Source organism: Ochlerotatus camptorhynchus, unplaced genomic scaffold, assembly GCF_037179485.1.
Source record: "Ochlerotatus camptorhynchus isolate MF236.1 unplaced genomic scaffold, CSIRO-AGI_Acam_v1.1 ptg000087l, whole genome shotgun sequence".
NCBI classification, from domain to species: Eukaryota; Metazoa; Arthropoda; class Insecta; order Diptera; family Culicidae; genus Ochlerotatus; species Ochlerotatus camptorhynchus.
This window is the reverse complement of record NW_027040577.1, coordinates 3287608-3359696: the sequence shown is the minus strand read 5'-3', so window position 1 is coordinate 3359696 and position 72089 is coordinate 3287608. Positions and strand designations below refer to the sequence as shown.

At 40.4% G+C, this 72089-nt stretch overlaps 2 protein-coding genes across 2 annotated transcripts; one reads left to right on the top strand and one right to left on the bottom strand.

Annotated features, from left to right (window-relative positions):
* Positions 1-19358: 19358 nt before the first annotated feature.
* LOC135698502 (uncharacterized protein K02A2.6-like) lies at positions 19359-22786 on the bottom strand. Its single transcript, XM_065218506.1, has 3 exons — positions 22022-22786; positions 19847-21966; positions 19359-19800 (listed from the first exon to the last, which is right to left on the bottom strand). Exons 1-3 carry the CDS (start codon positions 22784-22786, stop codon positions 19359-19361), a joined length of 3327 nt encoding a protein of 1108 aa, XP_065074578.1.
* Positions 22787-27619: 4833 nt separating this feature from the next.
* On the top strand, positions 27620-45063 carry LOC135698501 (uncharacterized). Its single transcript, XM_065218505.1, has 3 exons — positions 27620-27638; positions 27757-28037; positions 44920-45063. The coding sequence occupies exons 1-3, from the start codon at positions 27620-27622 to the stop codon at positions 45061-45063; spliced, it is 444 nt and encodes a 147-aa protein (XP_065074577.1).
* The last annotated feature ends 27026 nt before the right edge of the window (positions 45064-72089 follow it).

Genomic DNA, 72089 nt, shown 5'->3' with positions numbered 1-72089 from the left:
TTTTGCCAAGAGCCTCTTTCCTTTGAAGTTTGAAGTGGTTCGCTTGCCGATTTGGATTTTAAATCGTTTGTTTGCGTCTCGTAACAGCAAAAAATAAATAATGGTGGGTCTTTCTGCAGGATTATCGATTGTTCGCTAATTTTGTATAACTCATTGTGTGGCAATTGCTACAAATACGGTTGGTCATCTGAAATTATTTATGAAACATGCTATGAAGCAAATTAAAACTTAAGAAATGGTACCAGAAATCAGAAAATCTGGGGTGAAATACTACTTTGCGGACCTAGCATGCAACAATGCTAGTTGAAGCACTGAATAAGCAGAAGATCTTCATTTGCCTTAAGAGCCATTAATTTTATACACGTTTTACTTTTTCCCAAGGCTAAAAGTCTCTCTAATAAAACAATATTAAAATTTTCAACTTTTACTATTGTTTGGTGAAAAAATACAATATTTTACATTTTCCAACCAGAATCACTCGATTACTGATATTCTCATCCCATATCATCTTTAGGAAACTGCCTGCAAAATTAAATATCTTCATTCCATTGATCGTGGATCCGAAGACGTTCAACAACAAACGACCGACATCATTGTCGTCATCGTCGTCGTCGTTGTCGTCGTTATTCGGTGAAGATAATGACCTCGCGACGAAGACGAGGACGCGACGATGGATCTTACGACTTGCTGGGTGGCAATATCTTGCCGAACGAGTCCCAATGAGCTGCCATCGGTATGTACAATCGATTATCATCGTCACATGCATTCGCGTCGCTTTGGTCGTCAATCGGTGCACATCGATTGATCGCTTCGTGGCGTCATTATTCTCGCCACTTGGGTGGATCGTACGTTTTCCGACCATTCTCGCCTGGAATAATGTCGCTCGTAATGAATGGAGGGTTGTAATTTAAGGGAAAATTAGCGACATTGTTGCAGGAATGTTTCCTTTAGGAATACAGTCGGTGAAACCAACTCGAAATGTCCGTGAAGAATTGGCAACTAAAATCGTTTTGAAGTTTGTAAGGTCATCCGCCTGATAATTTGTGTGTGTGTGCATATATAGCAGTGCTAATAATTTCCATTACATAAGTTTATCGAGACGACAACCCCTATTCAGCTGTCATGTCATCAATACATTGATTGTGACTAACCTCCAGTTGTGGTAAAATATTTATAGCACAAAAAAAATTGACTCCAATAGAAACGACTCATAATTGCCAATAATGGCCACTGTATACCATCGTAGACAACCACTACTGGTCAAAGCTAAATACGAATACAGCAGGAAGGGTAATAAATTAATTTTGAATAATTGATGGTCGTCAATTTCGAATGGTTTCAGCACAAACGCTTTGCACCGGCCATTGTTCTGTATGGCTTCATTCTGAGGTTCCACAACCATAGAACTCCACTGGGAAGCACTAAATAGTATACGCAGTGGCCATCACCATAGTTAGGAATATTCATGACAGTCTATCCGATGGTAATGTATCATTATAATACAGTCGGATAATAGAGTAGGTAAATCAACTAGATATGAACGGAAGGCAATGCCATTGAAGGTCTTTTATCAAAACGTCCCGATCACATTTGAGCTCATTCCCAATGGCGGTTCCCGTGATCGTTGTGCCTTTTTTCCAAAGTTAATTAGCGGTTTGTAAATCAAGATGGAATTGTTAATTGACTCCCTTCGGAATTGACGTTGTTTAAAATGCAAAATTGTCAGCTTTGATCCACCATCAATGAAACAATTTTGTTGTATGACTGAATTCTGAATAATAACTCCTCGCGTCAGTATCCTCTTCTGATAGGTTTTCCAGTTCGAAAATCATGTAAATTCGCTCGAACATCATATGTACACTTAGAAAAATTTATGTAAATTTAGGTTCTCTGAGACTGACTCATACGAGCGTCAATTCGGACACAAAATAGAGTCATAAAAACGCGAAATTCAGCTCAATCAAACGTAATTTTGAACTATTTAGTCTTGGAGCCAGTCTTGTAAGCGGTCACGGTAGTCGACACAATTTCTCTGACAATCGACTGCTTTTGCCTCCGACATTTGCAAAACGAACTATGCACCAAACTAAATGTCATACGACACTGTCGCCGAAGATCGTCACGAATGTATGTATTTTAATTTTGACGTAGAACTACGTCTTTGTTGACTATACTGGGGTGCAAATCAAAAAATATGTGTGATGAAATAGTGTTAGGTTTCGAACGCTTGTAACTTTGTCATTTATAGATGAGAATAAAATCCAAATACGCCAATCGATAGGATATTACATTACAAATCTGCTGAAATAAATATTTTTTTTTTCAATTTTCCACAAAAAAACATTTGAAAATGTACAAATGATAATTTTATCTCTGTTTTCATAAAATAAGCCTTTTTCCCTAACCCAGTCTTCATAATCGAGTACCATTTGGTAATACATCGTTCTGCTTGAACCTGAAAAGATATAAAACAGCGCTGTTATCATGCCTCTGCTCATTCTCAGCTTGAACGTCAAGCAGTACAGTTCGGTCTTTGCTCGCTCTGTCGAGTTGTTCTAAAGTTTCTAGTTTGTTCCAAACATTCGCAGTTTAATCGCGTCGTCAGTAGTGTCGGTCGCTTCGTGTGATGGGAAGACAGCGCTCCCGGAGCAGGCTCCGAGAGAAAACGGAGAAGAAGAACAGCGGTGAGGGTAGCTTGAGTGTACCTATTTCGAATAGGTACGCTACTCTTCCCACCGATGTAGGGAATACCACCTCAGCCACGGTGAAGCGGTCAAAGAAGAGGAAGAAAAATCAAGGCCAGTCTGATGGTGCGAGTGGACGGGACGATGCCACCGCGACGAACGTCAGCGTCATTGGTGATTTCGGCGACGCCGTCGACAACGAAACTGCTGCCACCCCGAGTGCAGTAAAAATGAAGCTTCCTCCACTGGTGGTGAAGCAAGTCCCACTCAACACGCTGAATGGCGATCTTTCATCGCTGGGCGTTGCAGCTGAGTTTAAGCTCGGCAGGATCGGTACCAAGGTGATGCTCCGAACAAAAGCGGAGTACGAAGTGGCCGTGAAATATCTGAAGGATACCAAGGCGGAATTCTTCACGCACGACATCCCCGGTGAGAAGCCCTTCAAGGTAGTCATCAGGGGTCTACCAAACTTCGACCCCAAGATGGTCGAAGCTGAAATCAACCGGTACAAGCTTGCCCCAATCGCTGTCTTCCGAATGACAAGGAGAGACGAAAACGTGAAGACGTACCCGGATTGTCTTTTCCTGGTGCACTTCCAGAAAGGGACGGTGACGCTCAATGCGCTACAAGCCATCCGATCAATCTGCTCCATCATCGTACGGTGGGAGCCATACCGTGGCGGCCATCGTGACGTAACGCAGTGTATGAGGTGCCTCAATTTTGGACATGGTACCCGCAACTGCAACATCAAGCCACGCTGCAGCAACTGCGCTCAAGAACACGCCACTTCCAACTGCCCTGCGGATGGAGCCGTGGCGATAAAATGCGCTAACTGTGGTGGTGCACATCAAGGCTCTGACAGACAGTGCTCCAAACGCGAGGACTTCAAACGCATCCGAAAGCTGGCGTCAAGCAACAATCAACCAGGACGCAAGAAGGACAAAACCCCATCATTCAGGACGGAGGATTTTCCGCCTCTTCGTGCTCCCCAGCAAAGGCAAGCGAATTCGCGGGTGCAACCCGCCCCTCCTCAAGAAGCTTCCGGTGATTCTGCTGGCCAAAGCTCTCCATCCCCCCCTGGATTCTGGAGACAACCAACAGGACAAAACAACAACCCCGATCTGTTCTCAGCGGATGAACTGATGGAAATTTTCGTCAACATGTCCGGTGCTCTTCGTAAGTGCCGCAATAAGCCCGAACAGATTCAAGTGCTCGGTAAGTTCATCATCCAGTATGGCGTCTAAACCGCTAACTATCGTCACCTGGAATGCTTGCTCTGTAAGAGCAAAAGAGATTGAGCTTGCCGACTTCCTCCGCAAGCACAGCATCGACGTGGGCCTTCTAACCGAGACCCATCTAAAGTCCGGCGACAGCTTCTGGTTGCCTGACCACAACATTATCCGGCTTGATCGCACCAGCTCCAGGGGAGGTGGTGTTGCGGTCGTCGTCAAGAAAGGAATAAAATACCACACTCTGTCCCATATCCGCACCTCTATCATCGAGGCCCTTGGTGTGGAGGTGGAGTCGTCGACTGGATACGTCCAGTTCATCGCCGTCTACTGCCCTCGACAGTGTGCCGCCAGCAGTGGACTAGCGGCTAAATTTAAGAAGGACCTGTCCACCATCACCCGTACCGGTTCCCGCTTCGTTGTTGGAGGAGATCTGAATGCTCGTCATGAGGCATGGCGGAACTACCAGCAGAACCAGAACGGTCGTCTGCTGTTCGACCATTCGCAGCATGGGCTGTACTCCGTTTGGTTCTCGGACGAGCCAACATTCATCTCACCGGCAGGCAACCCATCGACGCTAGACCTGTTTCTTTCAAATACCGGCTTGTCCAAGCCGGTAGCCTTAAACGAACTCAGCTCCGACCATCAACCGGTGGTGGCTGAACTGGGATACAACGTAGCTGCTGCTCCAAGCCTGCGCAAGGACTACCATCGCGTAAACTGGGCCCAGTTTGGACGCGTGGTAGACAGGCACATCATCGACAACCCGCCGCTTGACACCGTGGAGGACATCGACCGAGCGTTAGAGGGACTTCACCAAACCATAACCGTAGCTGACGAGGCGTGCGTCCAACGAGTTCCTGTGAGGGGTAAGTTTATTGCCATTGATTCCCACACCCAACTCTTGATTCGCCTGAGAAATGTTCGTAGACGCCAGTTTCAGAGGACTGGAGATCTAGCGAGGAAACGTGAAATGGCCAATCTGAACAAGGAGATTGCTTCCAGAATGGTCTCACTCCGGAACGAAAGTTTCGGGCGGCTTGTCCAGAATCTGGACGACCGCTCCAGACCATTCTGGAAAGTTGCCAAGGTCTTAAAGACGCACCCTAAACCCATTCCGCCACTAAAAGATGAAAATGATGACGATCGGCTCATAATCACCCCTCAGGAGAAAGCAAATGCGATTGGTGAGCATATTGCCAAATCGCACTTGCTTGGCTCCAACATCCAAAGTCCGCTCGAAGTTCAGGTTGAGCAATGCGTACTCAACCTCGATTCCTCCCCTTGTGCCATCCCTCCGGAGGATAGAATCACAGTGGAACAGATTTGCTCAGCGCTGAAATGCACCAAAAACATGAAGGCCCCCGGGTTTGACGGAATATTCAACCTAGTGTTGAAAAATCTCAGCATGAAGGTTCTTTCTCTGCTGGCTGCTGTCTTCAACAGATGCTTGGAACTGCACTACTTTCCAAGTATCTGGAAGACAGCGAAAATCATACCTATCCGCAAACCCGGGAAGGACCCAACGCTAGCTTCAAGCTACAGACCAATCAGCCTCCTTTCAGCACTGAGCAAATTGTTCGAGAAACTCATTCTCAATTGTTTGCTCAAGTTTGTCGAGGAAAATAACATTCTCCTTCCGGAACAGTTTGGGTTCAGAAAGGGGCACTCCACCAATCACCAGCTAGTGCGGGTGATGAATAACATCCGAAGTAACAAAGCTGTATCCAAGTCCACAGCCATGGCATTGTTAGACGTTGAGAAAGCGTTTGATAATGTCTGGCACAATGGGCTTGTATACAAGCTTTGTAACTTCAACTTTCCATTACATCTGGTTAAAATCACCCGTAGCTACCTCCAGCAAAGGTCGTTTAAGGTATCGTTGAATGGTTGCCTTTCCGACACGTTTTCCATCCCAGCAGGAGTCCCGCAAGGCAGTCTGCTGGGACCCTTGCTTTACAGCATTTACACTTCCGACATTCCTCCCCTTGGAGACGGTTGCGTGTTTTTCCTGTTCGCAGATGATACCGCAATAGCCGTCAAAGGAAGGATGCCTCGCGAAATAACGAACAAACTTCAACGATGCCTTAACGCCTTTGCTGATTATGCCACCACGTGGAAAATCAAAATCAATGCTTCCAAAACACAAACAATCATGTTCCTCCATCGGCAATCACCCAAACTAAAACCGGCTCCCTCTTGTACTGTAATCATGGATGGCACAAGGGTTGAGTGGTCCGCCGAAGTAGCCTATCTCGGGATGTTGTTTGACGAAAAGCTCCTATTCCGCTCGCATGTGGAGAAAACCGTAGTCAAGTGTTCCGCCTTGGTTAGGAGTCTGTATCCGCTGATTTGCCGCAGATCCCGCCTTTCAAGGGTGAACAAACTGGCCGTCTACAAACAAATCGTAGCACCTGCGATCCTCTACGCAGCTCCGGTGTGGGAATCATGTGCACAGACTCACAGGAACAAAATTCAGGTCGCTCAGAATAGAGTGCTGAGGATGGTTCTTGATCGTCCTTTCGACACTAGAATAACAAATTTACATGAAGAGGCAGGCATTGCCAAAATAGATTCCAAAATTAACGAAATTAAGGCTAAATTTACACAAAAATGTAATTTATCAGAACATGCTTTGATAAGCAATTTGTATATAGTAGGTTAGGTGTACATAGTAGTTGTAGGTTAGTTGTAGTTGTAAATAGTAGTTATAAGTAGTCTCCCTTTTCCAATTCAAATCAAACCAATCCCACCAAGGTGGTCATACTTTAAAATAAGCCTGATAGGACTAGGAACTGTAAATAATAATTAAAATCTCAAATGTACCAAAGTTGAAAAGACGCATCTGTGTCACTTAACAAATTCATACATGTAAACCACACAATCACAAGAAATAAAGATCATTTAAATGGCAAATGCCTCTGCTCATTACCCCTTCAGACGGCGTGGCACTTGGTCCTGCAGCAAGCAGGATAAGGATAAGTCAGCGGATTAAGGTGGATCATGGTGGATCATATCATAATGTGGAAATGAGGAACTTTGAAAAGTTATACATGTAAAACACCCCCTCCCCTCTCCCCGCCTTAAACGACAACCCGAAAAAGACATAGACTTATCACTTTATTCCGGGAAATAAATTATAAGCAAACTTCAATGATAAGTAAAAGCAAAAGTTAAATTCCGTTAATTTTTTTACCCGTTTGCCATAGAGCCAAAACTTTCAAATTTGAGAAAATTTGGCTTAAAAAAGGCATATATTCTATTCTGTTGGTGAATTACCAGCAACTGACTGTAAAACATATCTGGTACCTCTATATATGCAATTAGATTAACATCCGAAGCTCAGCCTTTTTTACATATTCTGCACAAAAGATTCTTTCTGCCCTGCCCCATTCATAAATAAAACGGCGGGAAATCCTATCAGGTGCGGTTGCACATAGTTCTGCTTGAACCTGAAAAGATATAAAACAGCGCTTCTGTCGTGCTTTTGCTCAAAGTTATCGACCCATCAGCCTTCTCTCAGGGTTATCCAAACTGTTCGAAAGAACAGTCTACCATCGACTTCTGGCATCTGCCGAGAAAAACAAAATATTGCTCGAGGAGCAGTTTGGCTTCCGTAAAGGACGCTCGACTGTTCACCAGCTCACTCGAGTAACAAACATTCTAAGATGGAACAAGTCTGTATCTAAAACATCTGCCTTGGCATTGTTGGACGTTGAAAAAGCGTTCGACAATGTTTGGCATGATGGCCTGGTCTACAAATTGCAGCGATACGGTCTTCCAATCTTCCTAGTGAAGACAATTAAAAATTACCTCTCGGATAGGACATTCAGAGTCGCTCTCAATGGCATCACATCGGATGCTTTCCACATCGGTGCGGGTGTCCCACAGGGAAGCATCCTTGGCCCCATCTTGTTCAACCTGTTCACCTCCGATATGCCGGCACTCCCTGATGGTGGATCGTTGTCACTATTCGCAGATGACACATCCATCATATTTGAGGGTATGGTCATCGGATCTCTGACCGCCAAACTTTAGAGAGGCCTAAATGTCCTGTTAGCATACTTCAACAGCTGGAAGATCTGTATCAACGTGGCAAATACCCAGGTCTTCATCTTTCCTCATTCCAAATCACCCAGACTTGTTCCGTCTGAGAATAATAACATCAACTTGAACGGTATGGTCAAAAGAGGTAGTATACCTAGCTTTACACTCGCCAGCAAGCTGCTTTTCAGGGAACATAAAAAACAAATGTAACATCCTGATGAGATCCTTATATCTACTCATCAACAAGTCATCCGCTCTGTACCTGAAAAACAAGCTTGCTGACTATAAGCAAATAATCCTTCCTGTAATAGAATACGGGGTGCCAATCTGGGAGAGTAGCGCAAATTCCCATCACCTCAAATTACAAAGGATCCAAAAAAAAAAAATTGAGAATGATCCTCAACAGTCCTCCACGAATGAGGAACTTTGAGGTCCATCGCCTGGCTGGTCTTCAGACGCTGGAGTTACGGAGAACAGCTACCATCAAAAGGTTTATATCAGCTGATCATTAGGAATCTGGCACGTTAGGTTAAGCTTTAGATTAAGTAGGTAGCTTATCAAATTTTTAAATTCAATCAAAACACACCCCCCAAGGGGTATTCTGTAAACTAGTCGCAAACCCAAATACTAAATTAGAACAGCAAATGAAACAAAGATGAACAGCCAGGTAGGCTAATCAATTAAAATGTAAAAATCAATGTACCTACTATCATAATCAGCAGAAATATACAAAATTTTACTACTACTACTGCTTTTGCTCATTACCACTTCGGACGGCGTGGCACTTGCTCCTGAACAAGCAGGACCAAGTCAGTGGCTAAAGGTGGATGGCGTGATCACCTTTCACAATTAGGAATGAGCCTTGGTCCTGTTTCACTAAACCGAAACGCGGAAAAGTTATATGTACCAAACCGGTTCATGAGTTAATGGGTCGATAGGTAGAGTCCACACACTTAGATTTTTTTCGCCGAGATGGGCACCACCGAGCAGCTCGGCATTTTATTTTGCTGGATCTCAGTGAAAAACTTGCCGAGATTCAGCTAACAAACATATTTTTTGTTGAATTTCCAGCAAAATAAAATGCTAAGCTGCTCGGTGGTGCCCATCTCGACAAAAAAAAATCTAAGTTTACAGGTGAAGGAGCTGCCTCCATGGCGTAGGTAGCATTGGTGCTCAGCACGGAAAACGAATCAAAGAAAAAAAAAAATAGCCATAACCGAAACATTGAAATACTTGAAAAATTTAAGATTAAGTATAATAGTCAAAAATGCATTACATAGGGTAGAGCGCTACTTCGTCGTAATCGCCCATTTCCGTTCTATCTATCAGAAAAGATCAATAATATCAATGATTTCACCGTGCACAAATCAATAATAGGTTTGTTCTGATGCGTTAGTTCATTAGTTACAACATAAACCCTGTTAGAGCGCATAGTATGAATATGTATGCTCATTGTACTCAAAACAAAGGAAGCGCTCCTAGCGAATTCCCTTCTTCTACGTTTATCCGTAAGACGAAGAAAATCTAATGGCGTTTCAATGCGTTAGGACGGAATTGAAACTCGTAGGACGAATTTAGAATCAAGAGGCAGTATTAGATTTTGAGCAATATCTCATCAATGTGTGGCTCTTTATCAAATCCAACGGTACGTATGGAACGGTGAATAAATTTAGAAGTCAGCTTTGAAAGAGATATTCAATTTTTTGTTCAAACCCGTTCAAAAAAGAGAGTTACAGTGCGGGTTATGCTTAGTAGGACGGACATTAGATCAAAAACCCTACATCAATTTTGCGTTGTTCTACGTCATACTGCGGTCGTGTATAGGACACAACCCTTTAATTTTTTCTCATAATAAGAGCTGCTGATGTTGTGCTTGTGTGAATTGTGAAAATAGCAAGCAATGATGTCCTAGCAATAACATTTCTGATCAGAAATGGTTTATTTTACACAAAATTGAGGAATTAGAATGAAATCATGCATGTCATATGATAGTTGTTTGATAATTTTCTTTTTGTTCGAATGTTATTCTACCGTTTGTGTTGTGTGAGAGAGACGACAGTAGAGCATGAGTGTACGAATACAAAGAGACTGTCGCGCACGACAACGAAGCGAGTGTAGTAAAAAACGTCAACTGTTTCAACCCCTGCTCGGAGCACTTAATTTTACATGACATGTTTGTTTACGTCTCATCCTTTATGTCAAAGATGGATTCCGTCACGTGTAAGATTAGGTATTTCTAAGTGTGTGGAGTAGACCTGTGTTCATTAATATCGACGGCTGCGGCATGGAAGTCATTTTTGCCTCGGCGGCGGCGGGGAGGAATCCGGAGAGAATAAGCCCCTCGGAATTCTGATGTTAATTCCAAAGAAATTTTGTGACAATACTTTGGGAAACCTTGGGTGAAATCCAAAAGCAAGGGAATCCTAAGGATAATTCCTAAATAATTCTGATTGGAATTTCAAGAAAATTGTGAAGTGAACTTAAAGGAATTCTGAAGAGCAATTCTCTGCTGTTTTTGACATGACAGACTGTCAAGGTTCAAAAACGTACAGAGTTATTCAAACTTCCGGACATTGAAAATATAAAAAAAAAAACTATTGAGGTAGTGTAGCTAAACTAACATAAATCAAGTAGCTGACGCTTGAATTTTTTCAAGGATTCTAACCCTAATTGTTTTGAAAAAATGTCAATTGGGTTTGACAAATGTATGGAAGCCAGGGACATGACTTCTATCGCATATTAGGTTATTACTGTCGTGACTGGACCGATGTTTCCAGCCTCAGTCATGGTTCAACGATTCTGCTGCTCCCTCTGTTGGTCCGATATAGTAACCGGACCGATGTTTCCAGCCTCAGTCACGGTTCCACGATTCTGTTGCTCCCTCTGTTGGTTCGCTAGTGCCGCTATCCCTTATGCTGGTTGTCCTTTGCTGGTCGTCCGCCATAAGAATGCCGTCAACGAGTAGTAGTAGTAAAATTGACGTTTATTTTTTGGGTTTTATGTTTCAACATTTGATTTAACATTTCAATTGGTTAGCCTTTGGTTCTTCATCTTTGTTCTAGTTAATTGGTTATTCTAATGTGATGATTGCGTTTAGCGCTAATATACAGGATACTCTTTGTGGGATTGTTTTGGTTTGAAATTAAAAATGTGATAACCTACCTAATTCAGCAACTAACTACTTAAACTAGGTTGCCAAATCACGAATGATCTGGTGGTTTGATCGCAGACAGGCGACTCTGAACCTTTCCAGCGTGGAAGTCTTCCGCTCCTTGAGTGTTCGAAGATCGGCCAGGTGGTGAATCTCAGAACTACGAGTTTGCGGTGGACTGTTAAGGATCATTCTGAGGATCTTGTTTTGGATCCTCTGAAGCTTTAGGTGGTGGCACTTAGCACAACTCTTCCAGATTGGCATACCATACTCAATAGCCGGCAGAATGATCTGCTTGTGGACAGCAAGCTTGTTTTTGAGGGACAGGGTGGACTTCCTGTTTATCAGAGGGTAGAGCGACCTGATCAAGATGTTACACTTGGTGGATGTCTTGTCCACATGGGATTGGAATAGAAATTTTCTATCGAGGGTGAGACCAAGGTAGAATACTTCACTCGACCATTCAATGGGAGTGCTATCAAGATGGATCTTGACGGTAGCAGGCGGAACAAGCCGAGGTGAATTCGAGTGTGGTAACAGAATGATTTGTATTTTAGCTGCATTGATACAAATCTTCCAGCCCTTGAAATAGTCGGACAGAACATCCAGGCCTGATTGTAGTTTACTCGCCAGAGCACGGATCACTCGACCCTTATAGATGATGGAGGTGTCATCTGCGAACATTGACAGGATACCACCACCCGGCAGGGGAGGAACGTCTGACGTGAAAATGTTGAATAGGATAGGTCCATGCAGGCTACCCTAAGGGACCCCTGCATCAACGTTGAACGTTTCAGAGGGGACATTGTCCAAGTAGACCTGGAACGATCTGCCCGACATGTAGTTTTTGATGATCTTCACGAGGTAGATCGGAAAGTTGTATCAATGCAGCTTGTACACTAGGTCATCATGCCAGATATTGTCAAACGCCTTCTCGACGTCCAACAATGCCATGGCGGATGTATTGGAAACGGGCTTATTCCGCTTGATGATGTTAGTAACCCGTGCGAGTTGGTGAAAGGTAGAGTGGCCTTTCCTAAGCCCAAATTACTCTTTGAGAAACATTTTATTATTATTTGAAAACACCAGCAGACGGCTGAGTCTCAACTTTTCGAATAGCTTCGAGATGGGGCGATAGTTTTTGGCACTGGTAGGATCTTTGCCAGGTTTATGTATTGGAATCACTTTGGCTAACTTCCAGCATACAGGGAAGTAGCCAAGCTCCAAACATTTGTTGAAGATAAGGGTAAGATGGTTGAAGAAGTCAATACTCAAGTTTTTCAACTCGAGGTTGACTACACCATCCATACCCGCAGCCTTCATATTTTAGTGCTTCTAATAGCTGCTATCACCTCATCAGCCGATGTTTTACTTTCATCATGCACTACTACGGGGGTGTCAGCGACTCTAGACATTGCCTCCAGTACGGCAGGGCCATGGGGGCTCACCATGGTTTGGCCAAGATTATTTGAAATCAAAAAAAGGTTGGCCAAGAGCATTGGCCTTTTCAACTGGGGTTATTAGTAGGGATGGGTCCAAGTTCTGGTCAACAGAGTAAAGCGGAGGGATCGGTCTTGACTTATTTTTCAAAATTTTGGTCATCTTCCAAAATGGTTTTGTACAATCAGGAAGAGAGCGAATCTTGTTGGCAAAATCGTTATTTCTGAGTTCCACCATCCTGGCCTGGATAATTTTGGTTAGCCTATTGATATTGAACGCTGGAACTGCCTACGAATGATGTTACGGAGCCTGATAAGATCTTTGGTTGGGCTGTCACCTGTCTGGATGCTGGGACGTGTTGCACCCTGGCACGGGATATCGCCTCATCGATGATTTGCAGACACTGATCGACTTCTTCGAACGACTCCGGTAGGACGTCGTAACCGATTGCCGTGTCCACACAGCGCTGATACTGCTGCCAGTTGACACGATGGTAATTTCGCCGGGAAAGTTGAAACCTATTGGCCGAGGAACCTACTTCAGCCACCACCGGATAGAGGACCGAGCTCAGTTCCTGATAGGCGATAGGTTGAGAGATGTTATCGCCAATGTTGCTGATGAAGATGTCGATGGTGGCATGAGCTCCGGATCGACTCAACCGGGTGAGAGTGTCCGGACACAGGATGTTGTAGTGGGCTTTCTGCAGATCGTTGTATAAGATTGTGCCGTTCTGTTGATGCTTGGTGTTCAGGTTGCCAGCGATGACGAAATTTTGCCACCGTCGTGTTAGCTTGATGATGTCTCTTTGGAGGTCTGTGGCCGAGCCGTCCCTAATGTTGGTTTGCTTGGGGAAGTAGACCGCGATGATGGATAATTTTCAGCTGGAAGCTTGGAAGTAGCCGGCAGCTGATGTTCCGTCTCGCAGCGATGGACACACCCCCTCCCCCGGAGCTGGTACTGCCAAGTCTTACGAGTCGAAAGTTGGGAAGGAAGACGTTCAGCTCGAACTTGAAGTCTTGGTTATGTCGATGTGCCGTTCGTTGAGAAAGTCAACAATTGTATTACCCTGTATACCCTAAAAATGGGTAAAATTGAGAAAAAACAATGAATATATTTTTGACCGCCTGCATGTATAGAAATCCCCCATAGTGCACACGGGTGGTCGTGTATTTCTACATTACAAGCAAACGGCGGATAAAGAGGATAGGAAATATGTCGTAGCCCATTATTTTTCACACAGTTTATTGAAATTGCATTTTAGCTGCAAGCTTTCGTGTGACAGTAAATTATCAATTACCTTATTTACGCATAATTTTAATATCTATGCTTATGAGTTGTTAGTATTCATTCTTATCTTTTAATTACATGAATTAACATGAAATAAATGCTATAATTAGCGGAGGCGAACCAGCCCAAGGCTGAAAGTCTCCCTAATAAAGATAAATTAATTAATTAATTGCTATAATTAGCCATAAATCAGCAAAATTCTACATGGTCTTACAATGTCATGACATTTTTTTTTCCGCTTGCCAGTTTGTGTTCGTGTGTCTTCCCTATAGGCATTGCATACATTGCATACAAATGTTAAGGAAAAAACGTTAAACTCCAGTACTCGTGCCACCACTGGTCCGAACATTTCTACTCGGGTATCGCAATCGTCGCACCGTCAACCATCGGCCACCCTTGAGCGTATCCGTAGCAACGAAATAAATATCGAATTAACCGGGTGCAAAAACAAAAGAGAGTGAAAATTTGTTCAGAAGTGATAAGAAGTTTAGAAATGTCTGCGTTACGAGTAATAACGTTACGAGTGAAATACATATTAGTACTGTAGAAGAGAAGTGGAAAGGTAGATCTGCTTGTCAAAAGTATTCTAGTATGTGTTCGTATCACTGCACTGCCGCACTGTGGGAAAACCTGATTGGAGCTAAACTGACGCGCTATCTCCAACAAATGAACATTCTGGACAGGACTTCTCTCTACAGGTAAGCAAACATCCGACCGTCAACGACCTGGACGATTGCTACAACGAATCACCTAAGAAGTATGGTCAAATGGGAGCAGCTTATAATAGGATACTACGTACTAAAGCTGTGCTACAAAATGGTGAGTTGACAACCTGGAAGGAGCGGAATACCTAGCCCTGGTCCTCACAAGTTCCTATTTCACGCCTCCTCAAGTCATATGATAACAAAAGACTACCAGCTGAAACATGGACACAGCTGGGTGGCGTAGCCTGGGCAATATTGCCTGTCCGGCAATAGCAAACTGCAGAGGTGCGACGCGAACACTGGCGCGGTAACCATAGTACGGTGATAGAGGAAATGCTTCACCAAACCTGAGCGTCTGTTCACCATGGAGGTGCGGCTTAAAACGGCGTCTGTTCTCCATGTTAGGAGCGGCTGATCACCGTCCTAGTGCCAGCGTGGGACTCTAAACAGAGCTGTGCACGATGGTCCCCCAGCGAGACACGGGGTTGGGGCAGGCCCAACAAGCCGCCCTGAAAAAAAAACAAATTTGCAAATACTGAAGAAAGAAATACGGATCGGAACAATCGGCACAGACCTACGCGACGAAATAAGGACTACGATTGGAAACTCGGAACATGCAACAACTTCGAAGTCGTAGCACTGCAGGAACTTTGCTGGACGGTATGGAAAAGCGGGCATCGAGCGGCTACTTTCTACCAGAGCTGTGGCACCACCAACGAGCTGGGAATCGGCTTTGTAGTGCTGGGTAAGATGCGGAAACGCGTGATTGGTTGGCAGCCGATCAACGCAAGGATGTGCAAGTTGAGGATTAAGGGCCGTTTCTTCAACTACAGTATCATCAACGTGCACTGCCCACACGAAGGGAGACCCGACGACGAGAAAGAAGTGTTCTACACAGCAAAAAATTAATATTGATATCACATCAAAGTGGATGCACTTCAATCGTGTCAAAAATATGGTGTAATATTACTTGCCAAAAAGGACACAATTATCATTAATACAGTGCATGAACTGAAATTACGCTGCTTTTACTGCATTTGTTTCTTTTTGTGGCCATAAAAATTACATGAGATTTTTAACTTGATTGAAGTGCATCCTCTTGGATGTAATATTAAAATTTATTTTTTGCTGTGTATGCGCAGCTAGAGCAGATGTACGACGGCTGTTCGCAATGGGACGTCAAAATCGTCATCTGCGGCATGAACGCTCAGGTAGGACGGGAGGCAATGTATAGACCGGCAATCGGGTCAAACAGCCTGCATGCCATATCGAACGACAACGGCCAACGATGCGTGAACTTTGCAGCCTCTCGGGGTATGGTAGTTCAAAGTACCTTTTTCTCCCGGAAGGATATCCACAAAGCCACCTGGAGATCACCTGACTAACACACAGAAAACCAAATCGATCACGTTCTAATCGACGGGAAATTCTTCTCCGACATTATCAACGTCCGCACGTACCGCAGTGCGAACATAGATTCCGACCACTACCTAGTTGCAGTATGCTTGCGCTCAAAACTCTCGACGGTGCATAACACCCATCGAAGTCAGACACCGCGACCCAACATTGAGCAAATACGGGACGCCGGAGTTGCCCAGGACTACGCATAGCAGATGTTGCACTACCCACGGAAGAGCAGCTTGGCGCAGCTTCTCTTGAAGATGGCTGGAGGGACATCCGTTCCGCCATAGCTAGTACTGCTGCAGCGGCACTAGGTACTGCAATCCCGGACCGAAGAAATGACTGGTTTGACGGCGAATGCAATCTGTTAGTAGAGGAGAAGAATGTAGCACGGGCGAGAATGCTGCAACACCGCACGAGATTGAATGTGGAGCGATACAGGTATTCCGAAAGAATAAGCGTCAGCAGGAAGACAGAGATCGCGAGGCGATGGAACATCTGTACCGCGTAAACGACACACGGAAGTTCTACGAGAAGCTAAATAGTTCGCGCAAAGGCTACGTGCCACAAGCCGATATGTGCAAGGACTTGGACGGTAACCTTCTCACGAACGAGTGTGAGGTGATTGAGAGGTGGAAACAGTACTATGACGAGCACCTCAACGGTGAAGCAGCAGAAAACGAAGGTGGCACGGCAACAGACCTTGGAGCACGCGCAGAAGACGACACGCTACCGGCCCCTGATCTTCAAGAAATTGAGGAGGAGATCGGTCGGCTGAAGAACAACAAAGCAACTGGTGTAGATCAACTACCAAGTGAGCTATTAAAATACGGTGGTGAAGCACTGGCTAGAGCACTGCACTGGGTAATTGCCAAGATTTGGGAGGTGGAGATATTACCGGAGGAGTGGATGAAAGGTGTCGTATGCCCAATCTACAAAAAGGGCGACAAGTTGGATTGCTGCAACTACCGCGCGATCACACTGCTGAACGCCGCCTACAAGGTACTCTCCCAAATTCTATGCCGCTGTCAGTCACCATTTGCAAGAGAGTTCGTGGGGCAATACCAGGCGGGGTTCATGGGTGCCCGCGCTACCACGGACCAAATTTTCGCGATTCGGCAGGTACTGCAGAAATGCCGCGAATACAACGTGCCCACACATGATTTGTTCATCGATTTCAAATCCGCATACGACACAATCGATCGAGATCAGCTATGGCAGATTATGCATGAGTGCGGACTTCCGGATAAACTGACGCAATTGGTCAAGGCGACGATGGATCGAGTGATGTGCGTTGTTCGAATATCGGGGACACTCTCGAGTCCCTTTGAATCTCGAAGGGGGTTACGGCAGGGTGATGGACTTTCGTGTCTGCTGTTCAACATCGCGTTAGAAGGTGTGATAAGAAGAGCTGGGATAGACACGAGTGGCACGATATTCAGGAAGTCCATCCAGCTCCTTGGCTTCGCCGATGACAGTGACATTATGGCACGGAACTTTGAGATGATGGCGGAAACGTACATCAGACTAAAGGCTGAAGCTAGGCGGATTGGACTTGGCCATCAACGCATCAAAGACAAAATACATTAAAGGAAGAGGTTCTAGGGAAGACAATGTTAGCCTCCCACCCCGAGTTCAGATTGACGGTGACGAAATCGAGGTGTCAGGGGCGACCCCGGCGTAGTGGTTAACATCCTTACCTCTCACGCCAAAGTCACGAGTTCAAATCTCACCCCCTGACAAGTCACAAATGACCCAAGAGTGTTAAAGTGACTATAATAAAAAAAAAGATATCGAGGTGATCGATGAGTTTGTGCATTTGGGCTCACTGGTGACCGCCGAAAATGATACCAGCATAGAAATTCAAAGACGCATTATGGCAGGGAATCGTGCCTACTTTGGACTCCGAAGGACGCTCCGGTCGAATAAAATTCGCCGCCGCACGAAGTTGACTGTCTACAAGACGCTGATTAGACCGGTGGTCCTCTATGGCCACGAGACCTGGACTATGCTCGTGGAGGACCAACGCGCCCTTGGTGTTTTCGAACGGAAGGTGTTGCGTACCATCTACGGTGGAGTGCAGATGGATGACGGAACGTGGAACGAGTTGCACCAGCTGCTGGGAGAACCTTCCATCGTCCACATTGCAAAAATTGGGCGACTACGGTGGGCTGGGCACGTCGTAAGAATGCCGCACGACGACCCAGTGAAAATGGTTCTAGAAAGCGACCCAACAGGAACAAGAAGAAGAGGCGCGCAGCGGGAAAGGTGGATTGACCAAGTAGAAGGTGACCTGCGGACCCTTCGTAGACTACAAGGTTGGCGAACTGTGGCCATGGATAGAGTAGAGTGGAAACGACTTCTTCGGACACAGAGGACAACAAGGCCTTAGCCTGATTGGTAAGGTAACGTACTAAAGCACGTAGAACAGTGCATGTGATGCATTGCGACGGATGGACTGTACACGATCCAACATAATAGCGTCGATATTGCAGCGATGATTGATCGGTGCATAACAGCGGCTAAAAGATATTACTTTGCATTTATTAATGTTCACATATTCCGTTTTCTTTGCACTATCGCGAAAGGACATCGATGTCTACCCGCAAATTATTACAGTCCAATATAGATTTTGTTGTCGACGACAAACAGCAGTTTCTCAGATGGTATGTGTCAGCACAAGCCATTAACGAAAAGGACAATGGGCGTAACACACTCCCCTGAGGAACTTCAAAATGTGGAATGTCCTGGAATCACCAGGACAATTATTATAGTCACTTTAACGCTCTTGGGTCATTCGTAACTTGACCGGGGGTGAGAGATGAACTCGTGAATTTAGCGTGAGAGGTATGGATCTTAATCACTACACCGGGGTCACCACCAGAGTTTGCCTGAATGAATACTTTCCTATCGGTCAAGTATGACATTAGCCAGTTGGCTATCCAATCAGAAAAACCCACATGTCTCAGCTTCACCACCGCAAAGATGTGCGGAACAATATCGAGTCCACCTGAATTGAATTGTACACGTATGAATCATTAATATTATTGATGTTTTCAACTCGACAAAAAACAAATTCGATATTTAAAATTTTAAATTTTTTTGAAAGGATTTGACAAACAAAAATTGGAAATGAAATTTAATATGAATGCTACTATTTCTTTAGAAATAATCTTTAGAGAGTTGTGCAGATAAATTCTAGAATGTTGTGGAGAAAATTTCAGAGGAATTCCTGAAAGAATCCCAAAATTTATAATTGAAGTGTTCTTCTCAAAGAATAAAGAAAGTTTGAGTGCTTCTAACTATACGTTTATTCAGGTTGACATCTACACTTCGAATGACTAATTTTTTCCATCTCGGTCGCAGCTGTAGGTTGCTGCGATTACTTGAATGGAACATCGTGATTACCCCCCTCTTAATTAATCCAGTACTCCTCGAATCTAGCTGGTAAACGAGTCTGCCGGCGTTCCCTTGTTGCTGGCGGAACTGGTACTGGATCTTGCTGTGGTGGATTGTCTGCCTCACTATCATCCGAAAAATACTCCGCCTCATCACTTCCAAGCTCTTCATCAACTGGACCAAGTTCGTCGGGCACTGCAGCCGGTATCGTTGCAGGAACGGATGGTACGTCTAGGCCAAAACCGTCGAAGATGGGCCACGATTCAAGCGTTGTTTTGACTGGTGCTTTTCCAGCAGTGCAGCAGGGAGTGCATTGCCGGACGAAATTCTCGATGTCGTTGTCGATTCCGGGCCAGTAAACGAAACTGCGGGCAATAGACTTCATTCGTACCATGCCGGGATGTCCGCGATGAAACTGCTTCAGGATTTGCCTTCTGAACTTGCTCGGAACGACTACCCTGGCGTGGAACAATACAGCCAATGACGTTGGTGAGAGACTCCCACCTGTTGAAGTAGACTCGAATCTCTGGATCTTCGACTGATTGTGCATCGTTTGGCCAATCCTCACGAATGAACTGCAGCACCGCTTGTAGTGGTTCATCTGCCTGTGTTGCACTTTTGATGTCTGCGAACGAAACTGGTACCTGCTCGATAGTGTTTTGAATAATGCTCACCATGTCTTTTTCTAGGGATATCGCTGCCACAATGTACTCCTCTTCTTGCTGCTTAGAACGGCCGATGAGTCTTGACAGCATATCGGCGCATCCGAAGTCGTTGGTAGACACGTGCCGAATGTCGAAGTCGTAGTTGAGAAGCATCAATGCCCATCGTTGAAGTCGATTTGCGGTGTGCAAAGGTATGCCCTTCTTCGATCCAAAGATTGATAACAGCGGGTTGTGATCCGTGAGCAGAGTGAATCTGCGCCCAACGAGGTACTTGTGAAACTTCGTTACCGCATATATTAGTGCTTCTTTTTCCGGCTGCCCGTAACCTTTCTCCGCTGGGGTGAGGGATCTTGATGCGTGCTGGATTGCCTTCAGATATCCATTCGAAAATTCATGGAAGATGACTGCACCGATGCCCGTGCTGGAGGCGTCCGCTGCTACGATGATTGGTAACTTCGGGTCGTAATGCGTCAGCAACATATCAGACTGCAGGACTTGCTTGAATTGCTCAAAAGACCGTTGGCAATCGGAATTCCACTGCCACTTCGAATCCTTCTTGAGTAATTGGTCGAGAGGATGACGAAGTTCATGGATGTTGCGCACGAATCTGCCGTAGAAATTAACGGCTCCCAGGAACGATCGCACTTCGGAAACATTGGTGGGTGCCGGAATAGAGGCGATGGCTTGAAGCTTCTCTGGATCCGGACAGATACCGTTTCGATCGATGATATGCCCCAAATATCTGATTTCGGTTTGGAAGAAATGGCACTTTTCCAGCTTGTCATGGAACCCATTTTCCTCTAGACGTTGTAGTAGCTTGTCTAGTGACGCCTTGTGTTCCTCCCAGGTTCTTCCGAAGATGATAGCGTCGTCGAGAAACGACCGAACACCAGGAATGTCGGCTATCATGCTGTCAACCAGTCTTTGGAATGTTCCAGGCGCTGACTTCACCCCTGGAGCGAGCCGGTTGAATTGGAAGAGGCCTCGATGCGTGTTTATGGTGAGGAGCTTCTTCGATTCTTCATCTACTTCCACTTGCAGGCATGCATCGGAAAGGTCGATGATGCTGAATATGGTGCTTTCGTTGAGCTGTGCGAAGATCTCCTCCGGGGTAGGTAGAGGATAGTGGTTTGCTTCAAGCGCTTCATTGAGTCCCGTAGAGTAGTCCGCACAGATGCGAACTTTACCATTCGGTTTGCGTACTGCTACAATCGGAGTGGCCCACTCTGAGAAATCGATCGGCGTGATGATTCCCAGAGACTGAAGACGTGTTAATTCTGCATCGACCAGCGGAATCGTGTTGAACGGAACTGGTCGCTTCGAACAGAAAACTGGTTTGGCGTGAGGTTTGAGGAATAAGTTTACCTTGGTTTTCTTGCAGTGTCCCAGCGAGTCGTCGAAAACCGCCGGATGCTCGGCTTGCAGCTGTGCTCTAGCTTCGGCGAAACATGGTCTGGATACAGCAGAAACATGATTGCAGAGAGTATCGAACGGAACCGACCACAGGTTGAACATGTCGATCCAATCAATACCCATTACGTTGAGATCTGGTGATGACGTTACGAAACACTGACGACGTTTGACCATGTCATTGAGGACTGCTTCACAATGGAATTCTCCGATGAGAGCGAGTGGTCCACCAGATGCGTTGGAGGCTTCGATCGATGATGGAGTTAGCTTTGGTTGTCTCAGTTGCTGCCAAGTTTTCTTGGAAATCACCGTGATATCACTTGCAGAATCCAGTTGTAGCGAAGTCATGACACCGTTGATGTTGATGGTCACATACTTGCGTTTCCGGTTGCTGTTTGCGATGTGCTTCACGAAAATTCCCTTGGCTTGAGATCTGGAACCGGCCTTCTTCTGGAACTGCTTCTTCTCTCGAGGTTGAGTTGAAGAGTCGCTTGAAGACTTCTTGATGCAGCTACAGTAGCCTTCTTTATGACCGATGCGGTTACATACCTTGCAGAGATTATCAGAAAATGAACAGTCACGGACGTAGTGCATCTGACCACACTGGAGTACGAGGAGTGGACTTGCTTTCCGTTTTCAGTGGACGATGCTGGTTTCCGGGTTTCTTCTCCGAAATGCTATGGACCGAATTCTTCGTACTTGATGGATGTTCGATCATCGTAGTGTCCGACTTGATGTTGACGAGCCGCTGGAACTCATCGATCAGAGTTTGAATTGTCACCGGAGCATCAGCCGTTTCACCTTCAATCCGGGATAGAAGCCTTGCTCGAATGTCCGCGTACCGTGGTGCTTTTAGACCACAGACGAAAATCAAGCACTTGAAGTGATCAATCTTCAAATTCTGGAGCTCGAACTCTTCACATGCCCTGTTGACTTTTCCGCCATAGGTGATTATGTCGTCAGCCTCGGACTTGAGTAGCTGCATGCACTGGTAGCGTTTGTGGAATACGGAGGTCTGTCTGCCAAAGATCTTTGTGAGTGTCTTGACGGTATCGGCACACGTTACGTCCTTTGGTAGTTTCGGAAGGATGTAGTTGACGTAGCGACTGTTAGAGGGCGTGTCCAACTTCCGGAGCAGAAGCCTAACTTTTGCTGCGTCGTCCAGACTTCGTGCGTCGCTTTCAAACAAATCCGAGTAATGAGCAAACAAATTTTCGAATGTGGTACCGTTCTCCGGATCGAAGCAGAACTCGCTGATGTTCGTCGACAGGGATTCCAAAACTTGCTCTGGGTTCGTTGCTTGTGGAACGGCCAACCGCTGGAGAAGCTGCAAAATCGCTGCTTGGAGTTCTTCGTTTGTCGCCGCCATCCTTCCTCGGTTCGATTCTGGAATTTCTTAAACTTGTGAGCTTCCAGAAAAATCCTCGTCGCCAACTGAAGTGTTCTTCTCAAAGAATAAAGAAAGTTTGAGTGCTTCTAACTATACGTTTATTCAGGTTGACATCTACACTTCGAATGACTAATTTTTTCCATCTCGGTCGCAGCTGTAGGTTGCTGCGATTACTTGAATGGAACATCGTGATTACTTGGATGGAACAATAATTAAAAAAAAAACCCTGTATAATTTTTAGGGAAATTCTCAAAATAAAACAGATTGTAGACATCGGCTTGTAGCTCAATGTTAAACGAAATTTCTCAAAATTTCTTATTAAAACACGTTCAGGTATACAGTTAAATGGAAAATATAGCCAACGGAAAGGTTTGAAACAGTTAAAATTAGAAAATACATGTTTGAAAAATATGAACGGCAATCACATCCCAATGATCGCAAGAGTAATAAGAGTAATTGCTTCATGTAGCATAAATTAAATACAAATAACACACATTTATTTAGTTCTCCTTTATGATTATCAGAAATGGAGTGGCGGTGGAAAAATGTAAAAATTATAATTTGTAAACAAATGTTTAAGGGCTTTGAAAAAAAGCAAAAAAAAAACAATCTTTCAAAAACATTAACACGTCTATTCCAACTCTGAAATCGAAACCTTTCCAGCAAAGGGTATGAGCCAACAAAAATAATTCGAGGAATGGCCACCACGTTAAAACTCCCGTGAAAAAGATGATCAATCTTTTTTATTACTCTATTTCAGGTGGCACCAAGCTCTTAAAAAATAGGCAAAAAACGGCTTCCGCAATCTTCTAATGACGGTGGTACCATAAACAGCAACTTTCTGTGACTCCCTGCCGTGAATAGATCTCATAAAAGAAGCCATCATTTTTCTACTGCTGTAGGTAAACCATAGGCTAATCAAATATTAGATTTTTTTTACCACACAACTCGCCTTAGTCACCGGGGTCGGTTGGCGTTTGCCAAATATCCATCAGCTAATTACACACCCAACTGCTTCTTTGGATACTTTTATTACAAATCTCCCCCTCACTGCCAGTGCTTTGGGCCTGTTCTACTAAGAGGACGACGTGACCAATCAACCGTTCATTACGAAAATGATACATTTATGCAAATTTCGACGCGTCCGGGGATTGGCTCGACCCCCTTTTCTCGTCTACCAAAAGCTGCGCCAGTCAGTCAGTGGTGGAGGAGCAGCATGATATTCAAATTATTATGGCTCTATTTCGTTGCTGGTTGAGAGTTCAAAGAGGCGAAATGGCGCGTGTGTCTCGTGGGAAATCTTCCACATTGCCGTCGGTGAACAAGGGGAGGTTCATCTTTCTCCAAATTAAGGCTCCCCTTGCGAGCCTGCCGGATTGGATTCGATGTCGATCAGCGCAGGAAATTGGTAAAAGGCTAATGAAACAGTTGATTTTTTCCACTTCTTGAAGCTCATCGTCGCTCGGGTCTCTCCTCCTCTTTTGTTCGGGTGTCTCGTTCTGGCTTCGAAACGTCGAATGAAGCTAATCGAAAACGCTTCGAAGACGTTTCATTACGCTAATTGATTTAATTCGTAAGGAGGTGATGTTTGACTTTTAACAGTAACGGTGTCACTTCCGTTCCGAGTAGGTTGGCATGGGCTGATTTTTGTTGTTAAACTATTTTTCAGTATTTTATTTGTATTGAGCTAGGAGTGAGATTTTCCCACGCTTTACAACATTATATTGCAATGAACTTGTGCTTAGAACTGGTTATTATGTCGATACAAAATTAATCTCCGGTTCGGATATTTTGAATCACCCTCTGCGACGTTAATCATCCATGAAAATCATTACACCATTAGCAATAAGATTTATTGCTTCCAGGGGACCTGTTTCGATCAAAATCCATGCAATCCTATTTTCTATCCCACAAAACAAAATCATTAATGCCGAGAAATGTGTAATAATTCTCAAATTATTAGGCCACCTTTCGCTAGAGCAATATATCTACAGCTCGTTATTAACAAAACTACAAAGACTTCTTCGGCGGCCTCTTTGAATCCTGCTGTTACGCATCAAAAACAAGTCTCAGATCCTGACATGATTCTTAATTGTTCCCATACAATGCCTGGCCGACCATCGATGCACGGGCGCAGGTAGCTAATAGTTGTGCCACATTTTCGTTCATCCATTTCAAAAGAACCAGAATGTTTTGACCTGCATGGTGTTCCCTTCGTATTGCACCTTCTCATTGGTTTAAGGGAGGAGATGGATCAATTAAGCCCTCAATAAAAAAAAAACTAAAGAAAAGAAAAGGATACCGAGCAGAGAGAAGAAAACAGCACCTTCTCATTTGGGAGATGCCGACAACGACCGCATTAGTACCAGAACCATTTGGATGCGGGAGTGCTCTGCAGGAACTGTAAAGTGTACATTTATTTGATGAAACATACTAATTAATTGACACCTTTCGGGGTCGGTGATATCGGAAGGCTTTGATGTTGCTTTTGGTTGTTGTTTTTACTTGTTTTATTTTGGGCAGATGAAGGCTACGAGATGTGGTGAGGCAGCGTTAATTTCAACATTAAATATATCCCGGGAAAGTCCGTGTGTTAAACAGTAGCACTTGTAGCTGAAACGTGATAAAAATTCGACTCTTTACACAGCTCAGTACTACAAGGATTTTCTCCGGTGGCAGCCATAAGCTTAGCAAAAATATTCAACTGACTTCCAACTTTAATTACACTTTCGAATCGACTTTGCACTGTGTTTTTTACGCTTTTGAATAATTTTTCTCGGCAAAATTTTAAATAAAATTTGTGTGAACAAAAAGTTTAGAAACTTGACCATAAGTGTATGATCTAAGATTTTTGACAATTTTTAAGTATCCAACTTTCACAAAAATAGCATGTTTATTGTGAGTTTTTATTAAAAATATTCAAGATGTTATTTTTTTCTGTATTTAGGCTTTTGTTCTTTTTTTTTTATCCGAAATAGAAGAAATGTTTTTACCGTGTTTATATTTCCTGTAGAAGATTTATTTTTGTCCTGGATCATTATTTCAGCCTTCATTTCAATTGGAGTGACTTCATTTCATTTTACCTCAAATGTGCCATCTGTTGAGTACACTGTGGTGGGCACTACACTGAACAGATGACGGTAATGTGTAAACGTCAAACGCAAGGGAATAGACTATGCGCGCCACAGGTGGCGGTACTACCAACTACGATACTTTTAAATCGTCCATTAAATGCTTGTTCAATGAACAACTTGTGAGTGTTATGTCTGTTTGTCTGTGGTATTGCTATTCAATGGAAGTATTTGAAGACTCGATTTTTGACAACTCTGAGTGAAACCAAATATACCACATTGGAGGGTATATTCTATAGAGCGTTGCACAAAATTATTCAATCTGCAATTGTTGCTTCCTATCATGTATGAGTGAAATCTCTCGTTTGAAGTCTTTCGCAAATTCTACTATATTGAAAAATTACACCGATCTTTGTAACAGAGCCTATGTAGATGTATTTCGTTGTGCTGGAGCAAATATTTGATGAGAATATACCAAGAATACAGCTGATGAATAACAATAATATTCCCTGTCCAATTTCACTTTTCATACGCAAACTTAATTATAATTATTTAATTATACTGCGTCTGGCTGAAAATCTCCTTAATAAAGACAACCAACCTCAACAATTACATTCAACACCAATCTCAATACTTCCCACGCTTTTCTTCGTGAAGCGCTCGTGTTTAGTTACATTGCTCGATTGGAACCGCGTTTGACGGTTCTATTGGAACTTTTGGCTTCAGTCTTCGCGCGTCTCTTATTTAACATCGTCTCTGAGAAACACAAGTTTTATCGAAAATAGAACAGCAGAATTACACTGGAGTCGCTTTTTACGCGGGTGATATGTCCCGCGTAAAAAAAACCGCGTAAAAAAAAACCGCGTAAATTCCGGAATCCGCGTAAAAAAAAACCGCGTAAATTCCGAAATCCGCGTAAAAAAAACCGAGTAAAAAAAGACCGTGTAAGAAAAAAACGCGTAAAACGCGATATACCGCGTAAATTCTGAAATCCGCGTAAAAAAAACCAAAATCCGCGTAAAAAAAAACCGCGTAAATTCCGGAATCCGCGTAAAAAAAACCGCGTAAATTCCGAAATCCGCGTAAAAAAAAACCGCGTAAAAAAAAACCGTGTAAAAAAAAAACCGCGTAAAAAGCGACTCCAGTGTACGTGGAATTACTTTCTTTATAAAGCAACCTCTTGATGATGTGTGAATTCATCTTCAATACAACAAACCAGTATCTCGTTTTGTCGTGAAAGGATTTTATTTTATTTTGAGCCGTTCAAAAGATTAATGTTTGAAAACGAGGTTTGAAAGGACATTCCAATAAAATAGCGATTTACTTAAATTGATCATACTTCATGCAGACTTAGCCAATTCCTGTGATAAGTTTTTAATATTTGATCAACCAAAATGCAAGATCACCCTAAACTGCTTTACTGGATGGTGCGAACTAAACCGAATGGTATTCATTCCATACTCATTAGTTCCCAACTCACGAAAAAAAACGTGGAAATTTAAATAAATAAATAACCCTTTTAGTTGATGAAATAAGAGAATAAAGATTCAAAAAAATGGATGCATTCTTCGGCAACATGACCATTACAAACAATTATGCAAAGATTCATGCAAACGGGAGAACATGAACTCTGAAATGCATTTATTTGATGGTACTGGTCTTGAAAATGCTTCCAACTGAGCACTTAGAACAACTTCTTCATGTTTTGACGACCAACCAGCCATCCCGGCATGAAGCGCCAATGCTAAGGTGCAGCGATGGTAATTAAGGCTCAAACCGCTTCTCCTAGAGCCTTGAGGCAAACATAAAACTGTCTTTATGCTAAAAAAGGGAGTCAACTTCTACACATTTCATAACGGTAACTCTATCTTACTCGAGCACATGTGGATGCGGATGCGGATGCGGATGCGGATGCGGATGCGGATGCGGATGCGGATGCGGATGCGGATGCGGATGCGGATGCGGATGCGGATGCGGATGCGGATGCGGATGCGGATGCGGATGCGGATGCGGATGCGGATGCGGATGCGGATGCGGATGCGGATGCGGATGCGGATGCGGATGCGGATGCGGATGCGGATGCGGATGTGGATGCGGATGCGGATGCGGATGCGGATGCGGATGCGGATGCGGATGCGGATGTGAATGATGAAATTCAAGTAAGAAACAAATGATCGTGCATTTTTAGAAAAAATATAACAGGTAATAACTTAGGGATGATTGATTAATTATGTCACGCAAATTTGGCCCATTTTCAACCTCCCCCCCCCCTTTGTCACATTTTTTGTATGGACCTTAATTTTGACGTAGGGGGTACAATTTATGAAAAACGAAAAATGAAATTATGAAAGATTTGATCGTTAATAACTTAGCTGCCCCTCGACCAATTTAAATTATTTTATCACCAATCGATCGGAAACATTTCTACGCATCGATAAAAATGCTCTTGACTGTTGATTTTCAAATTGAAACTATTGAAAAAATGGTAAATATCAAGCATTGTCCAAAAGCTTCTAAATAACTAACAAATCTACCAATTAAGTACATGCATGTGCTGCTTTCCCAACACAGTCATCAGAGAATGGTTCCTGGATGAAACAAGTCGAAGTGACATTCGCCTCCGATCTTCGGGTGTGTACGAACAGGGAGGATACAATTGCGGAACATTGTGTTGCCAATTCACAACCACACGCCCCCAACGACCACACAAAATGCTGTTTTTTCCTTGGATTTGTTTTCCGTGCTGAGCACCAATGCTACCCACACCCATGCTTGGCATACACAGTTTTGGTCACGAACTGCTCATTTGCTAATAACTTTACACACAGTTGACGGAACATAGTTCTTTTTGAAGCAGTAGATAGAATAGTGTGTAAGCTTGTTATAGATATGTAAAATAAAGTAGATTTTAATGCAAATAGTAAACTGTATTTGTTTTTGCGTTGTAAAAATGAGGTGAGAAATGCTCATTACACACAGTGGGCAACTGTGCATGCCCACACCTGGACCCTACCTATCGACCCATCAACTCATGAACCGGAAACTCCGAAGGAAGGCGTGATCAGAGATGTTACGCCTCAGAACTTCCCGGCAGCGTTGACTGGGATTGAACCCAGGCCTGCTGGGACGCTTACCACTACACCACGGGCGCCGCTGCTCTCTAGAGTTGTAATCTTGTAACCAAACTTGGAAGCAGGGGATACTATATATATATAAATTCTATTCTAACTCTTTTCTGAAATGAACTTGGTGGCCCTGTAAAGGGCCGTTTTGTTACATTGGTGATAAGTTTTAACCTCCGAAACCATACAGAATGCGTCCCTGTCGCTTCAGAGCGTAGACGACATCCATGGCCGTGACGGGTTTGCGAGGTTACAACTTATCACCAACGTAACAAAACGGCCCTTTTCGAGGCCACCAAGTTCATTTCAGTAAAGAGTTAGAATAGAATTTATATAGAGTAACCCATGATTTATCCATTCAATTTGTCACTAAATACATCAAAATGATTCAAAAATCAAATAATTTGTTAGGGAAATACATTATGTTCTATTTCTAGTCTTATCGGTGGGTTGATTTTTTTCCGTTTCACTTTCATTAACTGAGAAACACTCATCGTATGCATGCTGCGCGACATCTTCGAAAACGTCCCAACCGTAAAAAAAAAATCGTAGTCCTACGTCAACAATGCGGTTGTGTCTTGTACACCACCCTCCAACTTTTTTTTTTGTATGGCTCGTCACAGTTTTCCAACCCCCCCTCTTCCCCTAAATGTGTGACATAATTAATGGACGACCCCTTATTACCAATAGTCAAATTTTATCAATGGCAAATTATGCTTTAGGAAAAACAGTTTGGCTGCTTTTTCGGCACTGAGGCGAAGTCGTAGATTTGTCCAGCGCTGCTAAACAGTTGTTCACTGAGAACGCTAGCTGGAGGTGGGGATAAATAACGTCTTACTAACCCACGAATATGTTCATTTGTCCCAAGTTTAGCCTTCCACAAAGCCAGAGGTAAAAGTTTAGTTAAGAATTCACTCGCCAGGCAGCGCTAGTGTGACATTCATGTTTAATTGATTGTCCTAACACAACATATAGACTAGATAAAAGGATTCCGTCTTCGGTAAAAAATGTTCAGATGGACAAGACCTCCTAAGGTAAAGAGTTTAGTTCAGAATTCACCCATCAGGTGGCGGTATTACGATAATCATTTTGAATTGTTTATCCTGATTTAATATCTTAACTAGATACAAGGTTCCGGTCTTCAGCAAAATTGTTCAGATGAACAAGACCTATTTGATGGTAAAGAGATTAAATCAAAATTCACTCACCAGGCGGTGCTAGCGTGACATATTTTTTTCAATGACGCTTAATACGAGTGTCACTTCACGGTGAAAACGAAGTAAAGTGATCACTTGTGACTCACGGTGAAGTGATTGCCGTGTAAATCAAACGGGAATCACTTCACCGTGAGTGATAAGTTGTTACTTCACCGTGAAGTGACATCGTTAATAACCCAAGTAATAATTCAAGCTGAATTGTAAGAACAAAAGTTGATTATTGGTTGATTTAAGGTGTACGAAGCTGATTAACACCAGGCTGAATATACAGTTGATTAGTAGTGCATGAAGCGAATTGTATCCCCATAATTCAACCTCAGTAAGTTAGCTGATATAAAGACTGAACAAGACTTATTTAAGCTTAATACTACTCCACAAACCAGCAATGCACTACAAATATTCTGATAGCCTGATAGAATAATATGAATTTATTGCACAATATTGTTAAATGTCGTCATTTGCATTTCCGACATTTTAGTTATTCTAAATTCACTGTCTACCTTTCTAATCCCAAACAGCACCAGCAGTAGAGATAATTGACAAGGAAGAGGATCTTTTTAAGAATAGCTCCACCTAGAAGTGGACTGCGACGAAATCGGAAGTATTAACATTAGTATTCCTGTGTTTTGTCTGTTCACCACTTTATATTGCACTTAATTTTCATACCGCATTTCAAAAATAGAATTCAATAATAGCACTAAAATAGCATCGAAATACATCGCGCACTTGTGTCCAGATTGTGTTTACTGCACTTGAAATGAGAGGAATGTTTTACTGTCACAATGTATTGTTTATAATTCGGCATAGCTGTATAATACTCTTCCGGTTGCTATTATTCAACTTAATTTTGACGTGCTTCATGCTAATGATCATACCTTCTGCCTCAAATATGTTTATGTGGTCGAGTGGGTATAGTTGACGCCTGTGAATCAGCGACTGCCGGTTCGAATCCCGAAATGTAAAGGTCATTTTTAGACATATAATAACAATATAAATATGTAAATCCAATTAGTCAGCAACATTCTAAAGCAGTCTCATAAAAAATATAAGATATGGAGCGGTCTACCATTGTATTTTTTTTAATAAAAAATTAAGACTGAACAAGGGTTGGAAAAGACTGTTGGCTAATGCATTGAAAAGCTTATAATTTAGATTGTTGTTAAGCTTTGGGCTGATTAAAATCACCAGATTTAGATGTTTAAAAGCTGAACAAAGGTTAAACTGGTCTTTGTACAACAATTATTCAAACTAAGCCTGAATAAAAATCGTTGAAAGAACACTTGTTAAGCATCAATTTGTTACCTGTGAAGGGCCAATGTTTGTCCTAACTTAACATCTCGACAAGATAGATGGTTCCCGTCGTCGTTAAAGTTTTTCAGATCGACAAGAGCTATCCTAAGGCAAAGAGTTTAGTTTAAAATTAATTCACCAGGCAGCGCTAGTGTGACATTGATTTTGAATTGTTTGCCCTAATTTAACAACAGATGGACTAGATATAAGGTTTTCGTCTTCAGCAAAATGGTTCAGATGGACAAGACCTATATTGAGGTAGAAAAATCAGTACAGAATTCACTCACTGGCCCTTGAGCAATATTAATTTTGAATTGGTTGCCCTAACTAAACAACTAGTAGTATTGTATGTTAAACAGTTTAGCTCAAAATTTACTCATTAGTTCGCAATGTTGATTCACGTTGTTTCGAGATTGTTGGCTTCACTTGACAGCTTACCTAGTTTGAAAGTTTCTATTTTTGGCAAAGTTTTCAGATGATCAAAAACAAGGGTAATCATCATAGCTTAGAATTGACTATCCAGAGATAGCTAGAACTTAAATTGGTTTATATTTTTTGTTTTTATTTGTAATTTTAATAAATTACAATAATTGGTCTCTTCAGCAATCAGATTCAGATAAAAATAATCCATTAGTTGCCATCTCTTTTAAACTTTCGTTTATTTAAAAATATTTTCTCAAAAATAAAATACGGTTCATATCAGTCACTTTTGTTCGTCAAAGTGCAGAAATGAGTATTTGCAACGTTGGTGCAGGATAGTGCAAGTTGGTGTTTAAATGGTTTTTGCTCCAAACCCTTTGTTTTGTAAAAATAACAGTTAAGAGACGGGAAGTCGGATACGAGTTTAAAAAAAAATAGGTGAACAGTTACGTTGCACGAAAAAGACGTAACTCCTATATTGATTGGTGCTTCAAATCTACCCTAAGCTAACTACACAATTGCTGACTTAGCATCACCATACCTACCGATGTTGGTCTAAGGGTCGTTTGCTGTCGTCGTCGTCTTCGCTGTTGTCCGGATGTTTACTACTGATGCAGTCCAAACGTTGTTTGTGGTTCCGTGGTTTCTGGTGGTTCCATGGTTTCTGTCGCTGCAAGTTCTGCTGATGAGGTCTGTTGGATGATTTTGGAATGTTTGTTGGTTCCGAGTCGTTGCCAACTGGGTTCGTCATGGTGGCTTGGTGTGTAACTGCTTTCCCTTCGAAATCGTATCGTCTCGATTTGATTTTCGGTAATGCTATTGTATGATTTGGTTTGTGAACAGCCTGGTTTGGTTTTAGCTGTTGTGGATGTTCCAGATGTGGATATTCCATGTTATTGTAGGAATGATTATTCCTGTTTTTGATGATGATGTAGTTTTCAGTGAGTTGGTTTACTTCTGTCAGTAAAAGGCAGTGCGCGTCCACTTAATAATTTTGAGAAGCAGTTGTCTGTAGAAACGTCTGTGAGGTCTTCTAGATTGCAGATGGTGTTCTGTTCGATTGCGTGACATTTTCCATTGTAGAAAAACGTTGAATTGGGGCCAAGTAGTGCTGTTGATGATTGCAACTTTAAGGTCTTCCCGTTGATTGGTATCGGATCCAAAAGGATTTAGTTGAAGATGGTAGGTTCTATCTGAGGTATGAGAATAATTAAATACAATGTTTTATCTTTGAGGATCTATGATAATGCTAATTTACGTGTTGTGCTTCTTATTTTTCTCAATTGTTTTGATCATACTCTGAACACGTCGTTAAGTAAAATAGCCATTCACATTTTATTAGGGCGTTTCATTACATTCTTTCGAGCGTGTATGCAACATTGTTTGAGACATAGCAAGCAACTAATTTCCGCTAATAGCTCGCGAGATGTCTTTAGTGAGTTCCGTAACGATATTTTTAAGGAAAGTTTATTTAAAGAGCTACGTCTGTGGTAACTTCAACACGATTAAAGTTTTTGCGAGTTTACAAAATGGAGTGTTTTTGGGGGTGAGAACCGCTATAAAACCCAAGGTTTACACAAGATGAAACCACTTACAATTGATTCCTGAGATTTTTTCCTATAATAAAAGTTATAGGCAGCGGGAACAGGAGTTGTTGAATTTTGAGTCATTTTAGCATTTTTATCCCCAGTTGTTTCGTAGTTAGTAGTGTGTATAAACAGTCGTGTCCTTTTGTGGAATACGTTTTAATACCGGTCGGATATCGACCTCAGTATCCACTGCCCAAAGCTGTTTATTCCCATTATTTTTAATCGATTCGACTTTATTTATCAACATTGTTGCAACGCTTGAGGACTGAGCTCCTTGCTGTTGTTTGCCCACACATTACTGTAGCTATTTTAATAGGATCCATTTTGTATTGCTCGAAGCGAACATTTTGTATTACAACGATTAACGCAAACAAAAGACGATCACACTGAGTCCACACCGCCACAGCCTGATGGTTAATCGTCAACATCTGGTGGTCACCGCCATTATGAACTGGCAGTGTGCGGTCGGCCGAACACGCCATGTGAGGGCGAACGTATTTACGGTGTGACGAATGAAAATTATAGGTCTTCTCTAGATGCTGATGAAGCTGTCAGGGTGGCGCACATAGCAACGTGAGTAGATATGCGAAGAAGACTTACCAACTAAAAGGCAGATTCTGTTGACGTAGCGAAAAGGTCCCATTGGCGATTGGGTTTTGGATGTGTTGAACAACAGAAGCGATGAAATGGTAAATAATTATGGAAATTGAAATTGACACGTATCATTTGACGCATAGTCTACTTACCGTTAGTTGTCAGCACTATCGGTTGTGAAGCATTGGGCATCGTTTGTAGGTAAGTGTTGATATCCGGTAAAGAAGTACCATTCATCTGCATTTTTATAGGCTGAAGATAATTATATACTCGACGATTACACTAGTTTACAGAATATTTTAACTTTGTACACTGGTGGTCATTTCGCATGTAAAATCATGTGCTGTAGTCAAAAATTAAGTGAGAAAAAATCTCAGAAGGAAAGTTTTCTAGATACAGCTAAAAAATTAAATTTCACTCAAAAAAAGTTTGTTTGCTCAAAAAACAAATATCTTCGGCTGTAATGAAGCTATATAAATTATTTTAACACCAAATTAATGGTAGGAAATCAATAATGTATGTTTCGATAAGCTTGAGATCATTTTTCAATTAGATTAGTGGTATTGATGGCACAACCACCACAAAAAAATTTACCTTGCTTTAAAACTTAACTGAAATCCAAAAATAAAATAAATGAACAAACTATTAATTTACAACAATGCGTACTCTAAACTATAAATTTAAAACAATAATCTAACTGAGAAATGATGTTCAGTTGATAGAAATAAAAAACCATCTTTAATTTGGCGTTCAAATAATTGATATAGCTTTATTACAGCCGGAGATATTTGATTTTTAGAAAACAAACTTTTTTTAAGCGAAATATCGTTTTTAGCTGAATCTAGAAAACTATCCCAATGAGAGTTTTTTATGACCTTTAGTATTCAGCGATTAAGATTTTACGTAAGGATCATTGGTCAAACATTAAAGTTCATTTTTATTTTATTTTTATTTGTAAACTAGTGTTATCAAGTGAATCTCATAAGATCAAAGATGTGCACAAGGGATTTTCATTGGGTTTTGATTGTGAATTCATCCAGTTTCATAGAATAAGGAAAATGCTCAAATGTTTATTCCAAAGTAAAAAAAAATATGACAAGAATAGGTTGCAAAGTATGTGTTTGACATGTAAAGTCTTCCAATTTCACTTACTTTGCGTCTTGTTCTTTTTCTAGGCACTGTACGCTTCTGTTGCGAGTGGAGGGACCTGTTGAGATTTCTTAAAGAAGGGTACTTTTTCATAATTTTTTGTAGAACATTAGAATAAATGCAATCACTTCGTGTTTTCATTATGTTATTAAGCAACATGCCTGCTATTTTTTTCGAAAAATTTCATCCCTAAATATTAGTTTTTCAGCTGGTGGTAGCCCTGGAACCAGAAAAATGCTGGCGATGTTTATGTCCCCCCAAAATCATTTGTATCATTATTAGTTTCAGATATATGTAAAAATGAAAATTGGATTTGATTAAAAATCGTTGAAAAAGGGGGGCATTCCCCAGAGACCGATTGGTACAAAACTTTGGATTTTTTAGATTTGGCCTGAAATCAGTAGATCCACGAATTTTGGTTCAAATCAATGGATTTGCTCGATCGGTGAAATTACCCACACATCATTTTCATATACCCCACCAAAGATGGTACTAAGCATATACCGTTTGAAAATTATCAGTTCTTGCAGGTCTTCCTCACGAATTTCCCACGGCTTGTGCCCCTAGAGAACTACCGATCATACCTGCGAAGGCAGAGGTGAAGTTTTCTAGGCCTCATGGTCTTGTGGAGTCTTTAGAAAGCATTACTTCTGACAATTATGCGTTTACGAATGTTCCTGCTGCAGTTGTTATCCGACGTCACCAATGATCCGACCCAAGTAACAAATCTAGAGCTGCTTGGCTATATTCAAAATTTATAAAGGTTTTATTGCAGCTGCAACCATTACCTACAGCTTTATGACGGTCATATACAATGCAAGTCATGGAACATTTTATAGCTATCTACAAAACTCCTATAAAGCTTACAAAAAAAACCAACTGATGCTTATGCTATTTTCACTTATTAAAGTTTTTATGATTGCCTTGAAGTATGAAAAAAGCAATATGAATTGCCCTTATAAAACCCAAAAATAAATCCTTATATTGCTATATAAATAAGCGCAATAAAGCTAGTTGGCCATGAAACAGTTATTTTAAAACAATTATAAGCATTCAGTTGCAACTTGTCAGAAGTGTAAATGTGCGGTTTATTTCTACAACATAGAAAAGAATCAAAACTTTCCGGTATTTCCAAGCGGAGCGCATAGAAAATCAACAAGATTGTTAGCATGAGCCCGTTTATTTGCTACAGTCAGCCGCAAACCTTCGTGAATAACTCCAACCAAGAAAAAAAATGCCGCTGCATTTTCTGCGGATGTCACAAGCTGTAAAGAGTGTGCTTCCTCACCATTCCATTGGTCGAAATACATGGAATGGTGACAGTTCTAGGACAAAAAAGTTGAAATCACGCATAACTTTTAATAAAGGTTAATGTACCATTCAAAACTTTTCCAAATGTTTGTAAAATTCATCGGTTGCACCCGTAGAATAGGAATATACATTAGCCCTAAAAAAAATTAATTACTCTTGTAAAAAGAAAGCAGTGCTCGTAATAAAATCATGCATTGCATGCTTTTCTGTTCTGCTTTCATTCAATGCACACTGGCATTGGGCCAGGAATGCAACCTAGCGGAACAAAATTAATAACTCCGAAACGAAACATTTCCGCGACTTGGTGTCTTCGGCAAAGTTTCTCATCATAATAAGGAGGACCATCTATTGACATAAACAAATAGTTCAAAACTCTTCCGCAAAGATGGCGCCACAATCTAACTTATTTCTCTGACGTTTTGGAGACTTGATGTCTTCCGCAAAGTTGTTTATCTTGACAAAATGAACAGCTCTTTCAAAGACGTGAAATTTCCACAGCCTACTGGTTCCAAGTTATAGGAGTTAAAAAAAATGTCGGAAATATGATTTTTTCTTTCTGTTTCGGTGTTTTGCTTACAACCATATTATGTTGTATGTTTCTCTTATTCAAATGCATTAAATAAATAACTTTTGTGAAGAAACATATTGGATTAAGCTTCAAATTTTAAAGATATTGTTGAAAAAACGAAAAACAAACAACAATTTTTAAACTCTAAAGCACAAAAATTCGCAATCTGACATTTTCAGCAAAAATTAAACAATACTCAATAAACAAAACATTAAAATTTGAGAGAGGTTTATTTTGGTGTTTTTTAGATTTCTTCATTTTAGTGGATCATAATTTTTTTCTATAACTTTTTTTAATGCATTGAAATGGAGTTTTAAAGACTTGACGACTTTTGCAAAGTTGTTTATCTTGATAAAATAAACAACTCCTCTTTTTTTTTGGATATCAAGCTGGAGCTGCGTGACAGCTTAATTTTCAAGACTTGACCCATTTGAATAAATTTTGCTTCTATCTTTGACAATACAGCAGAAGGACTAGCCTATGTTGACCGCTTGAACACTGGATTCCGTATGTATTGTTTCAAGATAGTTATAGAAAAAATGCTGTGACGTGTGCGCGTAGATACATCCGCGTAGTAAACCGATTGAATAAGTAAATCCGTTGCGAACGAAATATCTAAATTATGTAAGTTACGAAAACCGCGCGAATTCCGAAAGCCGTGCGAGATAACCGAAGCTAGAAAAAAGGCTTATTATCATTTAAAGAGTGCCACCAAAATAAATGTGATAGCCTATGTTGGCAAGTTGATTAATTTTGGTTTCCTCCCTAAATATTCTACTTATTTTACTGTTGAGCTTTGTTTCAATTTAGTTATTTTACCGCACGTATCAATCATTTCAAGATTTCGCGACCGTACCGAACAAATTCTATACTACAGAAGCTCAAAAAAACTTTTGGTGAGCTCTATCGCATTGCGAATCACTTCTGCGTAAGCTCCGTAGACGTAGGTGCGTTGATTCCGACAGCCGCGAAAAGTTAAACATGCATCAATACCACATAAGGAAAGATCGATTTAACGTATGATTTAGTTCATAGATTAACATTGACTGCTGTTTACAAATGTAAGTACTTGAACACTAAGAAACAAGTTAACTCAAATGCTTTAACCGCATATATAAGAGATTTCGCGTATTGAGAGAATTATATACTAATCGAGTACAACAAACTCAGGGGAATACAATACCTCCAAAAGTTTAAAAGCTATTAATTGTCACATACCTCTACTTTTACTTATTTCCTAAACTATTCCTCTCCTTGTTAATCTTTTTTTTTTAATTCTTTATTAAAGAGATTTTTAGCCTTAGGCTAGTTCATCTCTAGCCTTGTTAATCTGCTTAATGCTATTGGTCTGCCTGCGTTTTCTTTTTAAAGTTCAAGACTAAATAAGAAGATTTATTCTACAACTTTAAAAGGTAGTTGCCTCCCTAAGCGGACCCCCCGCATCCTAATTTTTTTGTTAATCTACTTAATGTCATTAGACTTTCTGAAGTTTCTTATTTAAGTTCATTTGATGATTATGATATCTCATTAGTCTAATTTAATAAATTATTTAAAGCTCTAATTCACCTAATCAATCATAACCCATGCTTTATTAAGTACTTGCACTTGTGCTTGTAATCTAAAATTAAACGTGTTTCAAGTACTTTTGATTAAAGCCTATACCTATTTATTATATCTTAGTTGGACCCAGGTAACACCTTCATGTGACTAAAATGCTTCATTTTGAACTTAGTTTCCTAGCTGATTTTTAAATAATATAGGGTATATTATTACGCTCTCACGTTTCCACTATGTCGCACCACAAAAATACATATGGGTATGTCACAATAGAAGCACACCACAGTGGAAATCTCGAGCCATAGTTCAAACACTTATCCCAAATCAAAATGAAGCACATATAAGATTAGTTACAATACCATGTACAAAAATGATGTTTAACATTGTTTCCTGAGTAATACTTCAATGAAAACAACAATGAAAGCTTGTCACGCAAATAGAAGGAGCACCGTTGGGCACTTTCTGAAATATTTCAATAGTATAATTCCCTTGCAAACCCAAATAAATCTACCTGCGTAAAAATAAATAAAATAAGAGTGATTTACGGCAAAACCCGCCAGTATCACACCCAACGTCAGTGCCTATACGTAAGCGTACTACGACGCGGCTCTAAATTAAAGGAGTAACAAGTGTGATACTATCACTGCTAGACTAGATCTTTGGTTCTCTCATGCAGTTGTTTATCAGAGAGGGGAAGCTTAGTAATCCCCATTGCCTGCCCATGACGCCATTCTATTGCGGCATGAACCAGCAACGCCGGCCATAAACCTACCGTCTCCAACCCTCCACTATAAAGCATGAAATTAAGCCCGCCCACCAACAGCAAGGTGCAAAAACTAGCCAAGGGGAGGGATAAAATAAACAAATCTTCTTAAGACGTTATGACTTCACAGCCTACCTTAAAACAGTAGGCTGCGAAGTTTTAACGTCTTTAGAAAAGTTGTTTATTTTATCAAGATAAACAACTTTGCCAAAGTCGTCAAGTCTTCAAAACACAAGTTCAATGCATTTAAAAAAAAATATGTTCCACTAAAATGAAGAAAAACATAAAAAAAACATGATCCACTAAAATTAAAAAATCTAAATAACATCAGAATATACCTCTCCCTAATTTTGATATTTTTTTTATCGAGTATTGCTTAATTTTTGCTGAAAATGTCAGGTTGCAATTTTTTGTGCTTTGGGAGATATTAAAGTTCAAAAATTGTGTTCTTTTTTCGTTTTTTCAACAATATCTTTGAAATTTGAAGCTATTTCCAGTATGTTTCTTGACAAAAGTTACTTATTTAATGCATTTGCATAAGAGAAAAATACAACATAATATGGTTGTAAGCAAAACACCGAAACAGAAAGAAAAACTCATATTTTCGACATTTTGTTAACTCCATATAACTTGGAACCAGCAGGCTGTGGAAATTTCACGTCTTTGAAAGAGCTGTTCATTTTGTCAAGATAAACAACTTTGCCCAAGACATCAAGTCTCCAAAACGTCAGAGAAAGAAGTTAGATTGTGACGCCATCTTTGCGGAAGAGTTTTGAACTATTTGTTTATGTCAATAGATGGTCCTTATTATGATAAGAAACTTTGCCCAAGACACAGTCGCGGAAATGCTTCGTTTTGGAGTTATTAATTCTGCTCCGCTAGGTTGCATTCCTGACCCAGTCTGCAATGTAAGCATTAGACATTTTAAGAAATTGCGCTTGGTGTTTTTCTTGCCTGCTGTCCTCTGTCGCCATATTGTCATTATGAAAATGCCATTAGCCTTGGAATAAAATCCAAGAAATTTCAATAAAATAAAGGGTGATACGGTCAAAATTTGGTCAATATCAACTTGACGTATTTCTTTCAATTTTGCATTTAAAAAATCTGAACACCCCTCATTTTGAAGGTGTGTGTGTGTGTGTGTAGAATGTTGCTCCTATTTTGATTTTGGAATTCACTCTTCAGTTGTCAAAATGCCGTCCAAGCAAGAAGAGCAGCGTATCAAAATTTTGCTCGCGCATCGCGAAAATCCGAGCTACTCGCACGCAAAGTTGGCAAAATCGCTAAAAGTTGCCAAATCAACCGTTACAAATGTAATTAAAGTGTTTGGGGAACGTTTGTCGACAGCCAGGAAGTCTGGATCGGGGGGAAATCGAAAACCGGAAGCCGCTGAGACGACAAAGAGAGTTGCCGGTAGTTTCAAGCGAAACCCTAACCTCTCTCTCCGAGATGCCGCAAATAAGCTGGGTGTATCGTCTACAACCGTGCATCGAGCCAAAAAACGAGCCGGACTATCGACTTACAAGAAGGTAGTGACTCCAAATCGCGATGATAAACAAAATACGACGGCCAAAGCGCGATCCCGGAGGCTGTACACGACGATGCTGACGAAGTTTGACTGCGTGGTAATGGACGACGAAACCTACGTCAAAGCCGACTACAAGCAGCTTCCGGGACAGGAGTTTTATACGGCAAAAGGAAGGGGAAAGGTAGCAGATGTTTTCAAGCACATGAAACTGTCAAAGTTCGCAAAGAAATATCTGGTTTGGCAAGCCATCTGTACCTGTGGCTTGAAAAGCAGCATTTTCATAGCTTCCGGGACTGTCAACCAAGAAATTTACGTGAAAGAGTGTTTGAATAAACGTCTGCTGCCTTTCCTGAAGAAACACGGTTGTTCCGTACTGTTTTGGCCGGATTTGGCATCTTGCCATTACGGTAAAAAGGCCATGGAGTGGTACGCCGCCAACAACGTGCAGGTGGTTCCCAAGGACAAGAACCCTCCCAACACGCCAGAGCTCCGCCCAATTGAGAAATACTGGGCTATTGTCAATCGGAACCTAAAGAAGACCAAAAAAACTGCTAAGGGCGAGCAGCAGTTCAAGGCAAACTGGCTTTCTGCGGCGAAGAAGGTGGACAAGGTGGCTGTACAAAATCTGATGGCAGGGGTCAAGCGTAAGGCCCGGCAATTCGGATTTGGAAAAGCGGAAGCCTAACTGAATATTTTTCCTGAATTTTATACTAATTGAACTTGAAAAAGAAATTTAATTTGATTTTTTAAATAAACGATTTCACCGATTTACACGCGTTTTCCCTTGACCAAATTTTGACCGTATCACCCTTTAATGGCTAAATAAGATATCCGAAATGATTACCAATGTGTATTGGTATGAATTTATTTATTGAGATCTATTTTCTGTAAAATTAAGATGATTCCATCAAATTAATTTGATTTCTGAAACAATATTTTTTGTGAACTTGGATTATTTTGGAGGCACATTTATTTAACGCTCATATTATCCCAATATACACGATAAAATTTCAATCGCATATGTTTTGGAACTTCTAAAAAGTCACATATTTTCTTTAAGATTTTCACTAATGTCACCATAAAACAAAATTGATTACATGGTGATCTTGACACCAACACTCAAACCTATTTTTACCGCTAAAGATTTCCATATGGAAAAAAAAGTTTCAACAGAACAGAACAACAACAAGCTAAATGATGGCGGTTGCTTTGAAGCAAATATAAATAAAATTGGATTTATAACTGATTTTCACAAAAGCGTAATAAGACTGCTTGAATACAATATTACTCTTAAAGAGGCTATGAGAACCTTTTGAGGAGTGTGAGGCTTTCTGACAAAAGGTTTTAAGACAGCTTTATTGTGATTCTCAAACATGCTTTATAAACCTTATCAAGAGTGGTCCACTAAGCTGTAAGACGATCTTATAGCGGTTATCAAAAGATTGTGCTGGAGCTATTAATTTTATTGACGGTTTTATAAAATTTATCTCAAAAACCACTAATAGAGTGCAATAAAACAAGAAATGCTACTTGGGGAGGTACACAAATTCATCCACCACCTAGAACTCATCTCCGTCGATTGTCAGACATCTGTTTATACGAGCCCTATTGCGCTCGGTACATCCAGCCTGATTTGAGATTTGGGCGCAACTGATTTGGTAAACAATGGTGTTCGGGAGCAGTGTGAACCACACCCACCCAAGGATACAACCCTGGGTAGACCAACTCTCTACCAGCTGTGACGATCACCAAGGAAAACATACATCTTCGATCGGTTTGGAGAGATTGGTGACGTCATGGATTCACGATTACGTGGTGATCGGGTAGGTATAGTAAATCATGTATGTTATAGATTGCAATTAGCTCGGTATGGCAAACGGATCCTAATGGCCCTACTACGTATAAATGTAAACACGTTGTGTGTTAAATAAAGAAGTTTTATTGTGAACTGTCAGTTTAATGAAAAACCTTTGTTTTGTGTAACCAACGATGGCCGAAACATTCCCGTAAGACACTAGGAAGGACAGGATATATTTTCACCCCAGGCAAGGCAATTGTTCAACCAGAGGCTTTTACCCCCTTTCGATGTTGTGGGTTGGATGGACAAGGCCCCAAAAATGGTTTCCATCACCGATTTCTCGTGAATAAATGCTCGATTTTGCAAACAAGCTATACCTACTGCTAGAGGAATCACTTCCCTACCCGAGTGTGTTGTAAGCTTGCGAAGACCAGTAACGCTGGTAGATCACCTTTTCGTGATGTGTTACTGGTATAAGATCTACTACCGAACCCTAGTTCTGACAACTATAAACTAGGGAACAGGATTTTTCAGTAATCAACGGAACACAACTTAGCCCTTGTTACGTTTTAAGCTTTGTTAATAGTGACTAGACTCGGGTTGCTCCACCGAGGATAACCTTGAAACCTTGAAGGAAAAATATGTTGGTTAGTATTCATCTATGTGATTCCTAATCTTCTATTCGTTGTAATTTCAAGTGGTTTTAAAATAGGTTCCTGATGCATGGTCATTATCGGTGTCATTTCTTGATTTTGTTGCTAATGAATCCGATTTTGACTGATAAAAGAGCCCGGAGGGTACTTTAGCTCTTCGAAGGGTATAATAAGCGGGATCTTTCAATTAGAATCGGTTTCTTGCGATGATGACAAGAATGACAACTGTATCAAAACCGAACACTTCATCATTTCTCAATAGTGATAGAGTAATACGACATGTATTAAATTATGGACACGAGATATACTATAATAGATCAAATTACTGGTCGTAGTGGTTTTATGGCCCGAACAGAGGAAAACAATGTTTACAAAAACAGTTACGCCCAAATCTTAAACCAGTCCAAACATTGTCTTCGACGTATTCACCTTTAATCCAACTTTTTCTGCTTCACGTTTCATCCTTGTGTATTGCTTCGCGACCGTCTGGAACGTTCTTTCAACAATGTCCTCGTCGTCAGCGAAGCAAATGAACTGGCTGGATTTATTGAAGATCGTGCCCCATATTTTAAATCTCGCACGTTTCATTGCACCTTCTAGCGCGATGTTGAGCAGTAGGCTTCCCAGACAACCAGAAGTCGTATAAAAATGTACAGGTAGAATCGTAAATTTCTACAGATTAAGTAAACATCGTATTTAGGAATGAGGAACAACGTATTATATTTAAGTTTAATCACATAGAAGGCAAATTTACGACTTGTATGCGATGAATCATTTTTTGTATCGTACTGTATCACAAATAAAATTGGATAAGATCGTAAGGCTTGTCAAACTACAAGATTGTATATCACATAATCAACATTGATATCGTGCATTCCGTTTGTTTGTGTTGGCTTGTTGTTAGATGAAGATGAATAAGCAAATAAACAACACACTACAAATATAATTTGCATCGACCTAAATAAGGGTAATCAACGATCACAATTGCATATTTTCCTGCCTTCAACTGAATTCGTTTTAGCGTCTTTTAAAAAAGTAAGAATTTCGAGCTCGGTATCAATATTCTGTTGTGTTTGGGAAACCACTTTTCCCATCATGGAAACGCCTCGTTTTTTGTTGATAAAGTTACGCATTTTCGTACACAAAATGACCGGAATTTTGAGTTTATTCAATTCAGGATGACGCGCTACTGAATACGATCAGTACGGATGCCAGATTGTTTTGCAAATTGTCTGTGTGAATGCTAATTAAATATCATGTTTATTAATTTATTTGATAAGGCTCATTCGAATTAACTTTACAGAGTCGAGGATTCTTGTTCACTACACAAAAACATCGTAAAACTGTAGTAAAAAGGTACATTACAATAAACACTTTATCTTGTACTATACAATTTGCCTCATCCATCAGAACGGGATCCGCTTTCAGTGGTTTCATTGTATGACAGTATCGCCAATGGGGGACTAAGCGCTTCCATTTCAGCAATGGACGCAAAACGTGGTCATCACTTACACGCTCATCACGAAATGGTTGCTTTCCAAAGTCGACGACCCATCAACCCATCGACCGAAAAAACTGCTGAAGAAGAACAATGAGGAAGACCACACAATGGCTGCTGCCGAGTAAACATCGAGGGTGGCCTGTTTCTGTCGACAGCCGAGTGAACACTCAACCCTCTGTATTCTCTGTATCATAAATTTTGAATACTGAGAGTAGGGATTAGAGGGGGAGTTGTGTGGAAGATGTGAAAGTTTTTTCTGAGCAAGGTTGCATAACCGTATTTCGCGTAACAGATTTTTCGTAATTTTGCGATAATTACATTCAGTTCACATCCAATGAGAGACGCACCATAAACTGAAACCTGCGCTGGTCAATTGCTGTCATTTTTAGGGTTGTTACGAGAAATTGAAAATAAAATCCTCTCCAAATCCACTCGAACAATAATTCATAGGTTTTCAGTAAATTCTGTTACAATTTTCAACCAGAAATATCTCAACGGGTAGTGGATTTTCGGTGAACTTATCTGAGTCTATATTGAATCTCTCCAAAAAAAATTGAACTTCTATAAAATGTCCTATAGTATATATCCATCTGATTCCCTTAATTTGTGTAAGATTTCCTGAACTTCTTTTATGATTTTAACAAATTTTTGAGGTTCCACGATTTTAATAGGTTTTCTGGACGTCTTAAAAGTACTGTAGTTTCCTTAATTTCCTTAATTTTGAAGATCTTAATAAAGGTCTTTAAACCAATTTCAAGATTTCCTAAACTTTTTTTGAAATTCTCTAAACTTTTTTGCAAAACCCGGAACTACTTGAACTTCTCTAATATTACCATAATCATCCTTAATTTCTTTGAACCTCTCTGAGTAGCCTTTCTAATGTTCATAAGCTTTTCTGAATTCCTACCAACCTTTTCTGAGATGATCCCTGAGCATTCTTGATATTTCTTTCATTGCAATGAGTATGCGTTCAAATTTCTCTGAATTTATCGTAATTCTATTGATCGTATTTGAAATTCAAGAAGTTTCTTCATTATTTACCAGACTTCTGTAGAGTTCACTTAACTCATTCGAAATTCAACCAAACATCTTAAAGGTGACCACTGAGTCTTATTTAGATTTCCTAAACTAATCCTCAGCCTCTCTTAGCTCAGTTGCTAAAGGCACAGCTACAAAGCAAGACCATGCTGAAGGTTGCAGGGTTCGATTCCCAGTCCGTTCCAGGGTTGGAAAATATGTCACAATCTTATATTGCATAACCAAGTAATCATCAATCCAACTAATTCGAAAAGTGCAAAATAAGGCTGGTATACGGCTAACATAAAATATTAAAGCCGTATATCAGCCATATATTTCAAAACACAGTGTTCACTCGGCTGTCGACAAAAGCAGGCCACTCTCGATGTGTGCTACGCGATCGTCTGTTTTCTCGGCAGCAACCATTGTGTGGTCCTCCTCATTGTTCTTCATCAGCAGTTCTTTCGGTCGATGCGTCGTCGACTTTGAAAAGCAACCGTTTCGTGATGAGTGTGTGAGTGTTGACCACGTTTTGCGTCCATTACTGCAATGGACGCGCTCTGACCCTCGTTGGCGTACAACAAATTGCCATACAATGAAACTTCTGGAAGCGGCTCCAGTTCTGATGGAGGAGGCTTTTTGGATAGCGGAAGATAAAGTGTTTATTGTGTTGTACCTTTTGACTATAGTTTTAAAATGTATTGTATAGTGACCAAGAATCCTCGGCTCTGTAAAGTTAATTCGGTTGAGCCTTATCAAATAAATTAATAAATAAAAAAAAAAAAATTTCAAAACAGGCCTCTATCAGGTTATTAACGGGCTTGGTGTTTACTTGGGAATCATGTTATTTTCGTAAATTTATAAGATCGATACATTTATGTGTAGATCATAAGACCAGACTGACCACTGGACTGCATGAAAGTAGCACTGAGAAAAATGCCTCTACATTGGTGTAAAAGAAGTTATGACGCATGAGAAATTGATGAAAGTTTCCTGCGCTTTGGTCAGAAAGCGTATATATAGGGCGTCGTTGTGCCAAGTTGGTCGTGACACATTTCTAGTATGAGAGAGTCATTGCAGTTTGCTCAAAAGTGCCTGATTAAAATGCAAGTACTTTCGATGATTATCCGTAGTGGTTACAGTAAAGATATACACCCATATTCTCGTTTATGTCTGGACGTGTTTGTCATACAGAAACATTTTTATTTGATTTTGTGTTGTGGATGGGCTTCGGGCGTGGATATGGGTGATAATATTAAGTTTACGTTAGGATAACGCTGAAAAATTGAAAAATGTATCGCTTCAGTTTGAGAAGCACTTCACTTCGCAACCGATGAACCATTCTGATGGCCCACATTACCGTGCCGACGCCGTCTGTTGGCAGGGTCCAATATTGGACAGTTTGATGTTTATAAAGTACCATCAGTTAAAACTGTATTGTGAACTTTATCTTATACATTCTTCGGTGTTTCTTAGAAGATTATCATATTGGTGTACGCTGATTCATAGAGTAAATGGTATTAACATTGAGCTGTCCATAGTTGGGCGTTGTTTAACTTGTGGTCAGAGATAGAAATTCTCACTCAGCTGCAAGATAAGCATGTCCTCACTCAAGCTACTTTTCGGTGAGTTGTGAACCGGTCATATTTTCATCTCTCCCATTTCACCAATAATTCATTATCCTCTCTCATACATAATCCGAAAATATCTCTCTTCAAAAACCTACAAAAATACTTTTTCATCACCCATTTGGCACTGAAAACTACCAAGAGCGAAAAAAATACCACCCCAAATTGTTCAGTTCCGACCCAATGTGATGTAAACAGATGAGGCTTGGGAATTCACCGTCTCTTTCGTTCTTCCGCTGATTAAATGGCTGACGGAGTGTGACGTCATACTGTGTTATCCATTTAAACAACGGCAGAATGAAAGAGACAATGAATTCACATAGCCTCACCTGTTTGCATTTCATTGGGTTCAAACAGTCCGGCAGAATTTTTTTTATTTCATTTTTATACCTTCTGTCAAATCATAAGGGTCATCCATATACGACGTTGCAATTTTTTTTTACCAATTTTGGACCTTCCCCTCCCCTTCGTGGCTTTTTTTGCTATACCTTATGCATGATCCTTTACAAATGGTAAAACCCCCTCTCCATTACTCCTCAAAATCCACGTAATTTATGGATGTGCCCTAACTGTTGTTTTGGTTCTTCATTTTGGATCATCGTTTGCGTGCGGAAAGTGAATTCATCATTTGAAAGTGACCTGTGCCGGAAATATTTGAGGATCACGGGGAACATGGCAGATGATAGTGGTGTTTCTAACCCGAAGAAGCGTCGGAGTGTGTCGGATATCATAAGCCGGGTGAAAGCTTCGTTGCCAACCGGAGAACACCGTTGTGCAGTTGATCCAGAATGTATGTATACACAAGCGAAGCTCAATGTTGGCAATTTTAAGAGGTACATCCAATCCCATCATTCCATGGAGTACCTACTCCTTGGTCTGGGAGAGGTGGAGGTGAACAAACCGGAAGAAAAACCGGATCCATTCATTCCCGTCCGTATGACTAAGGCGAAGCTATTGGCTGGAGTAGTTAAAATGGTGTCGTTACATGGGCTTCCATTCATGTGTGCTGTATGGGATGGTCTGCAGGACCTGATAAAGCCATATTGTGATACCCTGCATGTGACCATTAACAGTCATAATATTTGCCAGAACGTGGCAACCACCGCCGCTGGTATAGATGAGCAAATAAAAACGGAAGTGAAGGAAAAAATGCTTTCGCTTAAGGCTGACATCGCATCGAAAATGCATCGTAGCGTGCTCGGATTAAACATCCAATTCATCGATAGCCACGGTATACTCCAGAAACGGACCCTTGGTAACATGATTCTTACATTATAAGTTTCGATTAGTTTCTAATGTAGATATTTAATTACAGCCATAATAGAACTCCGTGAGCGTCATACAGCGATGCATTTGAAGGAAGTCGTATTCGCTATACTCGATCGGTTTGGAATCCATCCACATCAAATCTATAGCATTACCATAGATAACGGTAAGAATATGGTAAAGATGTCTTCCTTAATCGAAAAGGAAACAGTGCCAGAAGAGGAATATGAGGACAGTATCGAGTGCGACACGGCGGCCGGAGAAGACCTTGAAGAGCAGGACGAAGTCTTGGAAGGAATGCTTTCAGATCTGGAATCGGTGATTGGGCACACGTTGGTAACAGTTCGATGCGGAGCACATACTGCACAGCTAGTAGTAGCAGATGCTTGTAAAAGCCATCAGGCAGACCTCAAAAAGGTCACGAAAGTTGCTATCTTGTATCGCAATGCTAAGTACAAGAACTTTTTTGATATTTCTGGAGGAAAGTACCCAGTGACACCCGTACCAACTCGTTGGAATTCCCATTACTTGATGATGAGGACACTGGTGAATCAAAGGGATTTTTTCATGAAACTTGGTGAAGAATTTGAAGAGCTGAGTAAGTAACTTAATAGTGTTTGTGTAGTGTGCCAGTGGGTGGTGTGTGTGGGCGATAATCAACTGCAGTTTGTTGTCAAACAATGTTAAAGTATTTAATATGTATGTTTTTTTTTCGCATTCTTTATAGATTTGACAGATCTGTGGTGTCTAATTGAAGGTTACGTGGAAGCTTTGCAGCCTCTTTATGACTGTACAATTGCAATTCAAAGCCTGAACTGCACTCTCAGCGACTTTTTCGGACACTGGATGACAGCCTTTGGACGAGTGGCATCCATTCAATCCAACATGTTTCAAAGCGGCATATTAGATGGAATGCAACGGCGAGAAACATCTCTTCTAAACAATTATGCGATGCAAGCTGCCTTATATATCGACCCCAGGTACTCTTTCCGTGGTTCAGGATTATTTTCGTCACAGCAGAAGGAAAACATTATTGTAAGCAATATGTTGATAAGGTTTTAATTTCACTAATATATATTAAATTTCAGAGCTTTCTCCTCAACGTTTTTCAAAAACTCACTACTCTGTCCATCCAGCCCATTGAGGAGCCAGTGGCTGGTCCACAACCATCAACTTCTTCAAATGAAAACGCAGCGATCACGTCCACTAGTCGGTTCAGCCTGAATGACTTCCTTTCTCAGAGGATTGGTAGAGGAATTCAAGTGGCTACGAATGTTTTGTCGCTGGAACAAAGAATAAGAAATATTCAAAACCAACCACGCAAGGATGCTGATCAAAACGGATTCAATATTATTGATTTCTGGGCCAAATAACGCTATGATGATCCGGACATTTGGAAACTGTTGATTTTAATACTGGGAGCAGCAGCTACACAATGTAGTGTGGAGCGAGATTTCAGTCAATTTAATCTAGTTTTCACTAAGGTCAGAAATCGCATCAATGGAACTAACCTGGAGAATATTCTCAAAATTAGATCAAACCAGGAACTCGTTCAAAAAGCACAAGCAAAGTCATTGGATCAAGACAAAGATTGAATTGCTTTAAGAATTAGAAAAAAAACTGAGAAATATAATAAAACCATACCGTTAAATATGCTTTTCTGTAAAATATCATGATTTTAGTTGACTGTTATCATGCGAAATAAACTTACAATAAGGTGTATTTTAATTTGTATGTTGACCCTTTTGCATCCGAAAAGGATGCCTACTGTGTGTCAAGAAGATTTACCAACCCATTAATTTTAACGCATCACAAATACTCTAGTCTAAACGTAACGAAAAAGAATCGATTGAGTTATTGGTTTGAACAAATGTATGCATATCTAATTCATTCTTAACAGGGAATAGAAGCGAATATAATTGTCCTTGAATATGTTTGATAATGAGTTGTTCGATAGAGCTATTTGACAGTTGCGTGAAAGTGAAAGTCTCCCATACTGGACGGCTACTTGTAGCTAATTTGACATGGGCCCAAGTAAAATGCCTATCGAATTGCTTGATTTTCATGTTGGTGCCCCGCTCCATGAGCTCCCAGGTCAATGCTATGATGTCCTGTCAATTTTACGCTTGCCTGCGTATTTTAGATGCCGAACCATTTTTACTGGCATAAATGATTGTCAACTGGGAGGGAAATGCCCCTCCACCACGTATTAGCCTTTGGGGGCTGGACCCCCTTTCCATCAGTGAACAATCTATTTTGAAAATGTGTATGAATCGTGATCATTTGCAAACTCCCTTCCCCCTTAAAGTGTCCACGTGATATATGGACAGCCCCTTAGAGAAAAGGGATTTTTTGTAAGATGTACATGAAATTGAAAATGTTGATAGAGGCTGTAAACCTCAGTCCGGTCACGACACCACGGACTTACGTTCACTAATTTATTGAAAACTATGTTAGAAAAAAAATAACAGCAAATATGATTGAATTAGCAAATGTTTACGCAGGGGGAGGGGCGGGGGTCAAGAATCCCAAAAGCTGTCTACGCAGTTAATGAACAGCAGTTCCATCGTTCAAATTTAATTGAAAATTCATCACATGGAACACAGCCTGCATAAAGCGACATTTTCAGGTGTATGAAAGAAGTGAAAAATCATTATCAGCACCAAGAATTCACTGAAAAAGAAATGATTTATCTGCCGCTCATGCTCTCCGAAAAAAAGAAATCACTGTTGCTTTTCTCGCGAAAACTGCTGTGAGCGTATAATATTCTCTCGCTTCTCACATTCTAATCTATTTCTCCTAGCAGGTGTAAAATGCTGTTTCTCTTCTCAAGTAGGCGAAAATGTCGATCTCTGCTTGTGGTACTTGCACAACATTTCATGTGAGTACCAAAGTAACCATATAATAACAAAATAACTTTAAATGTAGGTTCAGAGTGAGTTAATGTCACTGAGATACGATATGATTAGTTGGGTATTCAGATGGAACTATTACTTTAAAAAATTAATCATGGTTGTATCTCTTTTTCGTTTGCATGTAACGCTATTTGATATTAATAACCGCACCAATCGTTCATTCCGGGTGGTAAGCGAACCTGAAGAAGAAGAAGATGACTATGCAGGATGAGTGGTACGATAGAGCCCCTTCTCGGAACGAGTGTATTGTTGATGGACTTGGTCTACGATTCAAGGTTGGATTCTGTGATGATGATTATCACAAAAAAGGTAAAATAAGAAATGTAAGTATTATTGAAAATAATCATAACAATCAACTCGTATATACATTGAAATACATACATAAAAGGGAAGGGACGGTCCAACAGGGCACCCGATTGAAGCGATTTGGACTGGGAGAATGGGAATGCCAACTCCCTGTTGATACCATTTCGTGGATAAAGGGCGGCTTCTTCTCCCCACTCATTGAGGCATCTTCCTGTTTGGGGGTTTGTCTTTTTGACCAATTGGCTGATCAAGTTGCTGGAAGGAGATTCTTTATTGTTCCGTTGATCCGTATAGGCAACTTTGCCTATCGATCTACCCAATCCGTTTTTGGCCCTTCTACAGCGACATGTCGAGGACAATCCGAGGTTATTAAGCTTGATCAAGACAAACAGAGAAGAGATCCCACTGCTGTTGGACTTCGTTTCCGTGCTACAATAAGTAGGAATGGGCGATACTGTATCAATATCGATAATATCCGATATTTAGATATTTTGTATCGATACTACAAAGTCCGGTATTTCTTTGTATCGATACCTTTATCGCGATATATCGATACTACTGAATATGTTTTTTATCGATTCTCTAGATACAAATTTCAACTTAATATAATTCCAAATATTTTACTGTCATTGCCATTGTCATAGGCATTGAGCGAAATAATGAAATTGTAAATCAAAGGCTTTGACAAATACTGTATGACAGCAGATGTGTGGATACACACTGGAAACAATAAGAGTTATTTGGGCATGACCTTACATTTCCTCGACGACGAACAAAAAACTATGAAATCCATCGCTCTTACCCCTTGGAGGGTTCTCATACTATAGAACACTTGGTAAAGGAGTTCAAAGCTACATGCACGGAATGGAATATCAACTTAGCCAAGGTATTTCGATTATTTTTTTTTTAATTTTATTTACTGTTCAGATAAAAAAGAATATGAGAAAAATTATTAAAAAAAAAATCCGATCTTTTGAATGTTGAATGTATGAAAATTATGATTTTTAATATTTTTAACAGGTATCCCATACTGATTGGATTTTTTTTAATAAATATTTAAAAATAAATTAACATTTTAAATCAAAATATAAGAAAATGACGTTTGAGGAAAAATTCAAAATTCAAACTATTTTCCTTTAAATTCAGCATAAAAGAAGAAATAAACATAGAAAAGAAGTTGATCAAATGATAAGATAATGAACAGTAAATATGAGGTTTATGACATTAATCACTTAATGTGTGGTAAAGCTGTTAAGTACCGTGTATTTAATTTTAGATCAACGTTCTTGTTACCGATGGTGGCACAGATAAAATGTAATACAACAAACAATAAACTTAAGGAGCAGAGAGGGTAGAGCAGGAGCACACGTTGACAAATGAAGAAACTACCAACGATGATCAACCCAGCCAGATTCAAAACAAAGCCTGTGGGACATTTACGATCGTAGCTAACCTGTTCATTTATTTCTTTTTTTTTTATAGATTACAACCATAATAAAAAATATACCATAAACGAACGATAACCCAAACGATAGAACTCATGATACCCCAAACACGTCATTTAGCAAAATAGCCATAACAATTTTATATGGGAAACTTCTCATTCTCTTAATCTAGATCGTGCAAAAAAACGGCAGCGATGAAACCTATCCAATCAAGCGGAATATCTGGAGAGCTTTGCAACTATTTACAACAGAAAGTCATTTCTAGATCATCTGATCCTCTTGAAGCCTGGAGTATCATTGAAAGTGAATATCCACACCCTCTTCTTGATCGCAATAGACTACCTCTCAAAGATGGTAACATCTGTACTGTCTGAAAGACTGTTCTCCAGGACGAGCAAAACATATGGAAACCAATTCAGACTCAACGCTACTAGAATGGCAAAGTTGGTGTTTCTAAGCTCTCTTGAAGACGCCTACTGTTTCAAGGAGTAAATAATGATCTGAAATGTTATGTTTTCTTTGATTTTTTTTTGTATAGGGTAAACGCTCCTATAGTTGCGGTACGTTAGAAGCGTTAGGTTCCTATAGTTGTGTATGGAGACTTCATACACAACTATAGGAACCTAACGCTTCTAACGTACCGCAACTATAGGAGCGTTTCCCCTATTCCATAAAATATCCATTTTCTCTTTTACAATAACACATTTCTTTACCTTTTATCAGCTGTCGAATTTTTTTTTTAAACCTATATCGATACGGCAATATCGATAATATCGATACTTTTCACCCGATATTTTGAGCATATCGATACATTCCTATTCGATATATCGATACGCAAGTATCGATACTTTTCACAATATCGCCCATTGCTAGTGGTAAGCCACTATCATTACAATCATATAATGAGAAATTGATGACAGATATATTTTTTTGCAAAAGCACTTCCTAAGTAACATTGCAAGTTTTATCGAGGTTTTGAAGCATGTTACAAGTCTAAATCATGGTCTCTACCCTCATAATGCCAAAATTGTTACTTGGGTTAGGTATATCTATTTGAAAATGTGTCCTTGAAATGATTGCAATGGAGTCTTCAAATAATTAAAACTGAAACTTAGTTGAATTTAGGCTTAGTGGAACTAAGCCGTACCAAATTCATATCAGACCCTAAATCTGAAATTCAAATTCGAGAGAAATCTGCAATGTCTCACTCGTGACATCCGAGAAGTCGGAACAGCCCTGCATGTTGGCAAATATCTGCTCGAAAAAAGCATGTTTAAGGCGAGGAAATTCTTTACTGAAATCCTTTTTCGATGTTGATCGATATTAATGTCTGTATAAATCTGTAACTTTTTACCAGTGTCTGTTTAATGTATGTCCTCTGTATGAAGTATGTATGCACCATCAAATTTCTGTATAAATACAGACATATCTGTATATCTGGCATCCCTGCTGATCAGTAGTGGAGCGGCTTCTTCCGCCTTTTTCGGTGGGCTGCAGCTCGCTGCTTGCGGGCAGCCTTTCGTTGTGTACTGGAGAACAACGTTCAACGCCATGCTCCGAAAGCACTGCTGCTGCTGCTACTGCTGATGACGACCGTTCGGTGACATTCGGTGATTAAATAAGCACCGTTTGGCTAGACCGGATGAAAGTTGATTTGCAAATCTGTGTTAGGGAAAGTGCTTTTTGCAGGCAATCGATGATAATTTTGATCACCATAGCAACAGTTGGACATTTGGGTAATTTTCAATAATGAAAATTGATAAAGAGTTCACCTAAGCAGATTCGTAGAAAAAATTCCAATCGATTGGCTTGAGTAGAATTAAAATCCATCCACTATTGACAGAGTTATAGGTAAGTGGTCAAAACCAGCGCACCCCCAATATGACTAAAGAAGTCGTAATCCTACGTCAAAAAATGTTAATCCATATTATATTTATATGATATTAACGATTATTCAGTATATCTTGAAGTTGTAACTATTTTAGATATTAGTTCTGCAAACAACAATATACCAATATATGTATAACAGTCTATAACTAAAACTACACCCTTATCCCGCCGCCTTACATACGGCCTTGTTCGAGTACCTATCGCCGATACAAAATGAATGCATGTATGATCGCGACGCGTAGCTTGTAGTTAATCAGCACCAACAGCTAGTTTGTATGTGATTATTTCCTATGGTGCAAACGAAATGCATACCGCTTGGATCTAGAAGTGGTTCGCTGGCAAACTCGGTAAGTAAATTGCTTATTTCTGCTCACTGAAAGTAATTAATTAATGATTTCATTCACGCATCTTAGCTGGAACTGATAGTTAATTTGCCTCAATTACATATTCCGAGAAGTGAACGTGAGCTCTCACAGAAGCTGTAGCACTTGCAGGCCGGGCAATAAGCTTATGCATAAAACCTGCTGCAGGCGATGACAGTTTATCAAACAAGCGTCAAGGAAATTTTACAGAAATTGTCTCTCCTTCGTATCGCAGCTTATGGTGTTTTGTCTTTATTTTTCTGCAGATGCGTTTTACTGCTCTCGAACTAATTACTAATTAATGAGATTTTTCCCATCCGTCGTTGCTCTTTGGTGCAAGGTTTTGCATATAATAAATACATTTTCTTCACGATTGTTAGCCGTAGTGCAACCGCAAACTTGAAGCAGATGTCGTTAGGCCCACAGAGGCAGACAATTGTCTCTGCGAGCTAACCAAATCAACGTTCCCGTTTGGGACACACGGGATTGAGATATTTTTCTCATTAAAATTATGACATATGTGCGCGACTGGTTGCTCCCCTTTTTTTTATTTTATTAACTCTATACTTGATCCACGTTCAAACCTCAGCTCATCCGAAGGAACGTTGCAACGCGTGGTTGGTTGACGTGGAAGGAAAAATGGATAATTTATATTAATTTAATTTGAAACTGAACCTGCAGTGCTGCTGCAGTTCGGTTAGGTGGAGTCGCATGTCACATGGGCTGCGGTATGGGTTCATTTACATATAAGTATCGGTTCGGTAGGATCTTTGCGGATGCCACAATTATTTCGGTCGTTCCAGTTGACTGACGAGCGACGTACTTCAAGCATTGCTAATTGGTCGGAAGAATATGTATACAAATTAGCGTATTTGTTCTGATGAGATAATGAACTACTTCTGCCTGTCGGAAGAAGCTCTCGCTTGATCACGTTTTACGTTGAAAGCTAGGGAACTTCTACCACCATTGACCACAGTGCAAGAAGTAAACTTTTGTTCCACTCTCCCGCAATTGAATGAATATACACCATTTGACGCATTTGACTGTTTACATGATCACCATCGATTTGGATCAAACATTATTAATACCTTTCAGCTTCCGAAAAATGCAAGCATAACAAGCTGTAAAGGATAAATAAAATTTCCTTGGAGAAATGGGTTGGGTAGAAAAATTGGTGCTTATTCATTGAAGATCAATGTCAATAATACAGTAACCCTTCAATTTTGGCCACAAGCCCAAAAATGTAGTGTTGACAAAATCAAACTGTGCCAAAATTGAATGGTTTTATATTTAAATATAATTTATGATTTAGTTGATTTTGGATCACCGTGAGTCATCTTTATGACATAGATGTTATTTACAATTAATCTTTTATTAAAATTGTAGTCACAAGGAGCAAACAAAACCCGTGCCTAAAACGAACGGTTTGGTGATTTGATGTGTCCAAACTCAAACCGTGCCAAAATCGAACGAGTACTGTATCACAACTAAAATTATTTAGCCAAAAAGCAGAAAAGCGCTTTTTCGACTTTGGTTTCTTATAATATCGATCCATCAAAAGTTTAAGTCTATAAGGAACATTTTAAAAGTTATTTGTCGTTTGGATTAAAAGCAGTATTATAAAAACGTTTCAGAAATTCAGTTTGATTTATCACCATTTCATCCCATCTCATACAAATTTTTAAAAAATGTTCCTCTTACATACGCACTTCTCAGCTCAATATTAACGAAAAGACAAATAATTCAAATATTGGCCGGACGCATCCCACTGTGTACAAGTTCGAACGTCAGCGCAGTCTAATTAATCACATTTTCACTAGTGTTCGTCTGTGGAACCCAAAAATATCTCCCTCTAGCCGCCAGGTACAGCAACCGATTGCCCATCCCACGCTTCCAAGGGCCATATTTCTCCCACATTTAACCACATCCTGTCCTCGGATCTGCAAATTTCGCGTCCATTTCACCGAACGCTCTCAGTCACTCTTCGAGATTTTTCGTTCGCACTGCATCATGCCGACAAAAACAGCAAATGAGTGCAAATTGCACATAAATAATTAAAATAATTAGCAAATTAAACATTACACGCGCTAAATGAAATCGCTCGGCCTCGGCCAAAACACGGTTTGGCATGTGTACCATAGTGATCACATGTATGTGTGTAAGACGCAAAATGTAAGAAGATTCTAGTCAAACAACCACACGAGTGAGCGAGTAAGCATCCAGCAGCGTGCGGGAAATCCGTTTTAATTAAGCACCTTTAAATCGTCGTCTTTAATCAAACAGAAAATGTGCTCCCGGTGCACCCGGGCGAGCCCGAAAAGACGACAGTTTTTAATTATTTCTTCAACTTTGACGTGGAAGACGCTGTGAAGAGGGTTCTATATAGCGACGGTAATGAACTAACTGGCAGCAAGACGTTTTCGCAATAGGAATGAAAATAGGGTAAGTATACCAAATAGGATGGTGGTTAAAAGTTGCACCGGTTTCACTATTGGCTCACAATCCTTGATATCTGGAAGACACCTTAGTTAGTGCATCTTCAAATACAGCGGTGATCATTTCTTGGAAATATGAACAGTGGTTTTCTCATAAATTGAATGTAGATTTTTTTTACAATTCATTTATTGATGCTGAATTGCGGTAACTTTGCGGAGCCGTATTCATCATTAAGCAGCGTATCTTAAAACTAATTTATTAAAAGGTTGGGAGGTGATCAAGAAAAAGGTACACAAGGGTTGACCAATTCCACGTCAAATCGGTCAGTCACCAAACTTGACTATCTTCGATCTGGATGATACTTGGCACATTTTTTCAGTATGATAGACCAAGTATTTTCCGCAGGAGAGGAGACCCTTTTGACTCAAGGGTAATTTTTGAAAAGCGCCTATGTGTTTTTGCACACATACTTTAAAAAAAAATGTAGTTCGAAAACAATTGGTTGTAGAAAAAAATATACTAACAAGGAGTTGTAAGAAACTAATAAGGCTATATAAAAAAATATACATGGATTTTTTTTTCGTTTTTTAACAAAAAAATTAAAAATAAACCTCAAAATTCAAATAACGAAAAAAAAACGTATTTTGATTTTTTTTAATATATTTTTAATAAACACTTGGATAGAAAGCAAAAGTTTTGAAAACAACTCCAGGATAGACAAACTTTTAATTAAAAAGTTTTTCTAAGAGCAACTTTTAAGGCATTTTTGAAACTTTCATTATTTACGGCAAAATTTTCAGTTTGATGTCAGTATATGATTATAAAAATCATTTCAAACGGTAGTGCTCATATCGATAAACTTCCTTAATGTAACCGTTTTCGAGATATTTCAAATTTACTTTCATCATAATCATTTTTTTTGTAGAAAATATGCCCTTTTCGTAAGTTATACGTGATTGTCCATCAAATATGATAAGTTTTGCAAGGTATGCATGTACTTACCTTCAACTTACCCTTGCACCAATATACTTTTGGAAAATTGGTTTGAAACATATAAGATAAATAAGATAAATAAATGAAATATCCATGCGTTTTTATTTGTATCTTAGATATATTACTTTCGGCCGTCTTTAATAATAATAATTTGTACATAAACCTTTTTGTTGGATATATTTTATTTGATGAACTTTTGATTGGCATGTTTTTGGTACGTTCTTCGTCATTCAAAAATAGTTTAGCTGATATTTTATTTTCGGAAATCGGAACAATACAGTGATATTTTCTTGTACCTGGGATCGTTTTGGCCTTTTTAAAAATGCTTTTCCATTCTGCAGCCCCCTGTTCGTATTCCTTTTGTGACACAAAACAAAATGACATTTTTGTTAAATAATCATTACTTTTCTGGTTAGCCCATGCATATAACTCTGCTGCACTTGTGATTGGATGTTCGTGTTCTACAGCCACACTTGCGTTCCTTGCCATTCGTTTTAATGTGCCACCAATCGTGTCACATGGTCCCTTGCCATGCGAAGTTGAAAAAAAGTGCCATTCAACATCAATATTGTACTTCGTTTTAAATTTACAAAGACTTGCAAAATTTTTGCAATTTTTATATTGGGATGCAGCTCTATCAGACATAAACATCGCTTTTTTTTACTTGTATTTTTGTATGCCAAAAGGTCAGTAATTTTGAAATAAATACTTGCACCGCAATTGTATCGTGTTTTAAAACTTCAGAGATTACGATCAAACTTAAATTTTTAATTATACCTGATTCTGAATAATAAATGCAAAAAGGATGAAAAGTAGCTTGTTGATTATTCCAGTAACTACTTTGGGCAGCATCTTGAAGAACAAATGAATAATTTTCGGAAAAATAACAAATTATGACAACTTCTCCATTTTTAAGAGTATTTTTTGTATTTCTCAAGAAACTAGACTGCTGAGTTTTAATATAATCATGGGATACCAGTTTTTCCAACCTTTCGTAAAAATAAGGAACAAATCCATCTACTGGTTTTACAAGTTGCTCTAAACTACATCGATCAGTTGAAACCCATTGTTCAAAACATATTTCAGACATACCCTGTTCCTCGATTTTTTCTGAAAAACTTCTTTCAAAATCTGAGAGACCTGGACAACGTTCGCATTCGCGGAGATAACAATGTTTAGTTCTGGCTGATGAGCTGCATAATATTTCTTCAAAATAATGGTTGAAATCTTTTTCGAATGAATATTTTCTAAGACAATGAAGCATTAAATTAATATTTTCATGGATGGTACGAACACAAATATTGTGAGAACCTGAACTACCAAGTAATTTGCAATGCTTTGGTTTTAGTGCTGCAAATGAACTAAATCTAATGCTATTTTTACTTACTTCTTGAAATTTAATAAAAGCTTCTTGAGCTTGAGCTTGAGCTTGAGCTTGATTGACCGCCCACGGTTGCTACTCTGTTACTGCCAGATCAGCTGTAATTACACAGAGAACCAATAGACGATGCTTGGGACTAGCAATCATCCTCAATGTGTAAACACTGGTGATCTTAAATTAGGCAATACCAGCGCCTAACACAGGTCAATCGATTTTACCATAAATCTCTCTGATATGTAAGGACCTGGGACCGCGTTTTTCTTCTCAGTAAGCAGGCCACTGTAACCGACGATCTTTCAAATCCGAAAACTAAAAACTACGAAAAAGTACTTAGGCCTTCATTAAGTTCCACTTTCACGCGACGTTCAATGACATGGTCCTATCCAGGATTACATCTGAAAAATCCAAATCTGTCCAACGCCCACCCTAAACCTAAACCTGTTCTAATCCACCTGAAATGACTAATGAATGGAAGACTTTGACTACCCAGCCATGCAATAGTCTCATTCCGTGCCTTATGGCAACTTGATGATTCTATTGCGCTCATCTTTTGGCACCACTCAGGGGAGACTTGGTCCTGTACCCAATGCTTAACTTGTCTCCATTCCACTCAGCTACTCGCAATTTCTTGTGATATAGTGGGCGGAATATTATTATATGAGACAATTCAATGCAGACGTCTTTCCAAATTTGGCAGATCGACAGGTAATCGGTGAGTTACCACGATAGTTGCTATTCAACAACTCGACAACGTCCCATCTTCAACGCCTGCTATGATAATTTCCCATTGCAGACGCCAACGAAATGACGTCATCGAGCTATCGATCACCTACCCTGGTTATCGCCTGGTACCTTATAGCACGATGCTAGGAGGCGAACCGGAAGAATCGATGAGCTACCTCTCCCCCGAAATTTAATAAATGCTTCTCGCAATGTACAAACTAAAAGTCGCTTTTGAATATGAATCTTCTTACCTTCCTTCTTCACTGAAACGTAATCGTTTAGTCCAGGCGTGTCTCTGCTTATCTGGTCGCTTTCGAAGAACTGCAATACCTCGTTTTAATTTCGGGATCCAAACCGTGTCCTAACCTTTTATTGGGGGTGGCCAATACTCCTTTCCCGTTTGCCAAGTATCGAGCTTGCAATACAATGTATTTATTAGTTTCAAACTCATCTATTACCGTTCGCGTTGACCAAGATTTCAGCAAAATCATCCTTATTTGATCGTCGCTCGATGAACCTGGATCAGCAAATCTCTCCTTCAGTTGTCCGATCATCTCATTGTGTTCCGCAGCTTTCAATTTTAGTTGCTCCAGGTCATCTTCTTCCGCTTGAAAACTGAAGATGAGTTTCTTAATGCCATTGGTAATGTCCATATACTTTCTCCGGGATAGTTAACATTCTGGAATTTTTTTGTCGATATTGGCGATACGTTGATACCAGCTATGCCCTTGTTGAATAGCTCAATATTATGCGTCCTGGAAAATTGTTGCTCTCCACTATCCTGAGATGATGCTGTTGTTATTGACGTAGTTGATGGTATTTCTTCGAGGCCATGTCGAGATGTAGATGGCTGCGGCTCCACGATGTCCATGACTGACGGTTGCACTTCTAGTTCCAGATTTTCAGCACATGGTTCGATTATATTTAAATTCAAGCGACACGTATCACATATTGATAGAGATGTATTCAAATTAAATTTCCAATCTAGGAACTTATGTTTTTCAATCAAATTTTCGGATAATTTACGACGCTTTGACGAACACCGTTTATTAGGAAATGGCTTGCAACACTCGACCTTCTTGAATTCCATATTCAAATTATACTTGTTCAGCAGAAAGCAAATAGATCAGCACGGCAAAAGAGCATGATGAGGACTGACAGACTGGCATTCTTTCCAAGTTGAACAAAGGCTGAAAAGGTTCTACGGACGACGCAGTTTGTGAAAACAGCGGTGAAGCGTGTTGGCCGGGTCCTACCGAAGAAGGAGCGTCTCTTGTTGCAGCTGATGAACATTGGTGAAAGGTGCTAACCTGTTTCTACTGTCTCCGGAGGAGCGGTAATTAAGGTGATTCCTTGTAGAGTCCACAAATGGCCGCCACGTAGGCTATACATGCACTTCCGCTTCGAATTTTCAATTAATCAAATCTCGGAAATCGGTGCCCCATTTCACCTGAATTTGCTGCTTCATGTATGCTACAGTGCAGCAAACGTGGAGTAACAATTTGAATGATGCACGTGTCGTAGAAGCGGTTATTTGTGCACTTAAAGATTCGAAGTGGTTCCGAGAATAAGGATGTCACAGCGATTCACCTTAAATCCTCATACTCGTTGCTGTGTCACAGCTTTAGCCGACAAGATGCACACAGTTTCATTTTATCCGTTACCCATTTCATGCCTTTCGAATGTAACACATAAAAGATGTAAAGATTTCCTTACTCCTTTGTGGTGTTCTATTTCGAAGGGATTACAGCAATATGTTTGAATGGTCCATGAGTAGTCCCTGTGGTAGTATAAAATTTGTTGAGTTTCAAAGGTCTTGAAAGTGTTGACAATTTTGAGAAATAAAGTACTTACGTAAATTTGGATTTACGATCTATACACTTGCTTTAACGCAAAAATTACTCAGGACACACTACTTAATGAAAGTGGGTAGATAATGATAAACAAACCACATGGTGTTCAGTTATTCCTATAACCAACAGTTACTGACTAATACTTCAACGAGTGAAATAATGAAATTGGGTTGTTAGCGGAATGCTTAAATAAAACAGCAAAAAATGGTTATCTTCCATTTTTAACTAGTTCGTTTATTTTGAAGGCTCAATCTCGTTAGCTTTACGGAGCCGATAGTTAATTGTTCTTTGCTTGTAACAAAATTCTCTTAATTCTATGTCTAGTAGGAGTTGGGCCGAATACTCGTGGCTTACTCGAGGTTCGAGAGGTACATTGTCGAAGTATAGGATCAGAAGAGGAGCTTGGGGGTAAGGTTTCGTTGTCTCATCAGAGTGTTGTCGCCACTTAAATAATTTTGGTATCCATGACAGATATGCATTTCGACTACAATGTGCAGTCTTCATCAGTGTCATTCCCACTAAAGACTTATCAAGACTCTAACCCCCTTAAGTACTCATCCCTAGGTAAAAATGTCAAGATCACAGGTATAAAAATGAAACTACAATGTGTAGAATCGGAACCTACAAAACTAATAATAACCAAAAGTTTTAGTAAAGTAAAATTATTTCAGTGTTTCATGGGTCGGAAACCACCTTAGAAAATAGCACGCAAGGGTGCGCCAGAATGAAGTTGCTTCTCACCGTTCTTTCTACTCCCGTTTCAGTCCATGCCAGAAATATCCTTTCCTCAATATCCTTGACACACGTATCCTTCCTTAATCCTGGGTGTCCTTTTTCCTCGTCCTATTATTCTTCCATGTAGGCCAGAAAACACTAGATATATTGTCGTAAAACTACCACACTTTATTAAATAACAAAACTGGCTTTATTGTACACGCGCGGCGAATCGGTTTATACATTATTTATTGCCTCGAGATCAGTTGGCTACTTAACTGGGTTAACTGGGGATTCTGTTATCCACATCTATCTATATGCCGGCGTTGGTGGTGTAGTGGTAAGCGTGACTGCTTTCTAACACCCCAATGGGTCTGGGTTCAATTCCCAGCCGAGGTCGGTGGGATTTTTCTGAGGCATAAAAATCTCTGGTCACGTCTTCCTTCGGAAGGGAAGTAAAGCCGTTGGTCCCGGCCCATGTGTGTTGAATGGGTGCGATATCCTACACAGGTGTGGAAGCTGCCTTCCTGCACATTCGGTTGCCGTCAATGGATGGCAATCGATGTCCGTCGGTGATTGGCACTAGATTGCGGAACAGAGACCGACGTTAAATAAAGGAAAAGAATCTCTCTAAATAAACCTAACTTCGTGTTGTATTTTTGTATGCGTGTTATCAATTTTATCAGTGTCTATTAGTGTTAGTGTATCTGTACAAAAACTGTAGGGGTGTTCAATTTGTATTGTGTATAACAGTTATAAATTTCAATTTGTGTTAGCAGTAATTCAATTTTATCCTTAAATCTAAGATAACAGTAAACAGCATCTATTACAGTTAGCGCTGTAAACGTAGCTCATCTCCTGCGCATATACTACCAGAATGTTAGAGGACTATGGACAAAGGTAGATTTGTTCTTTTTGTCCGCTAGCGAATGCGATTATGATGTCATTGTACTGACGGAGACATGGCTCGATGACCGTTTATACAGTGTTCAACTGTTCGGAAATGCCTTTTCGGTTTATCGCACAGACCGTAATGCCTCCAACAGTGCAAAAACCCGTGGTGGAGGTGTCCTAATCGCTGTTTCATCTAGTTGGAACAGTTATATCGATTCGACACCTGTTTCCGATGCTCTAGAATAGCTGTGGGTTAGAATCACTTCGCCAATTCGAGTTATTAGTGTAGGCGTGATCTATTTACCTCCTGACCGCTGCAACGACGTCATTAGTATTCAGGACCATGTGAACTCTATGGGTGCTATTGTTTCCAATTTGGAATTCAATGACTGGAATGCTCTGCAGCTCGGAGATTATAACCAGTCTTTGCTCCGGTGGAGTGAGCCGTACGATGGGTCTTTCCAGATTGAGCCTCAATCGGTTCTATCGGCTGCTACACCCAACCGGGGGATGTAAGATTCGCTTACAATTATGTGGGATTCATCATCAGAGGATGTTAGTGGAGACCGCATGAACCGAGGATGCGATATACCTAGCTGCGGTCCAATGCAAGAAAATTGGAGACCAAAAAATGTAGAGTGTATTAGTGAGGTAAATTAGTTTTGTCGAAAAAAAATAGGTATCTGATTGCCGAATTGACTCGTACCACGAACGTTGTGATTATCAGACCTGTGCTTTCTCCACTGCTCTCTCCATGCTTCTGAATATAAATTGCCTAAAAGCAAACATAAAACGCTCATTTTCTCGCATACTCGACTTCGTATGCTTTTTCTGCTGGAGAGATTCGAGGCAAGTGTGTGCGTCGTTCTACAATGTTCTACAATGTGCGTCGTTCTACAAGCTTACTGGTATAGTCGAAAGCGTAGATAGAACACGAAATAAAAAAAGACAAAAAACCATTACATCGCCTGCATGGTCAATTTCTAACATTCGTTGCGATGTTCATGAACAGAGGATGATAGGAAACGGAACTAACATTCATTGTAATAGATTTTTGGTTTGCGTGTAGTGCAACGCTTATCGACGGTTTCACTTTTCATGGCCTCTCGCAGATCAATGGTGTATTGAATAGGAACGCTCGCTTTCTAGACCTTATTCTGTCTAACGAAGCTGCAACTCTGACATGCACCGTTTCTGAAGCCATAGAACCTCTGATCTTTCTTGATGCAGACCACCCTGCTTTAGACGTCCTGATGAACCTCCCAGCGCCAATCGTTTTTGAGGATTGTTCCGAAAATAATCGTACAATAGATTTCCGTCGAGCCGACTATGTTTCGATTAGTGATGCTATTTCCGGTATCGATTGGCGACCATTAGAATTAGCTGAATGTGATGACGATGCCGTTGAATATTTAAGTCAAATGATTTGGGATATCATGGCTGAATTTGTACCTATTGGCCGCCCCGCACCAAAGCCACCGTGGTCTAACGGTCACTTGCGTCGACTGAAACGGTATAGGGCTAAATCGCTACGAAGATACTGCCAAAATCGTTCGTACATTACGAAGCAGGAGTTGAACCGCACAAGTAACGACTATAGGAAATACAACAGATTCCTGTATCGACGATATGTCTTCCGTACGCAATCATCTCTTCGCAGAAATCCAAAGCGTTTCTGGTCGCTTGTAAACTCTAAAAAGAACGAAGTCGGTTTGCCATTGTCAGCTCATCTCGGTGAGCAAACCGCTGAATCTGAACCGGAGAAATACCGCCTTTTTGCTCAACATTTCATGAGTTCGTTCAATGAATCTTCGGTCTCACCAAATCAAGTCACGATTGATATAAGCGATTCCCCAACAGATGTATTTGAGCTCCGTCCGTTTCACATCAATGAACATACCGTCAATCTAGCTCTTCAAAGGTTCCAACTCTCGTTTGCTGCCGGACCAGACGGCATTCCTGCGTCCGTTCTGAAGCTGTGTTCGGAGTCGTTTCTCACTCCCTTGGTGAAGTTATTTAATCTGTCACTACAGGAGAGTATATTTCCTGAGGCGTGGAAATTTTCGTATATGTTCCCCGACCACAAGAAAGGCGATAAAAGGAATGTCCAGAATTACAGAGGAATCACATCACTATGTTGCTGCACCAAAGTATTTGAGATCATCATCAATGAGGCACTCTTCAGCTCTTGTAAATATTACATCTCCACGGTTCAGCATAGATTCTACCCAAAACGGTCAGTTACAACCAATTTGACCGAATTCGTGTCGTGCGTTCGGACCTGGACTCTGGCGGACAAATCGACGCGGTTTACACTGATCTCAAGGCTGCATTTGACCGAGTAGACCTCAACATTCTTTTGAGCAAGCTTGAGAAACTCGAAGTGTCTGGATCCTTCAACTTGTGGTTCATATCTTACCTTACGAACCGTTCGCTTTGCGTTAAGATTGGAGATTCTCGTTCTGAAGTGTTCACGAACGTTTCCGGCGTTCTCCAAGGAAGTAATCCGGGACCCCTTCTGTTTTCGCTTTTCGTCAACGAGCTTTCGTGTCTACTGCCACCTGGATGCCGGCTATTCTACGCTGACGATGTCAAAATGTATGTGGTTATCAATTGCATCACTGATTGTGAGAAGTTGCAACTGATTGTGGATCATATGCAGAGTTGGTGCTCCCATAATTTGTTGACGCTCAGCATCAACAAGTGCAATGTGACATTTCACCTCAAACAAAACCCGATAATATTTGATTATTCCATTTCCAGGCAAACATAAGAGAGGACCAGCAAGGTCAAAGATTTGGAAGTAACACTCGACTGTGAATTGACCTTCAAACCGCACTACAATGACATCCTGAATAAAGCTAACAGGCAGCTTGGCTTTATGTTCAAAGTATCTGAAGACTTTCGCGATCCGCTTTGCCTGCTGGCGCTGTATTGTTCGTTAGTACATTCAATCTTAGAGTATAGTGCTGTCGTCTGGTGCCCATACCAAGCATGCTGGATAGCCTGATTTGAGAGTGTGCAGAGAAAGTTTGTTCGCTACGCGCTTCGTCATCTGCCTTGGCGTGGATCGCTGCCGTCTGCTTGGAATTGACACCTTGGAACGAGCTGTGTTTGCTGCTAAGATCATTACCAGCGAGATTGATTCCCCCGAATCACTTAGGCAGCTTTTCTTTTACGCACCTGAGAGAGTGATTAGACAGCGTAATTTTGTACATCTCGCAGCTCCTAAGAACCTATCCGTGCCGTGCCTATGCATTGTTTGACTTTAATGTGCCGTTAACAGTTTTTATTAGAAGACTGTCATGAATTAGAACGTGTCCTGTTTTTGTTTTAATTATACTTTTTTAATTCATTAAGACAACCATATGTCAGATGAATCATTGGAACAATAAATAAATAAATAAATAGATAAATAAAACATGTCGAAAAAACATTAAGCTAAATAATCAAATAATATAATTGGGAATTAAAGTGTGTGTTCGTGTTATAACTTGAACAGTCCTTATATGATTTTTTTGTGAAAGCCTATAAGAATAGCTCGCGATATGTTGTTAGTGAGTTCCATTACTACATATTGCAGGGACAGTTGTTCAAAACGTTACGTCTTCTGTAATTTTCCTATATCTTAAACAAACATAGTTTTTCAGTGGATGAAGACTGACGGTAGTCACGGCGGGTCGTGTTTGATTATGTGGTTTGGTGGTTTTGATGCGATATTTTGACGCATAATCGGGGCGGTCCGGGTAAAATATGAAGGAGAAAACGGTCGTTTTAAAACGCAATAGAGTTCAGTCGAGATTGCTTAAAAGAAGTACAATATTTGTACACTGGTCAAATCATCGCGTCAGTCGTAGTGTACTTTGTGAAGTAAGGGGCAGCACGGTTGCCCAAAATAAATCAAATTGAGAAAGTTTTATTGATTTTGTTCCCGTATTACGTAAGGACCCAATCGAAACAACGAACGTCACGTAAAAGTAGAATTTAATGAAGGCATAAGCGCTTTTTCGTAGCTTGTTTTGCATCCAGATCATCGGTCTAAAGGAGTTTGGCTTTGAGTTTGAGTTTGAATAAATTCCAGGTCTTATCACAGTTAGGAGGCTTATAGTAACATTGCTTGATTATAGTGTGTTTTGTGAAACTTAACATTGTTATCAACGTCACCGTCGGGGTCCGTTTTCAATGGTTGCAATAACAACGCAATCGTAGTTTGTATGACGTGATATGAGGGGCTTGGTGGCCTTAGCGCGACCATTTTTGCTTACTGAGTAGAACATAATGAGTTTATTATCAAGCCCCTCCACACTCAAGATTCGTTAATCGCTTTATTTGTTAATGTGAATACATGGGAATAACAACAAAGCGAGTATTGGTGTGTTATAATAAAAGGAGCCTAGTGGCAAACGTTTTTGCTTACTGGGCAGAATATCATGGGTCAGCTTATCGTTTACCAAAATGAATCCTACTGTAAACCCAACCTTTCGTGGAAGTGCAGAGGACTCCTCGGCTTCCATCAAAGCGAGTGTCACGACAACACATTTCTACCCATTCCTTTCTTGACCTGCGTTGAGGCGCGGCTGGCGCTGGTGTTGCTCAATTTGAGATCACCAGTTTTTACATATTGAGGATGATTGATAGTCCCAAGCATCGTCTATTGGTTCTCTGTGTAATAACAGCTGATCTGGCAATAACAGAGTAGCAACCGTGGGCGGTCAATCATGCTCATGCTCATGCTCTAAATTTTCCTCTATCTTAAACAAACAGTTTGCTTCCTCTTTTCTATTCAACTTACAGTTTACAGTTTGTTTACAAAACAAGTGATTTCTCATAGCTATGATTGACCATTTTGGTAGTGAAAGTCTCATAGTTCACAATGTCTTAAATATAGAACAATCCCTGGAAGAAACAGAATTGCTGAGAGTCGATTTACTCTTCGCTCATTGCCAATACAATAGGGTGGTTCCAACAGAATAGTTATAATTAAAGTGATAAAACCATTTCATTTCTCACTTTATTGAAAATATATGTAGCAAAAGTATTAATACATTAATTATGAACTGCCCTATCCACCAACAAGTGTAATTTATACGGAAACATACTGCAGCTTTCCGCTAGCACCCCAACTCAAATCCGTCGTAGCAATTAAAGCCATTAGGCAACCATTCCACCAAAGGATGTATCACTAAATGATCATTTTCTTAGTGCTCTCCACTTCACGCTCGAATATTGTCGTTGGCGCTCTTGTGCTTCTTGGCATGTACATACTTCGTGTAACGCGTACCCACCAGCCAAGAACGCATCTTGAACGCAATTTGAATTAGTAGTAGGGTAGAGAACTACTTCGGCCTAATCGTTCATTTTGGGCCTATCGAGCAGAAAACTTCAAATAAACCCATGTTTTCAGAGTTAACAAGTCAATTATGCGATTGGTACGATACTTTAGTTAATAAGCTACGGAACAAAGTCAATTAGAACGCGTGACATGAGGTTTGCACCCATTATTCCCAAAAACAGAAGAAGCGCTCCTACCGCATCAATTTTTATCGTCATCCGATAGGCTGAAGTGAATTCATTGGCGTTTCAATGGCGTTTCAATGCGTTAGACCGAGTTTAGAATCCGTAGGCCGAGTTTGGCGTCAAGAAGCAGTGTTAGACTTTTGACAATATCTCAACGATTGGTTTCTCTTTATCAAATATTACGGTAAAGGTATATAAATTTGGAAGTCATCAGTAATAATAACATTCTGTTTGGTGCTAAACTGCGCCAGATTAAGAAAGATTAAGTGCGAGTTGTGCTTAATAGGCCGGAAATGGGGTATTTAACCCTACCTCTACCCAACTTGAAACTGTCACTTGCGAAGCGATAAACGCCGCCATCGCGTCGGTTTGCCGTAGCGAAATTGTTTGCGGCTGTAATTTATTACCATCTCTTATTGTGGCATGTCGAATGCTTTGCTCTGAATGTTAGTAATAATTAATACATTCTAGTAGATTATTTGCAAGTGACGGATGGTTTACTTCGTTTATAGAAGGATGATGCGAATTCAGGTTAGGGAGGCAATGAACAATATTGTTGCTGAGGAGTGGGCAACCGTTGTTATTGGTGCTAGCTGAAATTATACTCTATGACCTCTCTCTGGTCGGGAAAGAGATTTGTTCTGGTGGATTTGTCTAATGAGGTTTAATGATGTAGCGAAATATAATGATGCCCGGGTAGGCAAATTAATCGGCTTGATGGTGTAATCAGCACTGCACATGAAGATATGTATTGCTTGTACTTTTAGGTATTTTGTGTGACTTTGCCCAATTGGTATGTTCGTATGCATTACAGTCGAATTTCACATTTTTTTTTAAATTTATTTGTAGAGGCTCAATCGAATAAACTTTACAGAGCCAAGTTATCATTTGCGTTATACATAATTGATGTCTTAAATCTAGAGTTAAAGGAACTGAACCGATTACTCGCGGTCGTCTCGAGGTTAGTAGAGATTTACAGTTTTATGGATGGGGAGAGGGAGGAGGAGGTTTGAGTTATGATTTACGATACAAATATTTCATTATTCCTAAAACATGAACATTTTTTTTTCTAACTATTCAATTTGGTATCCACAGTATAATTATACAATTATTACAGAAACAAACATAAAAAAGAACCCACACGAACATAACAAAAACTAAACACAAGGTTAGTCAAACTTACAATCTACACGGTGTAAGGTTAATATTCTTAAAGAAAACATATATAAGCTTCATAAACTCCTGATCGCGTCCACCCAAAATATCCCGAACTGGAACATTAGGTCACAGACAAACAGACATAACACATTGAATATTTCTCACTGTAAAACATCGTTGCTTAAACATTACCGTCATCTGTTGAGTACACTGTGGTGGGTAGTACGCTGAACAGATGGCGGTAGTGTGTAAACGTCAAACACAAGGGAATTGACTATGCGCGCCACAGGTGGCGGTACTACCAACTACGAAACTTTTAAATTGTCCGTTAAATGCTTGTTCGATGAACAATTTGCGAGTGTTATGTCTGTTTGTCTGTGATTAGGTTGTCTACACAGCAAAAAAAGTAGTGTAAATTTCCGTTACTATGATGCACATAAATGGAGTGTCATATATCATACAAGTTTAGATTATAGATCGTGTAAATTTATGAGACATGTCATGCAATATTCCATATATTGTATGCAACTGTCCACTTTTGTTTGCAACATTTCTTGCAAGCTGCTTGTTTACGTGAAAAGGAAGTTTACATGTTTGAATGTTTGCATGCATGGATGTTTACATCGCCAGTAAGATTTAGAATTTTTTGGTGT

Excerpts from the sequence above, each read along its gene's own strand:
- LOC135698502 (XM_065218506.1), bottom strand. The coding sequence starts at position 22,786 with ATGGCGGCGACAAACGAAGAACTCCAAGCAGCGATTTTGCAGCTTCTC. Across the intron at positions 21,967-22,021 it reads AGTCCACTCCTCGTACTCCA|GTATGTAACCGCATCGGTCA; the intron begins GTGTGGTCAGAT and ends AATCTCTGCAAG. Across the intron at positions 19,801-19,846 it reads ATTCGAGTCTACTTCAACAG|GGTAGTCGTTCCGAGCAAGT; the intron begins GTGGGAGTCTCT and ends GTTCCACGCCAG.
- LOC135698501 (XM_065218505.1), top strand. Across the intron at positions 28,038-44,919 it reads ATGTGAATGATGAAATTCAA|CAATGGACGCAAAACGTGGT; the intron begins GTAAGAAACAAA and ends CTTCCATTTCAG.